Source organism: Bidens hawaiensis, unplaced genomic scaffold (genome assembly GCF_021521415.1).
Source record: "Bidens hawaiensis isolate Kalapana, Puna unplaced genomic scaffold, B.hawaiensis_p1.1 tig00000780_1, whole genome shotgun sequence".
NCBI classification, from domain to species: domain Eukaryota; kingdom Viridiplantae; phylum Streptophyta; class Magnoliopsida; order Asterales; family Asteraceae; genus Bidens; species Bidens hawaiensis.
Window position 1 is genome coordinate 2,692,218 of NW_027491045.1, and position 69,729 is coordinate 2,761,946.

Here is a 69,729-nt window from a genome sequence, read left to right on the forward strand (position 1 = left end):
GAAGAGAACTACAAGCGACAAATGCAAAAGCACTACGACACGCGGGTGAAACTTTGCAACTTCAATGTCGGAGACTACATACTGCGTAACAACGAGGCTTCGAACCAGGAGCGCCCAGGAAAGCTGGCCCCGGTCTGGGAAGGGCCATACATTATTAAAGAAGTTCTAGGAAAGGGCGCATACCGGCTCGAAAGGCTCGATGGCACCCCCATCCCAAGAACATGGAATGGAGCTCAATTACGCAGATGCTACATGTAGATCAATTCCAAACTTGTAACGAACAGGCCTAGAGCCACTTCTAATGGAAATGATTCTCCTTATCACATTGATGCTGATAGCCTTACCTTTATACTTATGATCTGACCACACTGATATGCCGGTATTCACCGCATAAATAAGTGAGGGAGGAAGTAAGTCGTTGCGTGTGGAATGCGACACAACCCGCATAAACACATAAACAGTAAAAATTTCTAAGGAAAAGATGAGGAAAACCTTCACGCAGGTCAGATATAGATGAAGTTTGGTCATCCTACTAAATGAAAGTGACGGTCCTACCCGCACAATCATGATAGAGGAAACAGAACATTAACCTATTATCTGACACACGTCGAAAGGTTAACTTATTCAAAACACTTAGAAAATTGCTAAGATAAACTAAAATATGAATGAGCAAATCATATAATGTTTATAAGGCAAGGCATTAACAAAACATTTATATTCACGATAAAAGCTGTTCAAACATTACAAAATGGCTAGATATCTACCCGCCTACAAAAAGTGCAAATCTATCCTAACGGCTTGGAGGAATCTCAAGATTCAGGCTTCGGGACCACTCCCTCCAAACCCACTTGAACCCGCACCATCAGTTGGCTGCGGCTGTTCAAGGAAAGCTTTGAGAACAGCTAGCCCGTCAGCAGTAGCAACAACTTCATTCACCTTTTCCACGACCGGATGAGAGAAAGCAGCACACTGGTTCACAACTTGGTCATAGGCAGCCTCAGTATCAACATCGTGTAGAGGAAATCTGGTAGGCGAGATACCTTTTTCTGCAAATCCTAGGCCAAGTAAGAAACCAACTTTTTCTCCATCCTCATGAGAAGCGTTGAGGGCTGTGCTCATGGCATCATCATAGGATGTGTTCGCGAAAATCCGATGCACAACCTACAAAAAAAAAAAACTTTTCTAAGTATAAAAAGCAAAAAGCAAAGAATAATTGAGCTATGCGTACATGCGGCAACGCTTCTCGTAGAAGCCAATCTTTATTGGATAGAGCCTCTTGAAGGGTAGCTTGAGCTTGATCGCGTGCGCGTTCGTCCTCATTCTTATTTAGGTTGGCAAGCAACACTTCCTTGGCAGTAGCCTCCTCTACGCCTTTAAGCTTGCGCTCAGTGCGATCAAGCACACCCCTCTGATCCAAGAGCTCCTGTAGCTTCTTGGCGTCCTCCAAAGCCAAAGACTCATGAGCCTGCTGAAGCTTCTCCAGTTTAGCTTTCAGTTCTTCATTCTCAGTGCGTAGAGGCTCAGCAACAGCTTCAGCTTTTGTGGCCCTCTCAGTGCGCAGTTTCCTTAGCCAACCTAAGCTGTTCATTAACAACTTGAGAAGCCTTGGAACGGGCCTCATGCCTAGCTTGCATTTCGGCCTCAAGATCCTTGAAGGCCTTTTCTCTCTCAGTAGCGGTGGCGGCAAGCTTCTTGTTTTCTTCCCTCAGCGATCGCACATGAGACCCCTCCAAGCTACGCGCAGTCCTTAACTTATCGTTTTCACGACAAAGTAATTCGACACGCGGCTGCATCCGGGCGAGTAGAATTCGGAGCTCGGTGGACAACCTGCCTTCCTGGTAACTAACCATTGCCTCCCCCAATGCACCACTTGGAGCGGCATGGCGCATCCAATCGACGCAGTCTGCAGCCGTCTTGAGAGTTGTTCCTCGGCGGATATTCCACCTTGGGGCATAAACCTCATTGGAATCCGAAACTGCAACAACAAAAAACAGTCAAGAAAAAATGACTAAGGATGGATAATAGGCCAAAGTAACCCCACGCACCTGTAGGGTCGATAACAGGCCGATAGCCGCTAAACCCATCACCCGAACCTAAAGGATATCCATCCAAGTGGTCAAGGAGATGGGAAAGAGGCAAAGATCGGACCCCCTCATCAACAGAGGTAAGTCTAGAGGTCCCAACTCTAAACATACCTGAAGAACTGGCCAAGGACGAAGTAGTCGTTGACGCCGAATGTGACACCGTAGAAGTCACAGAGGTAGAGACCATTGGAGATGAACTCATTTGAGATGAACTTATAACCGTTGCAGTCGCTGCAGATGAGCTCATCGCAGATGAGCTCATGGAAAAAGTCACCGCCGGTCCGGTGAATGACGTGGTAAATATGGCACTGACGGCTGGCGAAGAAGTTGAACTGCTCAACGCAGCAACGAAAGTGGACGCCATCGTCGGCACAGCAGCCATGACAGACGACGTCATAACCGGAACAGTTGCTTCAACAGTAAAAGCAACATAACCAGTACCAGAAATAGACGCAGCCGCCTGGGTCATCGCCTCGGATAGGTTGACCAAACCTATCGTCGTGGGTCCTGAACCAACTCCTCCCGCACCACTCTCCTCAAAAACAGATAAGTCTACTTCTGCATAAAGAAAAACCTTAAGATATCAAAAACGAAGGCGGAAGGAGATGCGGAAAAGGTACAAAAAAAGTACACTTACTGGTTTTCTTGATCTTGAAAGTCCTGTTAGGCGGAGATGGACCCGATGAAAATGGCCTCTTCACGCCAGTTACCCTCGCAATGCTTAGCGGCTCGGAAATGACAGTCGTTGTCTCAACCTCTGAGACAATGGTCTCGTCACCACCACCAAGGTTCCTCGCCGCCTCCTCACTCTCAGTCTCGGAATCAGACTGATCCCCCAAGTCAACGAAGGTAGCAACCTTCGTTTTGCCCTTCACGCTAGCCGCCTTCTTTTTCCTTACAACAAAAGGCCCATCTGCGGATCCCTCATCAGAAGATGACAAGATCAGAAGAATTCCAGCAGAAGTGTGAGCATGAAGAGGACGAGGATTAAAGAACTCATTACCTGGCCGAGTGGCGCTTAAAATCTCATGGCCTGGCGGGTAGACCTCTACGAACCTATCCGCAGTTTTCTCCAAAACGGGCAACTCGTTCTCATCTCCACCCGCATGTCTTTTAAAAAAGACGAGTTATGAAAGCTATTATTATGTCTATTTGGTGGATCCTTTGGAAATACAGAGACAAAAACATGTTTGGCTCCGGTTTGAAGAAGCATGATTCGGTTTTTAACAATCTTGTTAATGTTGGTGTCCCTCTTAGCGTCTACGTGAAGTTGTTTCAGAAAATAAAAATACGAAAATAAACTTTCATGTATGAGATGGACTTTGTATAACATGACAACTAAACTTAATAACTTATGATCAACATTATGAAATTCTATACATTTTATTAAAAAAACAATTTTCGTCTATAGATATTTTTTTAACATGTAAAACGTGTTATTATTTTTACCTATGTTCATGTTGAGTACAGAAAAAATAAACAAGATGACTTGTCCAGATTCCACATAGTTGTCAATATTCATCAACATGGACAAAATTTATTATTTATTTTGCCTTTATAAATCCAGCCTCTGCCACTTCTCATTTAAACACATATACTACCCGCCCATCTTAATACATTCTTCACTTGTGTTACATCAAACATACTATTTGATCACCCCCCCCCCCCCCCCCCACACACACACACACAAATAATAACTAAATTTATTAACTTAATTTTCATCAAAATGAAGGAAATTGATGCAAATCCGCTGCTTCTCAAGTCTTTTAATCATTTCTCTCTTCAGTGCCGTTCGGTCCAAGAATCAGTCGATTTCTACACCAAAATTCTTGGTTATGTTCAAGTTAAGAGACCCGAAAATCTTGACTTTGTTGGTGCTTGGTAATTCTTTCATTTAATTTATTCTAATCAAATTGTGTATTCTTATTTTATATTTTCCTATAAAAAATACTATTCATTTCTTCTACTATAGATATTTTCTTTCACGTCGAAATAGAAGGCAAACAGGCAGCAAGTTGCGCCGCTAGCCCTTTTGGATAGCAAAACTAAATGCTCTGTTTATTTTTAATTACTTGATGGTTTCAGGCTTTTTAGCTATGGAATTGGGATACATTTAATTCAATCCGAAGACCCGGATAAAGTTCCAAAGAAAACAGAAATTAATCCTAAAGATAATCATATTTCCTTCCAGGTAATCATACACTAAAAGTCTCAGTTAGAATATATTTTATTAAAAAGTAGTGTTTATATCGATACAGAAGTCACCTTTTTGGATAGCAAAACTAAGTCATTTGAAAATAACATTCATAGAACGTCGTGTCGTAACATTTACATATTGAACGTAGAATTTGATGGTTTTACATGACTGATTAACATAGTGTAAATTCGTATACACAGAGCGAAAGCATTGATTATGTGGAGAAGAAGTTGAAAGAAATGGCAATAAAATACTTAAGACAACGGCTGGAGGAAGGTGGAATCTATGTTGATCAGCTGTTTTTCCATGATCCAGATGGGTTCACGATTGAAATATGCGACTGTGATATTCTTCCAGTGATACCGATTGCGGGAGCAATAGTTTGATCATGCTCAGCGGTTGCAAGTAAGAAAGTTTGTTCAGGTGTGAAGAACTAGTTGTATTATAACGTTTGATATTTGTGTGTTTGAAGTTGGAAGTGTGAAGATTTAAGAACATTGTTATATCTTTATTATTTTATCTTGTATATTACTATAATGTTATTTGGCATTCTATATGATGTAATAAATGCACCTCTTATCGTCTTAGTCATTTAATTCATTTTATATGTTGGGGAAAGTGAATATGAGGTTGTTAAGCATTTAACCTTACATGTGAAACCATCAAAACTACGTAGTTTTGACAACAATTCCAAAAAACTGATTTTGTTCTTTTCTAATTTCGGTTTCCTCTCCACCAATTTTGCAAATTAATATTGAATCCCTAATTCATAATTCATCATCACACTATTCTAACGAGTGAATACTTATTTGTGTGAACCACCAGTGATCTCCACTTGTTCAAACTTTGTGTGTTTCGATCTACAAATATGAATCATTTTTGTTGCAAAAAAATAAAAATAAAAATCAATTGTTCAAGAATTCGTGTTTGTGTTGGCGAAAGGTCCAAAACCTATGCTTTGTTTCGAAAGTTTTTAACAAGAGAAATTGTGAATGAAGGAAGATGATTGCTTACGGATTGAAAATTGATGCTATAATAAATTATGAATTTAAGGTAAATTTGCTAGGGATGAAATAGATACAAAGAAAAAAAAAACTAAATCAAATTTTTTTAGGGATTGTAAATCAAAACTTTGCACAACAATCTCAAATACCAACACCACCCTCTTCATTCCCGAGCCAATCTTCGGGATTTGTCAACATTTTTTTTGAGTCAACACTTGATCCGTATAATGGCTCCCAAAACCTACAACAATCTCAAAACCCTAACTACACCAACTACTGTCAACACCAAGAGTCCTAAGATTTAGACATCACTGAACAAAGCGACCTATCCAATGAACAATCCTACAAGTCACCAAATCTGGATCCACAAAAATAAAACAAAAACATGGGGAGGAACTAGCAAGAAGTTAATATCATGGAACGAGCAAGGGGAGGTGAATTTAGCCAAGGTGTGAGTCTTGATATAAGAGGACCTAGAAGATGCAAATCAACAAAATCACTACTCGTTTTGGAAAGTAATCATTGATCACTTCACTTATCAATCCGGCCACACCAACCGTACATCCATCAACTTAATTCAAATAATTACACAAAAAAGATAAGAATTTCAACTGTGTCTACAACAAAAGGTTAAGGGGTCGCAGGAGCATTGAAGACGAGAAAGATTTAATCACGGCGTCACATCCAAGTATAGGCAAAAATCACCAAAAAAATGGGTTTTCCTCATTTAAAAGCGTGATAAGTTCTTTGGACCCATAGGCCATAGCAGTGGCGTAGCCAGAAATTTATTCCTACGGGTTCGAAAATTTTTTAGGGACAAAAGACCGACTGTTTACCACTTATATTTGGGTTTTCTACGGGTTCGATGTTGAAATTTTACGGGTTCGATGTCAAAATGCACTAATATATAACATTAAAAAAAAAATTTGTACGGGTTCGGCCGAACCCATTCCCCTAAGGCTGGCTACGCCCCTGGGCCATAGCCTCGTGTGTAATTTTAAATCTTAATGTAATTTTTTGTTATTAGTTTTTGTATTTTTCATATGTATTTAATTTAAAATATTTTATATTTATACGCATAATGATATTTCGAACAATTAAGATTTTGAAAAATATATATTTGTGCTAAATAAAGAAAATTAAAATTGGTGATGACGTAAAAACAGAAAGATGTTTGAAGTGGACGTAACATTGAAAAATAAAATGAGTGTTTACAAAGAATAAGTGGAAGTTTAATATATAGCTTATGTGACGCGTTTAAATGGATAAGAAAGTGGAACTCTCGTCTTCACCCGCGTGCTTTTTTAATAATCGAAGTTAGACCAATTAAATAGCTTAAAAAACAAATGAATAACTATTATGTATTAGACGTATTACTATAGTTTGAGACACTTATACATGCTCCCCTTTGGTAATCATGATTATCCTCACTATCTATACGTTCCATACTAAGACCATTTGCGTTTGGAGACAGAACGGGCACCTCCACACAAGCACTACTTATGTTAACGACTTAACGATACACTCTCTTCTCGTCATGTTTGCAAGCATAAAGACATCTGGTGATGGCTAAGTGGTTATAGTTGTCTTTTTTGAATTCGTAGATGCCTAAAGATTTTGTGTTTTTTGGATGGATTCGTGTAGCTTAAAAAAAAGAAAAAAAAGACGGGTTCTGGAAACTATTATGCTGCTACTTGGCGGGTCCTTTGAAGATAAATAAACAAAAACAAGTTGGATTCTGGTTCGAAGAAGCATGATTTGGTTTTAATGATCTTGTTTATGTGGTTGCCTCTCTTAAGCGTCTACAAAAAATAAAAATGCAAAAAAAAAAAGAAAAAAAAACTTGTATCATGTTCGAGATGGACTTTATGAAACTCAACATTTTATGAAAAAAAACAATTTTCGTCTATAGAATTTAAAAAAATATATATCATTTAAAACGTGTTACTATTTTTACCTATGTTCATGTCAAGTACATAAAAAATAAACAAGATGAGTCGTTCATCATTCTTCAATATGGACAAAATCACACAAACTTATTATTCCTTTTGCCTTTAAAATCCATCCCTTCTCATTTAAACACATAATAATATACTACCCGCCCATCTTACTACATTCTTCACTTGTGTTAACATTCTATTTGATCAAAACCCCCCCAAATATCAAAAATAAAATTATTAAACAAATCTTGATCAAGATGAAGGAAATTGCTACAAATCCACTACTTCTCAAGTCTTTGAATCATATCTCTATTCAGTGTCGTTCGGTCCAAGAATCAGTCGATTTTTACACCAAAATTCTTGGTTTTGTTCAAGTTAAAAGACTTGGAAATCTTGAGTTTAATGGTGCTTGGTAATTCTTTCATTTAATTTTATCAAATTGTGTATTCTTATTTTACTATAAACAAATACTACATCGAAACATGCAACAAGTTGTGTTGCTAGCTCTTTCGAATAGCAAAACTGAATGTTCTATTTCTTTTTTAAATTATTTGATGATTTCAGGCTTTTTAGCTATGGAATTGGGATGCATTTAATTCAATTCGAAGACCCAGATAAAGTTCCAAAGAAAACCGAAATTAATCCTAGAGATAATCATATTTCCTTCCAGGTAATTACACTAAAAGTCTCAGTTGAAATATATTTTATTAAAAGAAGTGTTTGCATCAATACAGAAGGCACCTTTTTTACTAGCAAAACTAAGTCTAGAACGTGATGTCATGATATTAATATTTTGAATGTAGAATTTGATGGTTTCGCATGAGTGATTAACATAGTGTGAAACTGTGTACACAGAGCGAAAACATTGGATATGTGGAGAAGAAGTTGAAAGAAATGGCAATAAAATACACGAGACAACGGGTGGAGGAAGACGGAATCTATGTTGATCAGTTGTTTTTTCATGATCCAGACGGATTCATGATTGAAATATGTAACTGTGATGTTCTTCCAGTGATACCGATTGCCGGAGCGATGGTTAGATCATGCTCAACAGCAGCAAGTAAGAAAGTTTGTTCAAGTGTGAAGAACTGATATTTGTGTGTTTGAAGTTGGAAGTATTAAGAACATTGTTATATCTTTATTATTTTATCTTGTATATTACTATAATAGTTATTTGGCATTCTATATGAAGTAATAATACTATTATGCACCTCTTGTCATCTTATTAGTTTAATTCATTTAGCCTAATTATATGTTAGTAATTTAAATGGTGTTTTCTTTTTAGATTGAGAGCTTAAGCTTCGTTGTTAAATTGAAGAAGCGTGTATCGACTTACTTGTATACGATCAACGTTCCTCGGGTACGAGTGTGCTATATCACCGATGGTTTTCCGAGATACGAGTTCTTCCACCTACAAAACGAACAGCACCGTGAGCTTACCCCTCAGAAAGGGACAGAGGGGTCCTCTTTGGGGTAACCCTCCGGTGTGAGAATCAGGTATTGTAGGAGAAGATAATCAGGATGTAAAAATGAGTAAAGGACTTAGAATATATTTTCTTGCCTGCCTCCAACTGTGGAGGTGGTGTGGTATTTATAGTATTAGGGTTTCCAATGATTGGGCTCAGACTCAATTAGAGCCTTTTTGGCCTCCTCCTATTGCTTTGCGCCACGTGTACTTAGGACACCTGGTGCTTTTTCGTTGATTACTCTCTGACCAAGGTATTTCACCTGACCCATGTGCCATCACGTGGTGGCACATGAGCTTTGCTGAGTTGTCCACCCTTCATTGGCAGCTGTCAACATCAGCACATTCTTTATTCCTTAAAAGATACATTCTGGAATGTTGCCTGATGAGTACAATCATGGTTGTCCTTATCCTGAGACTATTGTCTCATTTGTTGCGTGTCGCTTACTCGCGGCCTTTATGCGCCTATCCCGGGGATGCGCAAGGTCTTCTCTTTATTCTCACAGATGTTTCATACGCTTGCGCGTATGTGATATGCGCCACGCGCAGATGTTTCATGCGCTTGCGCATAGGTTTTGGCTTTGTGTCTTCATGACATCCTGATTTCAAGCCCCTTGTCTATATCTTGTGGGTTGACCCGCCCCGCTCGATGTTAAGGCGGGTGCATACCCCTTCAAGCCCCCCAGTCTAATGTGTGTCTTGTCTCGCGCGAGCGAGGTAAGATAGATATTAGACTTAATAGTTTGCTTTTTCAATAGGGCTTATTTTTTCTTTTTCTTTTCTTGTACGCGCGTTGCGCGAAATTCCATCCCTTTGGTTAAAACGAATCGTCAATGCACATGGTTGGTTGGTGTTGACATGCATCAGAGATAGAGACGTTATGTGTCAGACCTTTCGTGTGCTCGAGGTGCTACAGTGGCCTTTCACGTCTCCTCATGCAGTGTCAGGAACACGTGTCGCGCTTATGTTGGCCTACGCCTGCGAGTGGGGGCGCCTGAGCGTATATCTGATTATTACTTGTTTCTCTTTCTCTCCCCTGGGCCTATAAAACCAAACCTTTTGAACGGTTTTTTCTTCATCTCCACTGTCATTTTCAGAGCTTTTGCCTATCATTTACATTCCGATTAAGAGCTTTCGTCTTCGTCCCTGAATTATGTGCTTAAAGTAACCATACTGTTCGATTCGCAATTGTATGTCTGATAACCCAGACACCACAATTTCCCCTAGTAAAGGCCGTGTAAAATCAGTGGTTATGTCTACTTTGAAGAAAACCGGCAAGGGTATTCGGGTTGCCGAGGCTTCGTCGGAGGAGGGGGGAAAGAATAAAACGGCGAAAAGATGGGACGAGATCCCCTGCAAGTTGAAACAGCCTGAGCTTGATAGTCTCATTGCTTCTCAGGGCTTTCTCCCTGAGTATGGTTGTCTGCTCCCGGCAGCCGGGCAGACGGCGGCGGATCCTCCCGCCGGCTATATCTCTTTATATTCTCACTTTTTCACCCGCTGTAATCTTCGTCTTCCGATGACGAGGTTAATAGGTGCGCTCCTCCAATTTTACGGGATTCATATATCTCAAGTCCATCCCAGTGGAATAGTGCGCATGACTCATTTTGAGTTCATGTGCAAAGCTCAGCGCGAGGAGCCCACCCCTCGGCGTTTTCAATTTTTTTATAAGCCGAAAATCCAAGATTCTTGGTTCTCATGCACACCGCGTAGTCAGAAGGTTAAGTGCTGCACTGTTACCTTCAAAAGCCTTCATGACTGGGCTGAAAAATTCTTTTATATCAAGGCTGGTGTTATTCCCATTCGTATGACCATGCGCGCGATTACTTCCGCGCCCGCGGATGATGACGTTCTTAAGAATCCATCTGGCGCGTGGGTTAAAAAATTAACTTCTGAACCATCCCCCGCCAAGAATATTTGCGAGGAAGCGTTGGTGGGGGTTGGTATGAACAAGAGGTGGACTGACAGCGAGACTGAGCCTGTCATCCATGTTGATGGCTCAGGTGGGTTGTTTGTTAATTGCATTAATTTTGCGCGAGTATAATTCGTTTTGCTGATATCACTTGTCTTGTTTTATGCAGAAAGCAAGGAATACATCCACGCCGCCTATGACGAGCATACAGAAGGTGGCTCTGTCGCCCTGAACGCTAGGGAAGTTGCTTTCCCTGATCGCTTCGATGATATGTTCATCCCTGTCGACTTAGAATTTTGCTTTGACAGCGATGCGCCTGGTAAGCCCTTGTATTTGTGTTTAGGCCCTTAGAATACCAAATTTGGTTTTAGCATTTCTGTTGCGCGTATTGTATATGCGCTCGCTAATTATGAGTTGGAGCCTGTGGAAGAGGAAAGGGAGGAGGAAGAGGCAGAAGCGCGAAAACTCAAGCGCAAGGCTAAAGGCAAGACTGGCGCAGGAGCCAGTAAAAAACAGAAAAAAGATGATGCCTCTGTTGCCCAGAATCTTCCTCCTACTCAAGTGAAGGGACTTGAGAAAACCAAGGGTTTTACTTCCAAGTTTTCCTCGTCTTCTTTGCCTCAAGGTGTGGGCAATCCTCCAGTCCACACGAGGTATGGTGCTGCCACCTCATCTCTGCGCGCGGCGGACAAGGGAAGCGGTGCTGCGCCTGCTGTTTCGTCTTCTCCAACAGGTATACTTTGTTTATATTTTGTGGTTTTATGAGCGTGATTCCGATAGAGTTATTAATGAAGCTTTGTTCACTCAAATGTTTGTAGAGCCGGCAACGTTGGTTGCTCAACCTCAGGCGCAGCAAGGTGCCAAGGCTATGCCGAAAATTGTTTTGAAGTCCTCTGTTTTGCCCTCAAAAAGGGGGAAAATGGACTTCATGGCGATGCTTAATTCGCGGACTGCGGTGCGCCAAGGTATTTATTGCGCTTTGATTGTCTGATTTTTTCCTTTAGTTCAAGTCATGAATCATTTCTCCTTGTTGGTTTTTTCATAGGAATTATAGCTGACACACAAGCTGCTGGTGGCACTGCTAGCGCTGGCGCCGTTAGTTCTGCTCTTGTTCCAACAAGTACTGAATCTCCCCTCATTGGGATCACTAAGGAGAAGGAGACTATATTTCGCGCTACTCTAACAGCGTCAAGACCTCCCTCACCTCCTCCACCGCGCAGCCCTCCTCGCGAGACTATTTTTGATTCTTCCAAGTCGCAGGAGAAGAGACCTGTTATAGAGGATGACGAGGAGGTTAATTTTGAAAATTCTGATGGTGGCTGCGTAAGCCCTATAGCGCCACGAGATTTCGTGGCGCAGCCTTTTTCTCATGGGGCAGGCAGGAGCTCATCAGCTGGCGCTAATCTTTCTGCCGGTTCGCCTCAGGTATAAGTTTATTTTGCTCCGCTGTGCAGACTTCCAAATTAGTGTTTAGATAACTAAAACGTTTCTTTGCGTTGCTTTGTGTTTGTAGGGAGCCGATCACATATATCGCCCGAGCTGGAGTATCACTGAAGAGAGCTCATTCCAATCCTTGGGCGTATGTGAAGAATTTTGGGCTCACTCTGTTCCTCCAGCTGAAAGGAGGTTTCAAGAGGACCGCGCTCGCGTGGATTTGCTTAATAACCACCTTTTTGCTGGGTCTGCGTTTTTTGCTGCCTCTCAAGAGCTTCGCAATGATTATATAAAGGTACGTGATGCCCTTGTGGAGGCCAAGCAAGAGGCTAAAATTTCTGCTTGGAATCTTTCTGATGCCCGAGAGAAAGCTGAGAAACTACAAGCAGAACTTAGCGAGAACCGCGCAAGTTCCAACGCTGCTTTTGTGAAGCGCGGGCTTGAGCTGCAAGCTGCGCGAGAGAAACTGCAAGTGGCAGAGGCAGATGCGGCAAAGCACGCGCATCAAGCGCGTGACCTGGAGTTGGCAGTGGAGGCGCGTGACCGAACTATTGCGCAGGTTAATACTGAAAAATCTTTGTTGGAAAGTGAGGTTGCGCGCCTGAAAGAAGAGCTTGTTGCTGCGCAAGCAGAGAAGAAAGAGGCCTTGGCGGCGGCGGCGTCCGAAAAGGAAGAGCTGAAGCAAGCCAAAGAAACTGTTGAGTTGTTAAACTCTCAGATTCCTGCTTTTGAGACGTTTGTCTCTTCTCTTGCGCAGGATCGTCATTGGCTGATTTCACAGGGTGTGACTCGTTGCGCTTATGCCATGAAATATTCAGACGAGTTCCAGACCCTTGTGATGGACTGTAATGCGGCGTCGCGCTTGGTGGGTCGGGCTGAGGGGTTTAAGGATGGTTATGAATATGGCATGCTAAAGAAGAATCCATCCGACTACCCTTATCAGCTTGACACTGTCTGCGCTGACATGGCTGAGGTGGGGGAGAAGTACTTGAATACTCCAATTCCCATCCTTGAGCAGGTATTTTAACCTTAATGAGTTTACTTGACTTATTTTCATAATCTTTTGTACTTATACTGTTCCTTGTGACTTGCAGATAGCCGCGCTTGCTGACCAGCCCGATCTTGGCGCTTTAAAGAAATTACTTGATGAATGTGAAGGGATTGGTGGCAATGATGATGGCGCGGGCAACGCTACCTCTGCCAGCGGCTCTGGCGTGGCCAAAGGACCTACTCCTGACGCTATCATGACAGAAGACGACTATATTCAAGACGAACAGCTTGATTATGGTAAGTTTGGAGATGACGAGGAGCGGGCTGCGCCAAATGCTGAGGGAGGAAATAATGATGAGGAAGATGAAGAGGCTGATATTAACATAGAGACTTGAAAAGCCCTTCTTGTTTTTTTTTTTTTTTTTTTTTTTTTTTTGTGTTTGTAGTTTTTACCTCATCATTTATAAATTTGTAAACTTCTATGTTTCGGAATGAAATTTTGTTTTTCCCTTATTCGCATCTTGCGCATTCCCAATTCATCTCTTTATATTGCATGTGTGTGCTTGTTGAATATAAGGTATGCTTACACATTGAAACTTGAATAAGGAAATTATTTTTACTTAATCCTTAACGGTTGTCATATTTCAAGTTTTTTTTTTTTTGCGATATTCTGAATATGCTGACACGTGCCTTGGCATTTCATTATTCCTCTTTTGCGCGACGTTATCGTGCATTTATTATAGGGAATTATAAATGAGTTTTTTAGCCTTTACGTGTCAGTATGTGTTACTCTGCTTATATCCATTATAATCCCATGCGCGGCCCCGACCTGAGACCTTAACAACTATGCTTTGGCATGTGCTTTGCCTTAGTTGTGCTTAGGTATTTTTATGGTCCAGCTGCGCAATACGTAGGATGGATGCTATGAGTAATTTGAGCTAAGGCTCATATTATTGGGCTAAGGCCCTGACGTTTTAGAGTTAAAACTCGTTAACGCGTCTGAGCTTGAAGCTCGCGCATGTATGTTTTACTTCGTTTTATTTTTAGTTTGATGTCAATACAATGTTGTCATATTGCTCAAAATTAATAAAGGGAAATGTGAAACATGTATGCAAAAGGTAATAGAACGCATATAGAGCGTATCATTATTCATAATGGCTTAAAAAGCCTTGATTACAAACTTGACAACTTTTACATGAAACATTTTCTAAGTCGTGCTGCGTTCCATGTGCGCGGGATCTTCTTTCCATTTAAATCTTTTAAAGCGTATGCGCCTTTTCCCAATTCTTCCGAGACTTGTTAAGGTCCCTCCCAGTTGGGAGACATCTTTCCCGGGGGTATTGCGCGACTAGCTTCATTGTTCCGAAGGACAAAATCATTCTTCTTGAAGTGGCATTCTTTCACGCGCTGATTGTTGTATTTTTCTAGCTTTTTCTTGTATTTGGCTTCACTGATGATAGCCGCCTCTCTGCGTCCCTCAAGCAAATTGAGATCCAACCTCCTTTCTTGCTCGTTATCCGTCTTACTCATCATGAGCACTCTATAGGATGGGCATCCAATCTCTGCTGGAATCATAGCCTCCGTTCCATAGGTTAGGCTGAACGGGGACTCGCCATTGCTGGTTTTGCTTAATGTCCTGTGCGCCCACAGGACATTAGGTAACTCCTCGACCCATGCATGGGACTCTCCCTCCAACCTTTTCTTCAGCCCATTCAGCAAGCTTTGGTTCGCGCGTTCCACTTGACCATTCCCTTGAGGGTGGTATACTGAAGTGAAGACCTGATTGATGTGCAATTCTTTGAACCAACTGGATATCTTCCTGTCAGTGAATTGTTTGCCATTGCCGCTCACGATTTCCATGGGCAGGCCAAAACGGCATACGATGTGGCTCCAAATAAATTGCTTCATTGCCTCGGCTGTAATATTTGCCAGTGGCTTGGCTTCAACCCATTTTGTGAAATAGTCTACTGCCACTACCAAAAACTTTACTCGCCCTGGCGCTTGTGGTAAGGGACCCACAATATCGATTGCCCACTTGTGGAAAGGCCATGCAGAGGTCACCGGAATCAAGTTGTTCTTTGGCCGCATGGTATTTGGCGCATAGCTCTGACACTCTTTGCATTTTTGGATCTCTTTTAACGCGTCCAAGTACATGCCTGGCCAATAGTAACCTGCGTTCATTGCCTTGGCGATCACCATGCGCGGGCCAGCATGTATTCCACAGATTCCTTGTGTATCTCTCTGATCACATAGCTTGCTTCCTCAGCGTCTAGGCATTTCATGAGTGGTCCAAGATAAGAGCGTCGATATAACGTACCATCGAGCATTTCGTAGTTCTGCGACTTGTGTCTTATTTTCCTCGCCTGTGCGCGATCGTCTGGTAACTTTCCCTCCTTCAAGAATTCCATTATTGGAGTTATCCATGATGAAGGTGTTGTATGAATTACAAGAACAGACTTCGCTCCCACCAACGGGTTGCTCATTACTTCCACCCTGGCATCTTTGCCAAAATGATCGAAGCTGGTTGATGCCATCTTGCTTAGCGCGTCGGCAGACTTATTTTCACTGCGCGGAATGTGTATGATTCTGAAAAAGTCAAATTGTTCGGTGAGTTTCTTCGCCTGCTCTAGATACAGAGGCATGGTGTTCTCCTTGGCATCATAAAGGCCATTGACTTGTGCTGTTACCAGGTATGAATCTACATGAGCCTATAGCTTTTTAACTCCGAACTTGTGCGCGATACGCAAACCAGTCAGCAGGGCTTCATACTCAGCTTCATTGTTGGTGCTCTTGAAATCCAACCTGATTGCGTAAGTATACTCATGATTTTCTGGATCCACCAGTTTGAGGCCTGCGCCGGACCCTTCGTTGTTTGAAGCTCCATCAGTGAATAATCTCCAAACGTTTTCTTCATTATTGGCTTGCGGAGGGTCTACTTCGCGCTGAGCCTCTTCGACTTTTCCTTCAGGGATTTCTGCGATGAAATCAGCTAAGACTTGTCCCTTGATTGCTGGACGAGGCTTATAGGTGATCGTGTGCTCCCCTAATTCCAGCGCCCATTTTGTCAGCCTTCCTGAGAGCGCGGGACGTCGCAAGACTTGCTGGATGTTGTAATCAGTCAGGACTTCAATAGGATGACCATTGAAATATCTGTGAAGCTTGCGCGACGCATGCGTTAGTGATAAAACTAACTTTTCTATGATGGTGTAGCGCGTCTCAGGATCTGTCAGCACCCGACTTACATAATAAATTGGTGTTTGGATTCCCTTGCGATCCACCAATAATACTGCGCCAATGGCGCGCTCTCCTGCTGACAGGTACAACGTTAAAGTTTCACCAGGTAGTGGAGCTGTGAGCGCAGGCAGATTTATCAGACATTCTTTTATCTCACTGAAAGTTTGCTCGGCCTCAGGCGTCCACTTGAATTGGCTTTTCTTTAAGCAATTTCTCAGTGTGTTAATGAATGGGGTAGATTTGCTTGCATGGTTTGCTAGGAACCTATTAATTGATACCAATGTACCATTCAACTTTTGAACTTCCTTCATGGTGGATGGTGAAGGCATGCCGAGGATAGCCTCCACCTTCTCTGGGTTCACCTTGAAACCATCCTTGGTGACCATTACGCCGAGAAATTTCCCTTCTTCAACACCGAATATGCATTTGCTCGGGTTGAGCTTCATGTTTACTTCCTTTAGGCGCCGAAGGGTTTCTTCGATGTCTTTGAGCATTTGTTTTTCCTCCCTGCTTTTAATCACCAAATCATCCACGTAGACTTCTAAGTTTTTTCCAATCTGCTCGTTGAAAATTGCATCCATGAGTCTTTGGTAAGTGGCTCCTGCATTCTTCAAACCAAAGGGCATTTTTGTGTAACAGAAAACACCCTTGTCAGTTCTGAAAGCAGTCTTGTCTTCATCCTGTGGTGCCATTTGAATTTGGTGATAGCCCTTATAGGCATCCAGGAAACATTTGAGCTTAAATGGCACCACAGAGTCCACCTTCATGTCAATGTTTGGGAGGGGGTAACAATCTTTTGGACACGCCTTGTTGAGGTCCTTGAAATCAATGCACATTCTCCATGACCCATTGCTCTTCTTTACCATCACAGGATTGGCTACCCATGTTTGATATCGTATTGGGCGAATGATATTCGCGCACAGTAGATCTTCTACTTGCTTATTCATGGCCTTTGTCTTCTCGTCTCCCATGACTCTTTACTTTTGAGCAATTGGCTCCACGGACTTGAATGTGTTGAGAGAGTGTTGCGCCAGGTCTCGCGGAACCCCAGTCATATCAGAATGTTGCCACACGAAGACTGACATATACGTTGTGAGCAATCTTTTCATTCTCACTCTTGTGTCATCTGATATCGTAGCTCCGATTGTGATTGTTTGTTCTGGGAATTTTGGGTTGAGAATCCATTCCTCTGGCGCGTTGTTTGCCACTGGAAGCTTCATTCTCCCCTCTCGAGGTATACTTATTACTGCGCATAAGTGATCTCGGTACACAAATGTTACTCCTGTTGGTGTTGGGAACCCCAACGCGCCATGCGCTGGTGACGGTATGGCGTTGAATTGGGCAATCGTTCCTCTGCCCAATATCATACTATGGCATGAAGTGGTGGGCAAGACCAGGAAGTTGACAATTTCAGCTCACTTGTGCTTCTCATCCCCCATAGTTAGTTCGAATTGTATCTGACCTAGGGGGTGAATAATTTCGTTTGAGACACCCGAGATTGGTGCACTCACAACTTCAAGCCTTGCTTGGTCTGCTGGATCCAACTTCCTGAAACATTACTCATACATGATGTCTGACTCACTACCGGTGTCCACCAGGACTCTTGACACCTCATAATGAGCGATGTGTGCAGTGATGACTAGAGGGCTGCTGATAGACGGGCCTCCTCTGATTCTTGGAAAGATTAATTTTTGCTCGCGCCAATCCCCTTGGATTTGCGCGCTTCTCTTCCTCGATCTTTGCCCTTGCCTTCTTCCTTCAGCTACACAGATTCTTTTGAATTTTTTACTGGCTGAGGCTCCGTCTGGTTGTTCGTTCTCTGGTCTTGGATTTTTTACCAGGTGAGACAACTTGCCTGATTTCACATCTTTTTCGATCGCATCCTTCAAATGATGGCATGCATCAGTGTTGTGCCCTGTGGATTTGTGAAACTCACAATATTTGCCACTGTTCGGTGGTCCCTTATGGAGTAATGACCTGGGGTTTTTAAACTGGACATTCTCTGTGCTTAACACTTGCGAAGGCGTTTTGGTGATGGGAGTCCATATTCTTGGTAGAGGTCTGTTAGGTTCTCTGCCGCCTTCCTTCTTGTCACCTTCCCCGCGATTAAGAATGTCTTTTTGGGGTTGGGGTGAACTTTGTTGCGCTTGCTTTTCTGTAGGAGAATAATTGGTTTGTTGCAACCTGGACCATACGGAGTTTTGTTTGCGCCTCTTTTCATTGTTGCGTGGTGCTTCTGTTTGATGCCCTTTATCTCTTGCTCTGTCTTGGGCAATTTGTTTTTCATTTCGCGCGAAGACTCGTGATGCTTCCATAAGCTTAGCCCAAGTGGTTGGCATGCCTTCTCTGCTCACGAGAGCTCTGCGGAGTTGATCACTGCGCGCACCTTGTATAAAGGCCACGCGCAAGAGTTGTTCAGTGATGCCTCCAATTGCAAGAGATTCCTGATTGAAACGAGTTATGTAGTCTTCAATGGTTTCATCATTCCTGTGTACGCAGTGCATGATGTCATCGGGGTCGCGCGTGTGTCTGCGCTGCTGTACAAAGTGAGCCTAGAACTTTTCCAATAGCTCTTCGAACCCATCGATTTGTCCTGTCGGCAAGCTTTCGAACCAGACACGCGCTGCGCCCGTGAGGCAGCGAGCAAACATGTGACACCATGTTGGCATCGTCCAGCTTTCTTAGTTTCCAGTGTTATAAAAACCTTGTAAGAAATCATCTGGATCTGTTGTACCATCGTACTTGCCTAAACCACTTGGCATCTTGGTTTTGTGTTGAATGGGAGCCTTCGCAATGCGCTCAGCGAATTTTGAATGTTTTACCAAGATGGCTGGCCTATATGGTGTGGTTACGTCCACTTGCTCTTTCGCTTGTGGGTTGTATGGTGTGTATAAATCCATATCAGCTTTGGCTCCAGGTGCTATGTACATGTGTGCGCGAAGCTGTGAACCTCCTGCATGAGTATCTCGCGTCTTCCTCATGCTGTGCACCTCTTCCTCATCACTAATATCAGCTTGTTCGGTGTGAACAGAATGACCGTCTTCCAGCGCTCGTCTTTTTTGTTGTTCCCTGAATGGTTTGTTTATCAAATGCGAGCCTTTGTGTTAAATCGGCTAACTTTTTGTGTTTTACCAACTCATTGTATTTGTCCATTAAACGCCGTTGTTCGTTTATGAGCCATTCTTTAGGGTCATTGGTTTCAACTTCCGGGCCCATTGGTCCTTTTTGTTTTGCACCAGTCAGATTTTGGAACGTGAGATCGTCTGGGGGAGTTTCAGTTTGACTATGAGGTGTTGTGTTGAAGGGATGGTTACTGGTGGTGCGCGCAGTGTCACGTGACGCCCTCAGAACCTGATGTCCCTCATTAACATCCTCAAGCTCATTATCCTCCAGAACTTGATCATTGTTTCGAACACCGGAAACCATGGTGAAGAGAAAATTGATGAAATAGTAGTTTTGTTGCCATTGTAACAGGTGATGGCGCCAATGAAGAAGCGTGTATCGACTTACTTGTATACGATCAACATTCCTCGGGTACGAGTGTGCTATATCACCGATGGTTTTCCGAGATACGAGTTCTTCCACCTACAAAACGAACAGCACCGTGAGCTTACCCCTCAGAAAGGGACAGAGGGGTCCTCTTTGGGGTAACCCTCCGGTGTGAGAATCAGTATATTGTAGGAGAAGATAATCAGGATGTAAAAATGAGTAAAGGACTTAGAATATATTTTCTTGCCTGCCTCCAACTGTGGAGGTGGTGTGGTATTTATAGTATTAGGGTTTCCAATGATTGGGCTCAGACCCAATTAGGGCCTTTTTGGCCTCCTCCTATTGCTTCGTGCCACGTGTACTTAGGACACCTGGTGCTTTTTCGTTGATTACTCTCTGACCAAGGTATTTCACCTGACCCATGTGCCATCACGTGGTGGCACATGGGCTTTGCTGAGTTGTCCACCCTTCATTGGCAGCTGTCAACATCAGCACATTCTTTATTCCTTAAAAGATACCTTCTGGAAGGTTGCCTGATGAGTACAATCATGGTTGTCCTTATCCTGATTTGGATTAGACTATTGTCTCATTTGTTGTGTGTCGCTTACGCGCGGCCTTTATGCGCCTATCCCGGGGATGCGCAAGGTCTTCTCTTTATTCTCACAGATGTTTCATGCGCTTGCGCGTATGTGATATGCGCCACGCGCAGATGTTTCATGCGCTTGCGCATAGGTTTTGGCTTTGTGTCTTCACGACATCCTGATTTCAAGCCCCTTGTCTATATCTTATGGGTTGACCCGCCCCGCTCGATGTTAAGGCGGGTGCATACCCCTTCATAAATATAGATTAAATAAGTGTGTGAGTTGTTTTAAAAAAATTATTGTTTCAAATTTGTGTTATGAACATGAACGGCATGAAGTTCATCATGCATTATCCAATTTGAATGTTAGGTAGATCATATTAAATATCATGCGATCTTCAATCATAACTTTTGCGAGCTTGAAATGCTAGAAAACATATTTTTACCTACGAATAACTCATAGACAAATATTTGTAAGCATGTTTGATCGTCATAATATGAACTTACTCAAATTTAAAAGAAAAATAATTTTTACATATTTGTTGGTGACTGTGGTGTACAAAACATTAAAAGATTAAAAGAAAATAAATATTCGTAGGCCTCGTAGATAATCCTTATATAATTACTGATGGTTTTCGCAAATAAACTTTCCTTTATGACTTTCCAATATTTACGAGTAAGTGAAATTTGCTACAGACATGGATTAACTATCACAAAATCCATATTTTCTTATAGATTTTCTTGAAATATTTTAAGTAGCTTTCGGAACATATATGATTCCAACAGATAGTTAATTGAATCCATCATAAGTGTTTATTAAATATACTTCTATCCGATGGCAATGCTTATTGATATCACCTATTATTTGTTTAAGTCGGGTCTTAGAACTAAAAATGTCAAGTATGATGTAAAATCTTCGTTTATATGTTTGTGACGACTTTCATATGTGTGTGCGCACATGGTGTGAAATAAGAATTCATAAAAAATTTTGTGTTACCAAAACTGGTAACTTAATGTTAGAATAGGTGGTTTTGAAATATTTATTTTAGCGTTAGCGTACTGTCTCACTATTTATATTGTGGTTTTTAGTACACTGGTGTATTGTAATACAAAACTATGATTTTTTTCCTTCATGTAAAAGATATAAGATGCAATGTGTACAAAAACATTTGCATCATAAATTATGTTATACATGTGGTGTCAAACAATAGTTTTATACATGATGCATCATTAAAAATAAGTCACTAATACTTAACGTGACTTAGTGCCCATTTCTATTGGGAACGTGTGATAAAGATATAATAAATTTATATATATTTATGTGTGTATTTGTTTGCTATGTACATGTGCTTTAGGAACCTTGTTGTTTGATGCCTTGATGTTTAATCAATTGATTTTCCTTTTGCTTGTGAATTATATGATATATTTGATCCTGATATGTGCAATGGTTATGGAGAAGCTTGTGATTGAAGTAATCGTTGGGATGAACATGATGAATATTGATTCTATGGGTTGTCATTGGATTTTTATGACAATTTTATAGTTTATTTTTTTCATAATTTGAAGGTTATAATTTTGTATTATTTCCACTCTCCAAATCCAAAACACATGTTTTGTGGGTTCATTGACTTGTAGTCTTAATTAAAGATATGACTAGTGTTTTAAAAAAAAAAGAAAAAATATACGATTTCAATCAACCAAGATTGGAGAGTGGGCCGGCCCACTATATTAAATTAAGAAAAAAGTGTGAGGCAATCTTAAGAATAATAGATCAAAGAGTTAACTACAATTTGCATCCATGTGATCAATGTCATATTACACGAGTTCACCCCGATCTCCATTACAGTAGTTAATTACAACTTGAGCCCTACTGTTAGTCAAATGTTTACCATTTGTTTGAAAAAATAGCGAGAATAGATGCATTTGTCATAGTTTTAGCATTACGGTAAAGCCGTGTCAAATAATATCTTCATGCACTTTCATCCCTATGGTGTTTAAAAATATAAAAGGCTGAACCCTCTTTTATTTTTCCCTCTTGGTTTTTCTCGGGCAATTTTCCACTGAATCCGAGGAATTCTCACCGGTTTGTCTCGGGTAATTGTCCACACTTTGTATTTTTCTTGATGTTTTTTTTATGAAAAATTAATTCGGAGAACAAGGACTATGACTACTCCTTCCTCGTTATACCAGTTGTTCTTGAGAAACTTTAAAGTCTAAGCTAAGTGCTACATCACTTCAACATAGTCAGCGGGGCTTTAACAATCAATTCTCTTTAAAGGCCAGTTTCCACGTTAAAACCCCCATATCGCCCCGTTAAAGCCCCTGTGATGCTTTAAGCCCTCATTTCCTTGTTAAAGCTTATTGGCCCCACATTTTTCTCCTTTATCATCCGTTAACATATTACCAACTCCTCTCTTAACGCCCTGACACTTTGGGTCGGGCTTTAAAGCCATTCCACGTCACTTAACCGCCCCAAATACCACCCACAATAGCCCGCGTTCACATTAAAGAAAGTAAGAAAGTCACGGTATAACCCAAACCCGTAGTTCAAGCAAGATCCGGATCCGGATCCAACTCTATATAAAGAGCAACATGAAGCATTGGAACACTTTGTTGAAATCATCCCGCCAATATTTCGTGAAAATCAAAAGCAAAATCCAAAACAATAATATCTCATCCGCAGCATCCACCGTTCAATTCCCGTAGTCAGATCTCGTTGTTCATCAATAACCCCAATTTCTAATCACCATTAATATATACATCACAGGTATTATTATTATTATTATTATTAATTTTTTTATCTGCAATGGGTATTATTAATTTTTTTATCTGCAATGGGTATCGTTTCATACTGATATATATGTTTTTGAGGCTATGATTTGTTCAGAATGTTATGATTTATACCGAAATTGATACTTGTATGTTAAATTATCTTTGATTTACTGTATGTGTTGGTGAAATTGGTAATTTTATGTTTATGTAGATAAGGTGTTCGATGAAATGCTTATGTGGGTATTTTTTGATTTATTTGTTTATGAGACTATGATTTCTTGATACTCAATTCTTAATGTTCAGAATGTTAAAATTGATAGTTGTGTGTTCAATTATCTCTTATTTACTGTATACGTTGACGAATTCGGCTGTTTATTGTTCATGTAGTTAAGGTGTTCGATGAAATGCTTATGTGGGTATTTTTGAATTACTGACTTATAATTTCTTGATGCTCAATTCTTAATGTTCAGAATGGTATACTTTTTCCCAAAATTGATACTTGTACGTTATATTATCTTTGATTTACTGTGTATATTGACGAATTCAGCCAGGTTATGTTCATGTAGATAAGGTGTTCGATGAAATGCTTATGTGGGTATTTTTGAATTACTGCTTATAATTTCTGGATGCTCAATTCTTGATGTTCAGAATGGTATACTTTTTCCCAAAATTGATACTTGTACGTTAGATTATCTTTAATTTAATGTGTATAATGACGAATTCGGCTGGTTCATGTTCATGTAGATAAGGTATTCGATGAAATGCTTATGTGGGTTTTTTTTAACTTGTTACAGTTGTGTAAGAGTTTAGGGACTACTGGAACTGCAAGATGTATGGAAGGAAGGCTGGTCTACTTTTAAAAGAATTTAAGAGCTGTGAACCGGGTCAACTCACAGGCTTTAATGTAAATCATCTTTTAGTTTTTCTAAAATTAAGTAAAAATCAAAGATATTGTTTTCTTATGAACTGTAAGTTTGTTGGTAGCTAACTAGTGGTGCACAAATCGGTTAACCAGTTTTTTTAATACTGGTTATTAACCGAACAGGTTATTGGTCAATGTGGTCAAAATCAGTTTGATCAGTAACCGGCGGAGGAGGCACCAACGGCCATACCAAGGGTACTTTGAGCATTAGAGGTTGCCATGTGTACGGTTTTGAAAGTGGAGAGTTTTTCAAGTGGTTTTGTGTTTTTTGAGAGCTTGAGAAGTGTTGTAATCAAGGCATCAAACCAACTCACACACTACCTATCTATACTAGCTTGGGGGTGGCGGTGTAAAATATTCAAAAATCTATTTACAACGGCTGTATGGCTGTTGATTAATGGCTATTACTTTTTTTACTTTTTTGGTAACTTTTTAACGGCTACAACCGGTTTTTGACCTCTTAAATTAACCGTTCCTAACCGGTTTGTTGCTCAAAACTAGAAAGTGGACTAGAACCGACAGGTTACTAGTATTGGGTTGAACCGTTTTTTTTTTCCAATCAGGTACAACCCGAAACCCAAAACCGTTTTTTTGGTGCACCACTTAAGCTAACCATCAAGGGGGTCAAATGTTAGAATTATCATACTGTTTTAGAGTCTAAGGTTCAAGATCAACATGCCATTGAAGTGTCTAAATCTAATAAAGTTCTTAACTTTAGTTTTTATTGTTTCATTCTGATATAGAATGATGTATTTGGTCAAGTCATTGAAGAATGTGACGGGCATGGTCTTCATATGCAAGCCTTGTTAAATCGGTAATACTTTATTTTGTTGTATGATTTGTATCCTTTGTTTTATTTATGTTCTAACAATTTAACGTGATGTGTAACAGGAACATGGCCGGATCCAACAACCAGACAATCAAAAGTGCTGATTATTGTGGGGCCCTCGTTCATCACGCTTCATTGGTCCGGAATAAACGTTGTCTCATGGCTTATGTGTAAATCGCTTTGTAACCGTTTACTTCTATAGTATAATTCCATCACCAGTGGAACTTATGATGTATTGTTATCATTATTCTTGTAGGTATAATCGAGCAGAAGTTATTCAAAGTATGGGATGGGCCATTAAAGATCTCCCTAATGCACTTAAAGAGAAACTTAGCAACGATGAGAAAGAATATTTTGAAAAGCATTCTGCAACTTTAGAGTCTTACGTGAAAGAGGTGAACCTTGATTTGGCTGTGGTAAGTTCTTAATATTGTTTTAAAAACATATGCTGTTACATGCCATGAATATTGTGAGCTAATTTAATCTTCAACTTTCATAATTTATTTGTTTATCTAGGACATGGTCCCACCTAAAGATCCCTACATTAAGGTGAGGGTTCTTGAAGAAATTGGTGACGGTATTATGCTCGGTGAGCAAGTAACTAATCTTGCAATGCATGCAATTCTATTTGTTAAGCGAGCTGATGCAGAGATGTACATTTCTCAGGTATTTCTCCATATATAATATATATATAGGATGAGTATTATTACAGAACTGTTAGGGGGTGTTTGGTACAGAGAAAAAGAATGGGAAGAAATGGAAATAGAAATGGGAGAGAAATGGAATTGGAGAGAAATAGAAATGGGTGGAGAATTGACAATCATTTCCTTTGTTTGGTACAATAGAGAAATGGGTGGAGAAACGGGAGCAGAGACGTGATTAGGGTTCCGCCTCGGCATCATCATGGTGGAGAAATGGTGGCTCAGAGACGCGTCGCAACACCGCGAACGGAGTAGAGCGTCATCATCATCGCCGCGCAACATCAACACCGCGATTTAGGGTTCCGCCTCGCAACACCGCCTCGCGATTTAGGGTTTCGTTTTGGCTCAGAGACGCGAACGGACGTGGCTGCGGCGTCGGCCGCCGTGCCGGACGTCGGCATCATCATCACCATCGCCGGTCGGAGCATCATCATCATCATACGCGAACGGAGTAGAGCAGAGACGCGATTTAGAAGCAGAGAGAATTCCATTTCTCTTCCAAATGGAGAGAATTGGATTTCTCTACTTTTTGCCTACACCCAATTCTCAGAGAAAACCAATTCTCCGCCCAATTCTCCGCCTAATTCTCCCAAACAAGAGAAACCTAATTCTCCACCCTCAAATCTCTCTACCAAACACCCCCTTAAAGTATTTAAGAACTTGAACGAACCCTTGAAAACTAACGTTTTTTATAAATTTTTTTGTATATTAATGTTATTTGAGTGTAGTTTTATCATTTTTTATATCTATATTTACGATTACAATTTTGAAAATTAGTTTTTATACATATCAATGTTTTTTTACACGTGTGTAAATTTGTTAGTACATAAAATTTACAAATATGTAAACTTGTTATTAATATATGTAATATATATTTTTTTATATAAAATATGATAAAACTACTCTTAAATAATGTTAATATATAAAAAAATTTAAAAAATGTTTGGTTGTTAAGAGTTCTTAACTTTTTTAGAGTTCTTAAATGATACCAACCATATATATATATATATAAATCTTTATATATTACCATTTTGTTTATGTTTATAGTTTTCAACTGTGTTTACGAATAACAGGGTAAAATGGAAGAGCTCACAAGTTGACCTTGTTTTCTGGTCAACTCAGAATTTGGCTCATGAAATATACGTATCTGGAAAATCCATTTATTATACGCTTGACGGGTATATCAACCAAATAGCAGTAACGAGACGTCTTACATGGGCCCCACATAACTGTACAAGTCTTTCAAGTATGTTGTGTTCGAAATTGGTTAAATGACAAGTTAATGTTTAATGTTCTGAAATGAATTATTAAGATAGGGATTGCTACAATTTTTGTATTTTAGGTTTTTGTTGTATTTAGTTATTTGATATACTCAATAAGCAAGAATTTTTAAATTGCTGCTCCTTTTTCTGATACAATATTTGCTTTATTTACTATACAGTATTCATGTTGGAATAGAAGTTTTAGAGGGTATTTAAAATGTGTGTTTTTAAACTGATATTAAGGGCATGTTTGGGATTGAGTTTGGAAACAACTTATTGACTAGTCAATAAGTCAAAAAAATGTTCAACAATCACAAAAGTTCTTTTTACTTTGGCTTTTTAATTAGGTTAAAAAGCTGTTTTTAAAAGCCATAAATCCGGGCTTTTTAAAACGTCTTTTTGAAAAAGACAATTAGGTTGTTTTCAAACTCAATCCTAAACATGCCGGAGATATTCTGCAGCTGGTATGAATGTCTGAGTAGACTTGATTTTCCGTTTGGCTATTGAAAATGATACTTGGTTCTTGTGATTTGAATGTGGTTGTCGATTCTATTTGAATAATCGTTCGCTTTCATACCCTGATTCGGGCTTTCACTGCCTCGGGTCCGTGGCATCTTTGTGCCAACTTCCAAATTTTGATTTTTTTTTATTTTCTTGTGATTGTTTCCTGGAATTAGCAATTGGGTTCTTGAAAATTTATACATGGATAATTTAATAGTTTTTGGCTTTCTGTACCTGACAAGATCCTTTCAATAACAACCAACTGATCTTTTCTTCCTATAAGAAAGCACGCCTCAGATGACAGAAAGGCACATTGACATTGCTGAAGGTATGAGCCGACATTCGTACATGAGAGGTTGTATATGTAGTTTTTTGTAACTCCTTGTGGATGATCTACTGACTGTATGTTGGTTAATCCAAAGCTGGCCTTCTAAATTGACTGGTTTGTCGGTTTAACGATTTGAACCTATTTTTGTTTTTTGAAAACTATTAGTCTTATGAAAGTAATAAAATGGTTAATGATTATATTAAGTGACCTCAAAAGATTCAAATTGAACCAGGGTAAACAAAATATATTAACGCAGCTTTTGAGCACATGCCAAAATAAGTTAAGCGAAAATAGCACAAGAAAATGGTACATGAAACAAGTCTTGATTAAGGTCCTTATTACACGAGTGCACGATCATACAAGCCAAAAATATAAAATGGATTTCCTTATATGCATGTATGTGTATCTCAGCCATCCGATCTCGATTAATATGGTGATAAGCCATCTGCAAAAAAGCTACTGTAACTTCTTGATCCCGGGAAAGGAGGGCAGAATTGCAATTAGCGCGTCACCATATCCTACAGGATCTGTTTACAATAATCAAACATGAAAAATATTATTAAATTGTATACGAAGATAAAACATAACCCGTATTGACCAATTCATTAGGATAATTTGTGCATACCACCATCCTCACGGAGTATCTTAATAACTTCTCCGGCTATATCAGACTAAAAACAGAAAAAAAAAAGAAATTAAACAATTAGTAAGATTTTATTTAAATTATTTTGTCACTTAATTTTATTTAGAGAATAATTAGTTAATCATTAAGAACCTCAATTGGAAGCTCTCCACCAAGCTGCTCAATGTAACAAATAACTTGCCCTTCCTTAACTGTTTGCTTCTGTTAGAACAATGCAAGTATAGGAAGAATATTAATGAACATAACCGGAATCGACTAGGCATGTAAACGAACCGAGCGTTCAGTGAAGATTTCGTGAACCGTTAGCCGGGAAGTTTGTTTGTTTAGTTAAAGAACGAAACATGAACAAAATATTTTGTTCATATAACGAAACAAACGAACATGAACACATATCTTGTTCATTCATTTTGTTCGCGAATGTTTGTTTAGTTAAATTTATTTATGTTTATTCAATCAAATTCTTTTATGTTCATTAGTTTACGTATGTTAGTTTGACCGTTTACGTTTGTTAATATATTCATTTTAGATTTTCACTCATTTGAACTTAGTTTAGTTTTAATAACTTTTTAGGTCCAGCACGTTCTTGACACTACTTATAACTGGTTTTAGCTCAGTTAATGCCGTTCGTTTACGTTCATGCACGTTCGTTTATCCTGTTAATGAACGAACATAAAACGAACACAAACATGTTCATTTTCTTAACGAATGAACATGAACAAGAAAAAACACCATTTGTTTCATTGTTAGTGTTCGATCGCTTGTTCGGTTAAAGTTAAATGAACGAATACGAACATGCTCCGTTCGTGTCTATTTGGTTACTTACAAGCCTAGAATCAACCAATTCATAAGTAAACTGGTTATAAAACTCAAAATGACCAACTCTATAGGAAAACCAGCTAATCCAAGTTATCACTTTTTTCATATATTTATTTTTATTTTCTTGGAAGACCAAATAATACAGCTTCTAGCAAATGTTTTATAGTGAAAACAATTTTATTCTTAAGATTTGTAATAATATTTAAAAACCAGAAGTGGTTACCTCTTTGCATGGCGGAGGTACTCGTTTCCCCTTAACGGTTCGTGATCTTCTAAAGTACCCAACCTGCATTGCACATAGAAAATTTAACGAAATATAAAAAAAAACACTTTTAATAATATAAAATTATATTAAAATTTAAATATATTGGTTCTGACCATGGGAGAGGTAATTATAGTCAACCCTTCATCTGCAGCAGTATCAATAATCGTCTGTACCGAAACAGGTTGAGCTTTAGTAATGGCTAGAGACGGTGATGATGCGGACCCGTTTTGTTCAGTTGACTCGACATTTGCAGTGTTGACCGGGGCCGAAACAGGTGGTGGAGAACTTGTATTTTCTACTGCTAAGTTTCTCAGTACATGTAACCGAAATCCACCAAGCTAATACAACAAATAAGTCAAAGAAGATAAAAAAAGTTTGGTTTAGAGAGATAACTGAACATATTTAAGGGACATTATAGTCATTTTACAGGTACTCACTTTCAGTTCAAACTCTGCAATTGAAGTTGTGTCACAAATATCTGTTAGAAGAGACTCCACCTGTTTTTATGATATAAATGTAACAAGTGAAATGTTATACACGATGTGATAACCTTATTGCGCTTTTTAAAACCAAGATTATAAATTTATAGTTTACCTGTGAAGCAGTTGGAGCGAAATGGCTGGTTGATTCCAATGATCTGTCCAACTCAGAACTGTCTTCTAAATCTGCACTTGCTGTTATATATAATAACTTTAAAAAACATGAAATTTGAGTTTTAAGTCGATTAAACCGTAGGGCCATGTTCAATACAAAACCAATCTTATGAACATCAATATTAAACCCTAAATGCATTGGATACATATAACTGACAACATATGAACCATTGATCCCCATTAACATATTAAAATTCACTGTAATTAAACAAATTTAAACTTCAATCTCATGACAAAGAGTACAACTAAAACTATGGATGAGATAATTTTTCCCGAATACCGGTTACCATTACCAAGCCGCTACATACGGTACGGTATTCAATGCCCACTTTTCATAAATTTGGCATTTTCGGTATTTCATATCGATTGAAAAATGAAGAGTTTTCTTGGGTATTAGGTACCCGTGTCCGTCCCTTTCTTTCTCGAATGAATTTGGCATTGTTGTTTGTTGAATTACGAATAAATTTAATACGATTTTTGGTTTCTTGATTACCCTTGATTACGAATAAATTTGATAATGTACCGAAATACTAGTACCTAACCAATACATTCGGAACAATATTCGCCTATTCGGTACCCAGTTTTAGGTGTGCAAGAAACCGAAAAACCGAACCGAAACAAAAACTGAACTAACGGTTTGGTTTTGGTTTTGCATTTAATAAAAACCTAAAAAACCGAACCGATTTCCTAAATTTTTATTTTTTATTTTTAGTTTTAAGTAATTTATAAGAATTTAATAAATATGTAAGTATGTAACTCATATATTTTTGGTCAAATGTATAATAATCTATTCGTTAACAATTAACAAAATTATTTATACCTAAATTCATCATTTTTTGCCAACTTTCTTTTTTCGGTCTAAAATTTTCAAGCTCAAATGGCAAAAACCGAAAAAACCAAAACCGAACGGTTTAAAAATTTCAAAAACCGAAGTTTTGGTTTTATCCCAAAACCAAACAATGTATAATAATCTATTTGTTAACAATTAACAAAATTATTTATACCTAAATTCATCATTTTTTGCCAACTTTCTTTTTTCGGCCTAAAATTTTCAAGCTCAAATGGCAAAAACCAAACGGTTTAAAAAATTCAAAAACCGAAGTTTTGGTTTTATCCCAAAACCGCACCAAACAGCACCACGCACACCCCTTCCAGTTTAGTTCAAATTCGGTATCATATCAGTATTTCCATCCCTAACCAAAATTCCTTACATTGGGCAGTTTTTTCAGGCAAACAAAGGCACCGATACGAAGCTTTCCCGGAACGTTGCGATAACACCAAACCGTCAACTCTTGGAGAATTCGAAAGCCTAATTCCATAACAATTCTGCTGGTGGTGGTGTAAATTAGCTAATTCAATTCTAGCATGACCTAACCTCAAATTATACAGTTTCAAACTCGAAGCCCCAAAGCTACCTGGTTACCAAATTACCAAATAATGTAAGAGCTCAATTTCATAATATAAACATAATTAGAACAAAAGGTGACTTACAGGCAGCAGCCATGGGAACTGGTGAAAGCTAATTGGTGAATAATAATAATAAATTGAATGAGGATGAAAATGGAAGATGAAGATGATATTATTATTTATATTTATTATGAAAGGTGGACTGACTGTGTAGTGTAGTGTAGTGTATATAGTGATTAATATTATCTTTCCGTTTTGTTCGAGGCCCAATTTTCTGGAATTTGGGCTCTTATTCAACGGTAGCCTCAGGTTTTAGGGTTAGGCAAGAAAACATTGGGTGGGTTCAATAGTATACGGTAAATTAAATTGCTTTAGTTTTTGTTTATAGTTTGTCTTAACTAACGAATTGGTTGTGCCGATAGTTTCAACTTTTAACGTATTTGTATCCAACGGTTCGTTACTGATAGATCTTAATGATGTTACTACAGGTCGCCAGAAAAACGTTTTTGGCTGGAAAGCTCACTTTTTTTTTTCTGTAAAACTCAACATTTTCGTCTCAAACATCTTTGTAACCTTAGATCGGACATTTATGACCCTTTTTCAAGTAAAAATCTCAATTATTGAGACCCTAGAATTATTATCAGAATCGATTGGTGGTGCTCAAATGGTGGTGGTTGGTTGGTGGTGGTGGTGCACTAGTGGTGTTCAGGTTGAGTTTACCGAAAAAAATTGACTTCTGGCTAAACACGTTTTTCCGGCGACCAACAAGTAACGGCGTTATGATTCTGTTAGTCGTGGACCGTTGGGAACATATACGTTAAAAGTTGGGACCGTCAGCAGCTAATTTCTTAGTTGGGACCGATAGCGACCAAATGATGATTGATAATTGTGATTAATAAAAAGCAATACACGTTTGTATTAACTATCTTGTGATATGATGAAAGAGACGATGATGTTGCTTATCGTGATATCCATTTCTAAAAGGATCCAATTATAACAGAGAGACGTGCAACTGGCAACAACCTCCTTTTGAATGGTAAAATCGATTGTGCTGAAAACAAAGCTATGGTTCTTTAGCGTCGATGAGTTGCTGTGCACGACATGCTGAATTATTTTTAAGAACGCAACAGCTTCAAGAGCAATAAATATAAATTTATCAAAAGGGAGGGAAATGAATATGTGTTGGTTTTCAATGTAGACTTTCTTATGCTTAGCAACTTCCCCTGATACCGTCTTCAACACGGTCTGGCTAGAAACAAACTCGTTGGCCTAAGCCCGACAAGGTGGACACTCCAGTAAGGTCCACACAAATGACAACATGTGGGTAATTTCGTTTCCGCATTAACGACAACATAGGCAACATCCCATATAAAAAATAAATATGAAGTTGTGTTAAGGTGTTCATTTAAAAGTAGAATATCAGTGATTTTACGGATACCCTTAAAAAAATAACTAGCCATTCAAAATAAATTATTCTTTTTGACAACTTATACAAAGACAAATGAGGGTCTCAATCCACACAAATTGAATGGTAAATTGGTCCATCCAATGGAACCAAAAGCAATTTAATACACCCCAACAAATGTGCATCTCGTTTTCAACTAGTCTATCGTGCAACTACCGTTGGGTTTGAAGATGTTTAGTTATATGCTAGCTTTGCATTTAAAGAAAAGAAAAATATTGAGTTTTATTGAGCTATAGTTTGTGACAAAATAATTAAGTTAAAACATAATATGTTAAACTCGAGCTCAAGTTCTTGTGTTTCTAACTAGCAAGTAATAATACTACTTACGACTGATAAGTCATCTTAGCTTGGTATTTCACCGACCTAGAAACTATTTTTTTTACCGGTTCGCCTTTAACCCAAAAAAGCTCATGACGTAACAAATTGACTTATTTTTTTCTTAACCTTTATAAATGTATTTCTTTTATAAAAGTCTTAAATAACAAATTAACAATAATATCAAATTATCAGGGTCTTTAATAATACAAAAATACCTAACTGGTAATATTCAAGAAAAGAAGCTAGCTTATACGAGCCAGTGAACTAGAGCTGACCAACTCGAGGTTTTATACAAGAAAGTTATAGTTACTAGTTAGTTTGCATTTGGCTCAAATATTTATACGAGCCTGTGAGCTCAGACAAAATCAAAATGTAGTAATTTAATAAATAAAAACCCTAAATGGCTAAATGTGTAAGAGAATTAGCTTGACAAAATCTAGAATTTACTATTTGGTTAGATACTGTTTCAACTTATTTTAGGTTATCTAATTGAATTCGAAAATAATAAGAAGATTAATACCATACTTTATAGAATTATTAAAAACATAATTTAAAATTTGTATTCAACATACATTTATACTTAAGTGAACTGAACAAAAAACATGGGTGGGTACCTGGTACTATAGTAGTGTTGTAGAAATCGCTAGTCGGACAGTGAGATGGAGACTGACGATTAATCGGGATTAATCAGATCAGACTTTAATGTATACTCTTCAGTTATACACACACACACATTTTTATATGTAATTTTCAGTTTTATATATATGCATATACATTTTAACTGGAAATTGACCATAATCTCATTGAAAACCGCTAAATTTGGCTGAAATCTCGTCGGAAACCGTCGATTTTGACAGGTTCCTTGCCCAAAAAAATGCCGACTAAGCCCGAGTAATCTTTAGTTTCGTTGTATTTGACCATTGACCGAGTAATTGGCTAACTAGCCCAAAGTTATTCAGTGGGGTGGAGACTAGCATTTAATCGAGGATTAATCATCACATACTCAAAATTTTTGCAACACTGGTACTTGGGTGACTCGGGTCTAGAGGTGCACAACCAGGTTCTGGTTCCTGCCCGTACCCGACCAGCGGGTACAGACCTAATTTTGGGTTTCTCCTTGGACTTATACCTAAATCGGACCCGTCGGAACCGATTCCACCTTTACCCTGTCAAAACATGACCAAACCTACCCGAGAAAACCCAAAACCCGTAAAATACCCGACTATACCCGAAACTAGTTTTAGAAAATACCTGGTTTGGCAGTTTGTGCACTTCTTACCTCTACTTGGTTGTATTGAAAGATATTTGGGCACAAGTATTAGACTTTGGGCTTGTGATAATGCCAAATATATTTAGGCCCAAGTATCCAAAACACAAACGACCCATTCGCTGACTGACACGTAGCTCACGAGCGGCATGCTTTTGTGTACGGATATTTAAACACACAAATACACATGATTCACGCTTCATGTAACCCTGCGTACCGTAGTAACCAGTCCACAAAATTCGGTTGTTCGATTAACAATATCAGGTTCGATTTATTATTATAATTATTATTAGTATTACTGTTTTGAATGTTTCAATTACTCGAATATATCGTAGTTGTTATGAATTAGGTTTTGCATAATTGTATGATGATATATAGATCCGGTTTAATAGGACCTGGTGATTTCATTCATGATGTTATATTATGAATCTGTAATTGTGATTATGAATGATGTGTTTGACTGTACGGTGGAACCCTAAGTGTATGTTTACACCGTTGGATTGTAGTTTGAGCGTAATTAGGCTAACTAGTTAACTTAATAAGCTATAATCTCACTTTCACATTTAGATTAGCAATCAGGTTTGATTTATAGCTTCAATTAAGGCTTTGATTAGTGTTTTGAGTGTTTGATTTCGCGAATATATCGCACTTGTTATGAATTAGGTTTTGTATGTATACGTTTAGGTACGGTTTGATAGGACCTGGAAATTTCAGTTATTATTAGTGTTTTAATCTCGATGTTACGGCTGGAATATTTAATTGTGATTTAGAAAGATGTGTATGAGTGTACGTGATGTGATTGAGAATAGCTTAGGTGGAAATTTGGGCGGTGGACCCTAAGTGTATGTTTATGCTGTTGGATTGTTGTTTGAGCGTAATTAGGTCAAAACTTGAATCTCATGGTGTATATACATACAGATTAGAATTATATCAGTTGCTATATTGTACAGTTGATTGTGATGAACAATTTTCTTCCCCTAGTTTCTGAATTGTGGACATAAATTTGTTGTTTCACATGTTTTCTTTCTAGAAAAGAATTAGAGGTTAATGTGATTCCCATCCATTCCACATCCTGATGTTAATGATCTCAATTTTACATCTGGAATCTGTATATGTGATTATGAAATATGTGTATGACTCTATGTGATATGATTGAGAATAATTGGGTGGAAGTTTGGGCGGTGGAACCCTTAGTGTATGTTTACGACGTTGCATTGTAATTTGAGCATAATTAGGTTAAAATTTCAAGTTAATAAGCTATAATTCCAATTTTAAACTTGAATTTCATGGTAGTGTACCTACAGATGGATTTATATCTATTAGGATGCAGATTCTAGAAGATTATTTAATTGAATTTGAGTATTATTTGTATTAGGACTGTAATCGGTTCCATATATAGATTAGGTCAAATGTATCTATATATATTGTGCAAATTGATTGGCACTGAATCGAGTTCTATTATTCACCTTTTACAATGTATAAGATACATAATACATTTGACCTAATTGATATATGGAACGGATTACAATCATAAAACAATCAGTTGCATAATGTACTGTTGATACAGATGAACAATTTTAGTTATCTAATCTGTTATTTGTGAATATAGATTTGTTTTCCACAGCTTTTCTTTCAAGAAAGTAATTAGAATTTAATGTGATTTTCAATCATTCGTTTATTCAATGTTAATGATCTTTGTGTATAAACGAATTATATTGGTGATAATGGTGGAATAGTGGAATTTGGGCTATACATGTAATTATTCTTGAAGTTAAAAGAAACAATGAATGCCTTGTAATCTATAATTCTCGAGACAACGCCTAATTGTTTTCACCATACAATATTTGAATCTTTATTGTACAATATAATTGACCATTTGTGATTATGTTTTGTAGTGGCTGATTTGTGAAATCGTGAAGATGCCCAAAGAGAGAAGATCATCGTGTTGTAGGTGCGGGGCGTCTCCCTATTCCCGTTACAACAGTAATAATAAAACAAGTACACACAAATCACCCTCTCAACCAATTATAAATGAAACCGAATGTGAAGAAGCTAGATGCCCTATATGCATGGAACACCCACACAATGCAGTCCTCTTACTCTGTTCATCTCATCAAAAAGGATGCCGACCGTACATGTGCGACACGAGTTCCCGCCACTCAAACTGTCTTGACCAGTTTCGCAAGTCAACAAAGCTCGTTTGCCCGTTATGCAGAGGTCAAGTCAGTGGATGGACCGTCGTAAACCCTGCTCGCCAGTTCATGAACTCGAAAACAAGAACTTGCTCACTTGGCACCTGTGATTTTTCGGGAAATTATACTGAGTTGAGAAAACACGCCAGGCGTGTTCACCCGCGTGTTAAGCCGACGGATGTTGACCCTGAACGGGAACTCGAGTGGAGAATATTGGAAGAAGATATTGAGCAACAAGACATGCTCGGTATGCAGTTTGAGCCTGGTGATGATGATGATGTTGATTTTGATGATGATGCAAATGAATTCATGGATCTTGCGAGCCCGATTTGGGATAATGATTATGCAATCTTTATGCGTAGTTTCGAATCGAATATATCGAATCTTGAAAATGTGTTGTCTGTATTTGATTCGGCTTCAGATGATAGTTCGTTTTTGGATGATTGGGACAGCATGTTTGACTTTGCACTACATGAATCAGAGACTATAGAATCTAACATGTCAAGAGAGAATGCCCGAACCGCAAGAAGCAGAACCCCGACACGTATAGAATCTAACATGTCAAGAGAGAATGCCCAAACCGCAAGAAGCAGAACCCCGACACGTATAGAATCTAACATGTCAAGAGAGAATGCCCGAACCACAAGAAGCAGAACCCCGACACGTGTTGGACAGAGGTCAAACGGTCAACCAAGCTCGCGTAACCGTTAGGTACAGGCAACCACATTGTTAGCTCAAATCTGCCTTAGTTTTTTATTTTTATGATATTGTTTGAATACTCTTGGAGAGTAATGTCTGGGTATCTTTAAGACTTGCTTCTAGTATTCTGCTACTTTGATGATATGTTTTTTTTTATATATAACAATTTCTGTCTTGGTTCATTTGCATTCTGATTTACTTGTAGAACTTGAGTGGATTCATTTTAAATGTAAGTATGTATATCTATCAATGTATGTGACTATGTTGAGCTCGAATTAAGCTAAACTTAAGTTATATGTGGGTTGGGCGGGGTGTAAATGAGCTCGTTCTTCCATTTCTTTTCCAAAACAGTCACATATACGACTTGCATAAGCTAAACTTTCGTCTTCGACATGTTATATTGTCGCTTTCTACAATAATAAGAAGTTCTTTGATTCCCATTCTTCCATTTCTTTTCCAACACAGTCACATAAAAATAGTTACTTCCACCAAATCATCGGTTGTTTACCGTGAAAAGGTCTTGAGTCGTTTGATGAAGCCCATCATTAAAGTATATGGCTAACCCAATAACAAAAGTTTCGTAAAGAGGACTTAGCCGCATAACTTAGTATCATCATACTTGTGTGCGCGAGTAACCACTCCGATAAAATATGGACACAAGACAATTTTTGTATGTTTGATTCAGATTTCATGTTATGAGCAATCTTACGCATCAAAATCGGGTCCACTATATGTATTCTTTTTTAATGTTTGTAAGTGAACACTAAAAAAAAAGGATTCAATTTAGGGAAAAAGAAGTTGAAATTAAACTAGGGTAAGCATGAAACCAAAAAACATGATTTGAAAATTGAAAAACCAAATCAATTAAACCAAACTCAAACCAAATTTAAAAGTTGAACTAGTCTTACATGTAATAAAAATCGAACCGAATTCATAAATTTACATTTTTTTTTATTTTCTAATTAAAGTAACTTATAGAAATTTATACTTTTTCTTTTTACAAATTTTTAATTTTACATTTTGATCTAAATTTTGCAAGCTAACACGTTGCAATGTGTGTGATTCAACATTTCTACGCATATTTTCCCCAGTTTAACGGCCTCGTCGCAACGCGTGGGTTCTAGATCGACTTAGTTATTGTCTTGTGACTCTTGTCTCTTACATTTAACTTGCCTATATGTTTTTACGTATACTTTTCATTCGGTTTTATATTTTCATTTTTCATTTTCCTTTTTATTTGAGTTTTTTTTATTTTGATGGTCTTAATACTAGTAAGTATTTAATCATTATCTAACCAAACGAGTTAGCCCCAAATTCAATATCTTGGGACAAATTTATTTTCAACTCAAAATTTTAAAGCTTAAATTAAACATATAGAAACCAAACGACTTTTGGTTTTTAACTTAGTTTTAGCCCAAAACCGACACAAGCCAAACCGCACACGAATAGAACCGCAGTTCTCGAAAACATAAAACCCCAGGTCAGGGCCGCAAAGGGTGAAATCATTTTCGGCGAAAACGATCATCAAATAATATTACACCGGTGAGGTTTCTTCTTCAATTTCACGCTTAAATCTTAATATTAATATTCCACCACACGAATAATCATTACAGAAGACTAATCTGTATTCGTCTTCGTTAACATATTAATTTAAGTATTCAATTAACTAATCCGTGTTTATTGATTTGGTGCAGAGTTTTATCTGTATTGCGATGGCTAGGGTTTTATCAAATATGCTGGTCAACAGATTTAGGTCAATGGAGTACGCTCGCACAACTGCATCGGTACGATTATATGATATAAAATTAGGTGTTTAAGCAACCTCGAGCTCGGCTCGTTTTGACTTACGAGAGCTCGAGCTTGGCTCGGATCGTTTATCATGTGTTAATTAATTCATATACGTTTCTAATTATCTTTTATATATTCTTAGAAAAAATTTAAAATGAGCCTAAGCATGACCCGAGCTCGTGTAGTACCTTAAAAGAGCTGGAGCTTGTCTCATTAAGGCTTGATGAGCCTCAACGAGCAGCTTCCCGTACAAGGCTTGAGCTCGCCTCAGGCTCAATAACTAAACGAACTTTGTTTGAGGCATGGACTCGGCTCGTTTTGAGCCTTTTATCTATCCGATCTCGAGTAGCTAATGAGCGGCTCGACTTGTTTGCACCCCTAGATAAAATATCGATTTGCTCAAGTTGTTAGGTTTTCGTATATTTATTTTTTCTAATTAGGGCTGTAAGTTTGTTTAATTTGATGTTCTTGCCTTTAGTATATGCTCTTATGCAATGAATTGATTAGAACTGACGATAAGTAGTTTCTGTTTGACAAATTTATTTGGTGAAAGAGCAAGTATTGTAGAATATGTTAATTTTTCTGTAAAATTGAGGGTTCATGTCAAGTTTAGTTATTGATTACCGATTACGATGGAGTTTTATGAGTAGCTAGGGTTTGGAACTTAGATGTTGGATGAATTTTTCATTGTATATTTGGATTATTCAGATTGGTGATATATTTAGATGTTAACGCTTGCTAAATGGTAGGCCTGTAAACGAACCGAACATCTTGTTCATTTAATTAAACGAACGAATGAACATGACCACGTGTTTTGTTCATTCATTTATGTTTGTTTAAATTTTAATATATACATGAGTAGTTATGTTTATATTAATATATATGTAAGTAGTTCATTCAGAGTTCATTTTAGCCGGTTCGCAATAAAATAAAATTTCTTTTTAGGCTACTTAGGCAAAAAAAACTTTTTAGGTTAAGTAGTTTCAGTCGGAGTTTGTTTACGCTCGTGAACTGTTGGTTTAGGTTTTAAAAGAACGAACATGAACATGCTTTTTTCTTGATGAACGAACGTGAACACAAAAAAATGTTTGATTTTATGTCCGTGTTCGGTTTAACGAACACAAACATGATCCTGTCTGTATTCGTTCAATTTGTTTACAAGCCTTTAAAATGGATTACTTTTTTTAAAAAATATTAATGCTTGCTAGTACCAATTTTGTATTTTCTTACACAAAGGTCTTTGTTTCAATCAATTAGGCCTCTGGATCATTCTTGCAGCATGGGATGAGATTTTCAACTAGTGTGCCTAATGATCCTGATACACATGATGATTTCAAGCCCACAAATAAGCTTGAGAATTCTGACATTACTCTGAAGGACATTGTTGAGCAGGTTGGTGGTGGTTCATGAGTATATCATATCATGAACCTATTTTTATATTTCAGTTTGATTTTTTTTGTGTAATTGTTACATGTTTTAGTTGTAATGTGTAGGATGTCAAGGACAACCATGTGATGATTTATATGAAAGGGGATCCAGAGCAACCGCGCTGTGGATTTAGCTCATTAGCAGTCAGAGTATTGAGTGAATATCGTAAGTTCTCAAGTCATAAAGTTGCTTTCGGTATATTATTTTTTGTCAAACTAAACAAAAAAGAGCTTTTTAAACTATAATCGTTTACAAGTTAACATTATTGCTCTTAATCTCAAGCTAATTTTAGAGGTTAATGCAGCGCCTTTGGTTGGTTCTATTAGTCTATTACTAGAACATTTTTTTACAAAAAATAAAAAAAGGCAATTTGTGCACGCATACTATAGATCTTAAAAGTTAAAATGAATAACAACCAATATAAATTATTTCATCCACAAGTTCCATAACACGTCTGCATATTTGATTATATGAATAGTAATAATCCTCAAATAAATAGGTAACAATCACAAACTATTCTAGAAGCCCATATTTAATTGCCAAATTTGCTTCACTTTTGCATATTAGCTAATTCTACTTTATTTTCCATCAAGATTATGTATATTTTAATAATTTTGAGTATTGTTGTGTTTTTGTCACAGGAGTCCCCATACATTCAAGAAACATATTGGAAGATCCCAAGCTTAAGAATGCTGTAAAATCTTTCAGGTAATAAGCAATTGACATGCAAATTTGGTTTAACTTGAAGCAGCTTTCTTTTTCTAGTCCATATCTTTTAATTTTTATTGATTATTCTAATTTGTTTGTACGGTTTCTGTGCAGCATGTGGCCGACGTTTCCTCAGATATTTATAAATGGAGAGTTCATTGGAGGATCAGACATCATTCTCAGTATGCATCAGGTGAGTTTCTGCAGCTTTTTTTTCATATTACGGTTTATATCACATGTTAGTTTATAAAATGTGAAAAACGTACCGCTCAAAACATTTTTGGTTTATGCAGAATGGTGAGCTGAAGGAGAAGCTAAAGGCAACAAAATCTTCAGATTAGACAGGTTTCTTGCTGCTTGATGATATTCAGGTTGCTATGTTTTAAGTTGTTATTTTAAAGCACGATTCTTATTACCACCGAGTGTTAAAATAAATGTTACTGTTGACATTTTAGTTTATGTGACATTGAGATTTATTTATGTTTGTTGATTCTTGTTGGTAGTCTTCATGAATCTTATATGTGCCTTAGAAATGTCGATTGTCGGGTTGATGGGTTTAATTGATAAGACTCTTTAGCGCAGCTTGTATATTTGTCATAAGCATTAACCACAATTTGGACAAATCATATAGCTAGACGTACATCGTGTAGTCCATTATATAAGTTAACCTGAACACATGATAGACATAAAGCCTAAAACTTGCTTAACAAAATGAGTTAGGAGGTAGTGTATGTGATTATTTAGACCGTCTAACTTACACCTTTGAGGCTTTGACATCTTTGACAAACCCAGACCCGTTCGGTTAAAAGCCTTTGGTCCTTATTAGTAACAGTCTGGAAATATACACCTTTGCCATAGGTATGCACTATGGAGAACGACGTGTGTTTCATAATTACCAGGTAAACAAGTTAAGATATGTTTCAAAAAGTATGCCAAAGCAGCGTGCGGTATTCAACAACAAAAGTGTTTGGGGTCGCATGTAAAAGTAAATCGTCTAGTCGTCACATAAGTGTATGAATCTTTGACCTCTAGAAGTTCATGCAGAAATGGGTTGGTGTAAGTTCATACATCGAGTTAAACCTGACAACCGTCATTAAATTGCTTACGTTTTGATCGGGTTCTAACAAAAGCTATTACTTTAGTTGGAACATTTTGAAGTTATCTGAATAACCTGAACACGCAAACCTATTTATCTAAATAAGTCAAAAGGGTCGACGAGCTGTAATCAAATTAGAAACGTGTTAAAACATTACTTAGATGGTCCTTGATCTTTCCGTTCATGAAAGCCAGGGCCATATAGGCATCATGACCTTGCAATGAAAATGCCAAAACGGTTTCATACGTGACAAACTGACGATTATGAATCTAAAAAAAGGCAAAACTATAAACATAAAAATTGAAAGCACTTAGGTTCTGTGCCATTAATTATTCTGAATGCATTCAAGCAATAGTGTGTGCAATTCCAATACACAAACCGCATGCCCCAAATCCCAGAATTCACAAACAAAAAATATCGTCTGCATGCTCATTCATACCTAAAACCAAACAGTAAACAAAACAAAACGCAGAACCCTTGAAGAAGCTGCAGAACGTTGAAATCTCTCAGATTCTTATTCCGCCATATTAAACTTTAGAAAATGCAGTCAGTGATGATGATGATGTTCATCTTCATCAAGCCCATCTGGAAGTCCGCCCGGGCCCACTACTTCCAACTGTAAACCACCAAACCCGTGTTTAATATAAAAAGCATGATAAAGAGTGTAGTCAGATTAAAACAATCCAGCTTGTTAGTTGTTTCCGGAAATGAGCACGCATTTTAGTTTTAAGCCAAATGGACAAAAAACTTATATTTGAAGATGAAATAATATTTAAAGAATAATAACAATTTAATCAAAATGACACAATTTAATTAAATAAATGTTTGCCTAAATAGTTGAGCTGCACTCACCACAAAATATTGGGAGCATACTGGGCATTCATGCGGTTCACCTTTCTTTAGCCAAAACCAAACAACATCATGCTCATCCTCTATGACAAAAAAAAAAAGAACATAATATTGTTAATAAGCTATTATATATATAGAGTACATTCTTCATAATTACAAAAAAAAAGAGAGAGAGAGAGAATTGACTCACCGCCTTCAGCTCCAGGGCAGCCAACAATTCTTTGGTCATAGTAAGATTTGACCACAGCAGGTGCTTCCTATAAACAACAGACAATCACAGCTTCAGCAACAGTTCAGACATCAAAGCCGCAACAAATTAAACACAAAGTATATAAAACTCGATACATTTTTTATGATGCTTTCCTTAAGTAAAACTAAATAAGGCGAACATCAAAGTAGAAATAATACACAGTTTGTTATGATGCAGGAAAGTCCGATTAAAGAGTTTAAAGACGACGTGTTATAATCATGTGCACTTACTTGTAAAGTATAAGGAGTACCTTAGTGAATGCAGTATAGTAGATAAATATATAGGTCTTAGTACATATAGGGGCATAGTGCATAGCTTAGTACACATATGGCATACTGCATAAGAACAAGAATATGATTCTTGCTTAAATATCAAAGTAGATACAGGATACTATTATGCATGACACGTTACATTAGACTGATGATATCTCATATGATAAGCAAACAGCTAACTTATATGCTATTTTCATGTACATTCTGCAAACTAACATTACTTACTAAGGACCCAGGCATTAAAAATATGTATGTACAACTAAGCAGTTAATGCGGAAAAATATCGGATATCGGTCGACCGATATTTGAGATATAAATTATCTTGGTAGGATATCGGTAATTTTAATATCATGCAAAATTTATATATACAGCACATTAACACTAACAATTCAGTATACTCTCCTACTATTAACAAATTATCCTTTTGCAACTTGCAAAACACTAACAATTGTAGCAAGTAGGAACTGATTAAGACTCAAAACACTACATTAAACACTAAAACTTGAAAATTAAGACTTAAAACACTGATATCGGGAATATCAGTCAATATCGCCAATATTATCGGTACCGATATTTCACACAAGAACTAATAACTGATGATTCAAATCAACGGCACACATTATATAAGTTATAAGCATCAAAATCAATCCAATAAAACTATCATTTCAATTAATATTATCATTCTACTTACCTTGGTACCAAAAGGACCTTCAGGAAAATTGATATCCAGAATATCCCGTCCCTGATTCCACACAGCAACAAACAACAAATCAACATCAATCTCCACAAATTTATAAACCGCAAACATGGTTGTAAAAATCCTTAGGCACCGATTAATTTCAATTAATCCCGATTAAACTCCACCGCCCAACTGGCCATTACCAATGTTGTAAAAATCCCAATTAATCACTAGTCTCTACCACACCGACTTGTCGCCAATTAATCCCCATTTGTTCAAAATCGGTCAAAATAAAAAAAAAATTATACATAAAATTTAAAATATATATGTATATTTGAAAATTTACATATAAATTCCAATCCGACTAATCACACTATTAATCCAATTAATCGCTAGTCTCTACCACACAGACTTGTCACCAATTAATCCCCACTTGTACAAAATCAGTCAAAATTAAAAATTTTATACATATAATTTGAAATATATATATATATATATGTATATTGTATATTTGAAAATTTACATATAACTTCCAATCCAATTAATCGCTAGCCTCTACCACACAGACTTGTCGCCAAGTAATCCCCATTTGTACAAAATCAGTAAAAACTGAACATTTTATACATAAAATTTGAAATATATATGCATATTGTATAAATTTCCAATCCAATTAATCCCGACTAATCCCTATTAATCCGATTAATCACTAGTCTCTACCACACCGACATGTCGCCAATTAATCCCCATTTTTACAAAATCGGTCAAAATATATAAAATATATATATGCATATATGAAAAGTTACATATAAATTCCAATCCGATTAACCACTAGTCCCTACCCCACCACCCGACTGGCGATTTCTACAACACTGACTACAAATACCACCACAAAACAAACGACTGACCTGAAGCTCAGCTTCAAGCTCCTCACGCTCATGTCCAGTCGCAATCGGCATCACATCTTCCACCTTCTTCGACACATTTCCTAAAAATTAACACCAACCCATTAACCAATTCAACAAGATACAAAAAACCCATTAACCAATTCCACAAAATACAACAAACCCATTAACCAATTCCACAAATTAACACCAACCCATTAACCAATTCCACAAGATACAACAAACCCATTAACCAATTCAACAAGATACAACAAACCCATTAACCAATTCCACAAGATACAACAAACCCATTAACCAATTCCACAAAATACAACAAACCCACATCCAGAATCACATATTAACCACAGATCTGACCGAAAATTAAAAAACAATTACCGGAATAATTACAAATAATAAAAGTCGTCGCCGATGGACGGAGAGTCAGCGGCGAGAATGTGGGTGTGATGAGACGGGTGGGTGTGGCGGCGGATCGGAGGGATAGTAGTTTGGATGATGCTCGTTTCCACATGGTTATAGTTGTTATCGGTGGTTGTTGTTACCGGAACCCTAGGTTTACGACGGCTGATTTGAATCGGTGATTATATAATATTATTTGTGTGTGTGTGTGTGTGTGTGTGAAAATGATGTGGAAAATAATAAAGGTGAAATGAGATGAGGAATTTGGGTTAAGAGAGTGAGGTGATCCGCTGTGAGCGGGTGCATAGAAGGTTTTGATAAAGTTGTAAGTTATGCAGCTATTGTTGTACCTTGCACTCTTTATAGTGTGTGCACAAAACCGAAAAAGACCGAACCGAAATCGAAAAAACCGAACCGAATTATAAACTGACGGTTCGATTTTTAACTTTAGATAAAAATGAAAATATTGGTTTTGGTTCGGTTTCGTGTTTTGTAATTAACCGAAAAAACCGAACCCAACAGAAATAATAAAAAATGAATAACCATTAAAACAAAATCTGTCAATGATTGTTTGTTTAATTTCAACATATGGTTAATAACAAATATATTTAGTTTGAGCATGTGGTCAATAACTAATAATATTGGTAGTTTTAGTTTTGATTTTAAATGTATTTTTTATTAGCTTTTAATATTTGAGATCTAAATATTCAATATCATATTAGTTATCGGTTTAAATAAAAAAAATGTCATACCCAATTTCAATATCTTGGGTCTAAGTTTTTTTTTTTTTTTTTTTTTGCTCAAAAAGTTTTGGCTTTATTAGCAAAACCGAAAAAATCGCATCAAAATTCCGAACTGAACTCAAAATTTGAAAATCGAAAAACCCGAAACCGAACGGTTTTAAAAAATCATAAAACGTAATTTTGGTTTTCTGCTCGGTTATAATGAAAAACCGCATCGAATCGCATCACGCACACCCTACTTTATAGGAAAATTATTAAAACAGTGTAAAGTAAAACTTTTATTATTATTTTTCAATAAAAGTTGGTGGTGTTTTATGGGTAGAGGTGCACAAATCGGGTTTTTTCTAATACCCGGGTTCGGGTATGGACTGGTTTCGGGTATGATCGGGTATTGAAAAATTGGGTATTGAGAGAAATCGGGTAGGGTATTGAGGAGAAAACCTCAACCCTATGTACCCGGGTAGGGTATGATCGGGTTCGGGTATAACCGGGTATTGGAACCGAGTATTTGTTCACGTACGACCGGATATTAATACCCGGTTTTAAATTTGTAACTTTTATTTCATTTTTAAATTTGTTTAAATTTTATATTTGCTTTGTAATTTATAAAAACAATTAAACTATATTACAAAAACCATAAATCAACTTAAATACAAATTATTTACTTAATAATATGCATTTTAAAAAAACTTTAACATAAAAGTTGTGAAGTAAAATATACTATAAATACTCATGTATTATTTTGGGTATTAGAAAATTGGTATCAGGTATCGGGTATAACCGGGTATGGGTATAGGGTATGACCGGTTCCGGGTATTTACGGGTATAAATCGGGTACGGTTCCGGGTACGGGTATTGAGCTCAAAAAGCATACCCTATCCATACCCTACGGGTAGGGTCGGTTCCGGTTTCGGGTATAGAATACCCAGGTATAAAAAAAACCAGTTCCGGGTATTTTTTTCGGGTCCGGTTCCGGGTACGGGTTTTTTGTGCACCTCTATTTATGGGATCCAGCCATCTAGGTTTGATTTTTGCCCACATTGTTTAGTTTATGCGGCAATAATTGGATTATTGAATTGAACGAGTTTTATTTCACAGACGAGTGTTCACGTGCATTGACCTTAGGTGAGGGTTTTCTCATGATCGAAAGACGAATGTATCTCGATGTGGTGAATTTTGTCAGTATCTCATTTAGAGAATTCGTTGACCGCTAAAAAAATTGTGAAAAGGATTCGATTTTAATAAAAAGCATAGGTATAATTACTAACTGCGGTTTTCTGAAACGATAAGTGAAGACATGCGATACTTATACATCACGATGTTATATGTAAAACATCGTCTTGCATCTAAAAGACTTGTATATGCTTGATGGTTAGGTAACTTTGACCGATAAAACATATGTTTTGAATAGGCCTATACAAGTCATGTAAACACCTATATGAGTCATAAAGAAACCCATACGAGTCATATGGCCTAAATGGATCGCATAGGCCTGAGGCTTTGTGCGAGATCATGGCCTATACATCTCGTGTAAGTGTAGGTAACAAATCAGGTCTGACACCTAAGTACATGTACATCTTGTATAGGCCTATAATGATCATATGAGCCCTGATAGGCTAGTGTTTGAATATAACATCTCTAACTTAAAAGACAACTTGGGTGAGTGGGTGGATGTTTTCTTCTTTTCCAAAACAATTAATCAGTTAAGTCTTTTTAGTGTTTCGTTAACAGCCTAAAGGGTGTCTTTATTTTTGTAATTATCATAGGTTTACTTTGGGTATTCAAAGGTAGACTCAATTTGAAGGTAGAATCATGTTTTGTAATAAACATTACTCTATTCAAATCTTATTAAAACAAAATGCAAAACTTAAAATTCAGAAACTAACAATCCAACATTCATTAGATTGTTCATCCATGATAATTTAAAAGATACAAATATTAAAAAATGAAGATATTAGAAACATATATTATTAATAGAAAATTTAACTGGTTAAACAGTCAAATAATCCTACTGACCACCTCGTGCCAATGAATCCCTTAGGCTATGTGTAACGGGGCGAGATTCAGAGGCGATAGATTGGAGGAACACCGCCCCCAGGCGATATTTGGGCGATTGAGGGGGGGGGGGGGGGTTGAGAACTTTTTGCCTGTTCTTGTTGATGTTATATTATTATTACTATAATAGTGTGTGTGTGTGTGTGATATATATACATATATATGTATATGAGGCTACAAAACAATTACACCCTTAAAACAAAAACTCACATTTTGCTGACTGAGCGTCGCGTGACGTCCCATTTTAGAACACCTCCACTACACATAGCCTTAGATCGTTCCAGAAAGTCGACACGTCCTTCAAACAACCAATAGTTCCATCGGTAGTTTCTCTCTCGCACTCCATTCGGATTCATTTTCTTTCGGTATGTGATGTTTGAAGCCTCTCGAACACAAAGATGTTAAGTGTTCACATTTTACTTTTGATTTTATTATGCATCGTACTACACAAACACACATGTACATTGTACACTTGTACTTCTTTTCTTCAATCATATGTACTAGCCAATGGAGGTTGATGATTACCTAAATCCACAAGATACCAAAATTGTGACACCACGTGTCACACTTTCATTGACTAAGATTATAACACGTCAATTTTGTTTATTTTATATTTTTATGACCACATATTTAAAGGTAAAACACGTAACAAAGTGTAAGTCCAAATATATGTTAGATTATCTTTTGAATGGTTATTTTAATGGGCCTACGATCCAAACAAACTAAAGCCCAAACACAAGTTCAAATGTACTAGACCCAAATAACATAACCATAAACGAGCCCAATAACTCAAACAACCCACTAATTAACTAAATGGATCACAACGCTCATGTGACGTTGGTATTGGGTATTTAAAACATTTAATAATGGCCTATCGAGCAGGGTAGAGGATGATAGTGTACGTCAGGTGGGCCAAGGTTACGGATGTTCAAAAAGGCCGCGGCTCACGGCTCGCTTGAAAATAGCTCGAAAAAAGTTCGGCTTGAAAAGCTCGATTCTAAATGAACTCGACTTGACTCGGCTCGATTTTTAAACGAGCTGAGCTCGAGCCAGGGTCAGCTCGGCTCGTGGCTCGGTCTTGGCTCGACTCATTAGCTTGGCTCGTTTAGATTAAACCATCAATTTTAATATCTATATATTAAATAAATAAAAATTATACATATATTATGTCACTCGATACCTGAAACCTTATAAAAGAATAACTAAAATAACACATATAAAGTTATAAATTCTCTAGTTTATAAATTTTATATAATATATATGTTAAAATTATAACTTTTGTCTTTTATATATCAAAATTTGTAAAATACAAAATAAAAAAAATTTAAAGGAGCTCGAGCTCGATTTTTCCGCTCGATAAACAAAACGAGCCGAGCTCGAGCCAGCTCTATTAAGTTCGAGCTCGAGCACACTCTGGCTCAACTCGACTCAGCTCGTTGACAGCTCTAGCCCATGCATACTAAGTTTACAGTGACACTCGGCCTGACCACCCACTAATTGAATACGAGAAATTTGTAAACAATGGTGAATTTGATTCAAAATGTATTAAAAAAAACATAAACGAGCTTGGGGGCTCAAATTTTCAGCTGAAAATGTTTAAATTTACAATACTAATAAATTTTTCAGACAAAAACGTGTTAATTTACACTGTTGCCCAAAAAAACAGTGGGGGATGCGAAGCCACTCCGGGCCCTCGCTATACTTCTCTCATGTTTGCAAAGATCAGAAATTGTTAAATAGAAAGGTAAGAGAGGACTAAATGGACTATTTATAGTCACTTATATTTTCAAGAGACCCACGAGCAAAGTACTATCACTAAAACAACATCTTACATCCAAACATGTAATAGCACCTTACTTTCTAAGTTGTTATAAGCCTAATATTAGAAACTTGGTTACTATTGTGTAAAAGTTTGTCTATAACGATTTTGGGACAATGTCAGTCTGTCAGATCTAGAATTAACCAGTATAAACTATGAAGCTTCGATTATATTAGGCATTTATTGTTTTTACCGTACATGTCTTTAGAGGTTTATCTTATAATCTTAGATCTTAAGCCTAACAATCCAACATTTATTTATCCTTTAGACTGAGAACTTATATTTGATAAATATAAAGCTCATGATGAGCATAAATATAGATTGACAAAATGCTTGATTTAATTATTAAGCATATTTGATAAATCATATCCGCTCAAATAATATTATTAGAAAGGTAAAAAAGTCTAAAATGTTAGAAGTATTTAGGTGCATTGAACTTTAGTTAAACTAGTTTAGATATTGGTGTGTACTAATGTGTAAGATTGTAAAAATAAACAAAGACGTCGTAACACAATTGTGTTAGATGTAGGCATGTAGCTATCGGACATTCACAATTTTAAAAATAAATTAAGCTAGAAAAGAAAACAAATACGAAGTGGAAAGAAATTACAATACGTAATTAGTATAATTGAAATTAAAAATGTAAAGAACGGGTAGAAGATGAGATGTGGCACACACCCTGACATACTACAACACGTCACTGACTTTTTTCTAAAGAAGAATTAATAAGTAATCAGGTATATTTGAACCCAAGATCTCTCAACCCTTATGATATTTTAAAGGCTGTCTTTGTTAACAAACCATCAACCAGTATTAATGTAAATATGTAATTGTAAGTAGTGTGCATGTATAGTATCAAATAATAATGGTGTATAGACCTATAATTCCTGTAAGCCGTATTTTCTTTTTAACGAACTAATTGAACTCACTAATCGCACTTTTAAATCCACAATTATTTTTTAAATCATCATACCATAGTGAGACACTGAAGAAACACTAAATGACCCGGCAGATTACGGATAATCTTAGGGTTAAGTAGATGTTTCCCACGAGGGTTAGGTCCGACAAAGATGGTTATTCTTCTTGACCTGCAAAACAGACACCGTGAGCTCGTCACTGAGAAGGGGGGGGGGGTTCCTCCTTGTGACCACCCTCCGGCGTGAGAATCAGACTAGATTGCTCTGAATATAAGTGTATATTGAGAGAAATAGCTAGAGAGAAGATAAGATAAGATGATGATACCGTTCCAAGGTGTTGGAGTATTTATAGCCGAAGGTAGGTTTCCAAGCAGGTACGGCCAGCTGTATAATATTCCTTTTCCACCAACTACGGGCTATGTACGTGCCACGATGGGAGTTGGTGGGTAGGCAGCGGCTGATAGTGACATTTTGTACTAGAGCGTGCTCCTCCTCGTACTATTGTCGGTGAGCTGTCACCCTGTGATTGGTTCATGGGCTGCTTTGGTCAGATCTTGTCTATTTTGTCCATACCTTGGCAGGCATAGTACAAAAGATCTGCCAGAAGCGTACGGACTAGCTCTTTTGGGCGGGAATATTCCCGCCCTGCTCATTCCTTCTTCAGGTGACATTACTGAAGTATTGAGTTAGTGCCTTATGCGTGTAGCCTTACTGTTAGTGCGGGTGGCCTTCCTTTTGGCTTGTACCCACAACTGCGGGGACAGGCGGGGTACTGTACCAAGGGAGGCTTTCCTGCGGGAACAGCTGGCTTACTGCGTGTAAGGTCTTCATCTCTCTGAACATGGTGGGTCCTGCGGAACCAGCTGGTCCTTGCGCAGATGTACCTCTTCAAGGTGTGTCTTGCGGGTCCAACTGGGCTTTGCGAGGACCTACCTCTTCAAGTCCCCCCAGTCCATTGTTCTTCTCATGAATTGTTAATAAGGTGAACTTTTGGACTTTAAGCGAGGGGTTTTAAAGAGGGGTTTTTTGTTTTTTAAGGTTTTCCGTGGGAATTCTTCCCGCAGTTTTCCCAATGTCACTTGCAGAAATTCCCGACTTTTCTGCCTGATCTTTGGTCATGATGCGGGTAGATGTTTAATCTCTTCGCAAGTCGGGAGCGTTGAGTTTCACTTGTATAGATTCTTCACGAGGTTTTGGTAGTTTTGGACATAGTGATCAGTTATGTTAAACCTCCAATTCCACCTTGAAGCTTCAAACAATCTAGTTCTCAACGTTCCCGCCATGCGGAGATGTTATTTCTCTTTCCGCAAGCATGGCCCATAAGATCCTTCTTGGTTTCAATTCCCTGCCAGTGCCAAGTATGTGAAGGGTTTCGCCTTGACACTGTACCCGCACTTGTCTTACGGTTTCTTGCTTTCCAAGGTAAGGGGGTATATTCCCTCTTATTTTTGAATCTTTTTGAATCTTTTTGAAATTCGAAGAGTTGGTGAAAAGATAAGGACAGTCCAAACGGCTGAAGGGACGTTAGCGTCTTCTGACGGTTTCAGGACGTGCAGGAAGTTATGACGACGTGACAGTATATGGTCATTCCAGACGCTTTTTCAGGCGCGTGGGCGCGAGTTTTCAGGCGCGTGGGTGCGGGTTTTACGAGACGCGTCCTTTTGACAGCTGTTGCCAGCTTGCTTTTTCCACATGTCTCCGTTTCATTGCACCTGCGCTTTCTCTCTCTTCCGCATTAAATTCATCGCATTCATTGCGATGAGTATATAAAGGGGGGAGAGGGTGCATCTCAATTCATACCTTCACTTCACTCTTCTTCTTCTAAACGATTTCCGGCGAATACTCTAACTTTTCCGTCGAGCATTCTCCTGAAATCGTTCTCTTTCATACCTAAAAGATGTCTTCTATTCATGATCTCGAGGTTACTGTCGAGGAGTCCGATGCATACCTCGAGAACCCGACGTCCACGTCTGATAAGGACGATAAGAGTACTGCTGGCGAATGCCAGTGTACTCTTTCTGTCGATTTGTATCACTATATCGTCAAGAAGTTCATGCTCGAGCCTTACGAGCCTGAGTTTCCAGAGCCCCACCAGACGGTGTATGATGCCCCTAAGGGCAAGATAGGGGTTTATGCTTCATTCTTCATATATGGGAATCTCGGATTCCCATTAACGAAGTTTGTGTACCGTGTTCAGGAGAAACACGGTGTACACTTGACAGAGGTGCACCCGATGGCGATCGCTTAGGTTCGCCATTTTGAATGGGTGTGCCACATTCTGGGCATCGAGCCCCGCGTCGACCGCCTGATAACCTTCTACTCCTGGAGGTGCATCCAGGGCTGGTATACCTTGGTCACTCGGATCAAGGGTTTGATGATCTGCGCTACCGAGCGCAGTCTTCGGTCTTGGAAGCGGGAGTTTTTCTATATCTTTGCTCGCGTCGTCCCCATCGCGATGACGTTCAAGAACGGGAGGGCGCTCCCTAACCTTCACGCCTCCAATTACCAGGAGGCGGAATGGTTCGCCAAGATCTCCCAGATCCAGACTCCGGTTTACCGCTTCGCGGAGTCTGGGATGGTGATGCTCGGCATGAGCCGCGTGTGGAAGGATGCCGGGTCTGGGGAGCCGCAAGTACCCATCGTCCTCGAATACGGTTTGAGCTCTATTCCTTACGGTATGCTCCATTTTTTGTGTTGTTTTAGGGTTTTTCTACTAACACTTGTCTTTTCTTATTTCAGAGGGGAACGACTTGCAATCGCTCCTGTATCCGCGGAAGACTGGTGGTCCCGCGCGGTTGGGTACTCGTGATCTTGAGAACGAGTTGCCCATCTTGGAGCAAACTGCGGATAGGTTCGTCGAAGTCTATCCGGCAGGTCATGAGATCCTGAGCGCCACTCGGCCAGGTATTAAATTCTTCAACCCTCGTCCCCTTCATGCTCAAACTTCTGCCGGAATTCCTCTGATTTTGTCATCTTCCGATGAGGAATCCGCAGATGGGCCATTCTTTGCGAGGAAGAAGAAGGCTGCTGGCGGGAAGGGCAAGGCGAAGGCCGCTTCCGTCGTCGACCTGGGGAATCAGTCGGATTCCGATACTGAGAGTGAGGAGGCGGCGGGGGACCTTGGTAGTGCCGAGACCATTGTCTCGGAGGTTGAGACGGTTGTCACCGAGCAACCAAGCGTTGCGACGGTGGCTGGCGTGAAGAGGCCAGTTCCGACGGGTTCGTCTCCGCCCGTCAGATCTTTCAAGATAAAGAAAACCCGTAAGTATACTTTTTGTTTACCTTTTCCACATTTCTTTCCGCCATTGTTTTTAATATTTTGTTGTCTTCACGCAGGAGTGGATGTATCCGCATTCCAGAGCGGTGCGGGAGGAAGCAGTTCCGGACCCATGACGATAGGTTTGGTCAACCTATCCGAGGCGATGACCCAGGCGGCTGCGCCTGCTTCCGGTGCTGGTTCAGTTGCTCATACCGTTGAGTCAACTGTTCCAGTTGTTACATCATCTCTGCCGGCCGTCAGTGCCATTTTTACTGCATCCTTCACTGAGCCGGCGGTGATTTTTTCTGCAAGATCCGCAGCAGCGACCACGGTTGTGAGTTCGTCTCCAATGAGTTCACCTCCGATGGTTTCTACCACGGTAGCTTCCACCATGCCTCCTCCGGCGCCAGCGACTACCTCGTCGATGGCCGGTTCCTCAGGTATGTTCAGGGTTGAGACTTCTAGCCAATCTTTGCCTCCTTCCCATCTCCTTGACCTCTTGGATGGATATCCTTTAGGTTCGGGTGATGGGTGTGGCGGTTACCGGCCTGTTATAGATCCTACAGGTGCGTGGGGTTATTTTGGCCTATTATCCCTTTTGTCATTTTTTCCTAACTGTTTTTTGTTTTTGCAGTTTCGGATTCCAATGAAGTGTACGCTCCACGGTGGAATATCCGCCGGGGAACGACCCTTCGAACGGCTGCGGACTGCGTCGAGTGGGCGCGTCATGCCGCCCCAAGCGGTGCGTTGGGGGAGGCAATGGCCAGCTACCAGGAGGGTAGGCTGTCCAATGAGCTCCGAATCCTCCTTGCCCGGATGCAGCCGCGCGTCGAGCTACTCTGTCGTGAAAACGACAAGTTAAAGACGGCGCGTAGCCTGGAAGTGGCTCAGGCGCGAACATTGCGGGAGGATAACAAGAGACTTGCTGCCGCCGCAGCGGAGAAGGAGAAGGCATACAAGGACCTTGAGGTCGAGGTCCAGGCCAGGAATGAGGCCCGCTCCAAGGCTACCCAAGCTGTCAACGAGCAGCTTAGGTTGGACAAGGAGACTGCGCGTAACGCTACCGAGAGGGCCACCAAAGCTGAAGCCATTGCTGAGCCTCTGCGCGCCGAGAATGAGGAGCTTAAAGCCAAACTAGAGAAGCTTCAGCAGGCTCGTGATGCTTTGGCCCTAGAAGACGCCAAGAAGCTCAAAGAGCTCCTAGATCAGAAGGGTATGCTTGATCGCACTGAGTGTAAGCTTAAGGGCGTTGAAGAGGCTGCGGCTAAGGATGTGTTGCTTGCCAACCTCAACAAAAATGAAGCCGAACGCGCCCGCGATCAAGCTCAAGCTACCCTTCAGGAGGCTCTGACAAATAAGGAGTGGTTTCTGCGAGAAGCGTTGCCTCAGGTACGCATAGCTTCATGATTTCTTTAGCTTTCCTTTATACTTAGAAAAAGTTTTTGATATATATATATATTTTTTTGTAGGTTGTGCATCGGATCTTCACGAACACATCTTATGATGATGCCATGAGCGCAGCCCTCAACGCTTCTCATGAGGATGGGAAGAAAGCTGGTTTCCTGCTTGGTCTAGGATTTGCTGAGAAGGGCATCCCGCCTTCCAACTTTCCTCTACACGATGTGGACACTGAAGCTGCCTACGACCAAGCAGTGAACCAGTATGCTGCCTTCCCGCATCCGGTGGAGGAGAAGGTGAACGAGATTGCTGCTGCTGATGACGGGCTATCCGTTCTCAAGGCTTTCCTTGAATCGCCACGGCCAACTGATGGTGCGGGTTCAAGCGGGTTTGGAGGGAGTGGTCCTGAAGCTTGAACTTTGAGATCCCTTCCAACTGTTAGGATAGATTTATAAATTTGTAGGCGGGTAGATACCTAGCCATTCTTGTAATGTTTGAATTTTTATGAAATATAAATGTTTTGTTAACGCTTTGCCTTGTAAACATTATATGTTTTGCTCATGCATATTTCAGTTTAACTTATCAATTTCTAAGTGTTTTGAATAAGTTAACCTTTTGACGCGTGATTGATAATAGGCTAATGTTCAGTTTCCGCTATCATGATTGTGCGGGTAGGACCGTCACTTTCACTTAGCAGGATGACCAAACTTCACCTATACCTGATCAGCGTGAAGGTTTTCCTCATCTTTTCCTTAGAAATTTTCTACCGTTTTTTGTGTTTATGCGGGTTTTGCCGCTTTTCACACGCAACGACTTACTTCCTCACTTATTTATGCGGTGAATACCGGCATATCAGTGTGGTCAGTTCATAGGTATAAAGGTAAAACTATCAACGTCAATGTGATAAGGGAGAATCATTTCCATTAGAATTGGCTCTAGGCCTTTTCTTTACAAGTTTGGAATTGATCTACATGTAACATTTGCGTAATTGAGCTCCATTCCATGTTCTTGGGATGGGGGTGCCATCGAGCCTTTCGAGCCGGTATGCGCCCTTTCCCAAAACTTCTTTAATAATGTATGGCCCTTCCCAGACCGGGGCCAGCTTTCCTGGGCGCTCTTGGTTCGAAGCCTCGTTGTTACGCAATATGTAGTCCCCGACATTGAAGTTGCAGAGTTTTACCCGCATGTTGTAGTACTTTTGCATTTGTCGCTTGTAGTTCTCTTCACGCGCTGCGGCTAAGTCTCTGCGTTCTTCGGTTAGCATAAGGTCTAACCGTCTTTCCGTATCATTGTCCTCTGGTTGGGTTATGACTCTTGGTGAGGGTAGACCAATTTCGACCGGGACCATGGCTTCAGTACCATAGGTAAGGCTGAACGGGGTTTCGCCCGTGCTTGCCTTTTTTAGCGTTTTGTTCGCCCAAAGGACATGTGGAACTTCGTCCACCCAGCCGGATCTATGCTCCAAGAGTCTTTTCTTTATGCCGTCGACGATGCTTTTGTTTGCTCTTTCCACCTCACCATTACCCTGCGGGTGTGCCACTGAGGTAAAGGTGTGGGTGATTTGAAGTTCTTTCAGCCACTTTTGTAGCTTCTGGTCGGCAAAGTTGGTGCCGTTATCGCTCACCAAATTCTGTGGAAGTCCAAAACGACAAATAATAAATTCCCAAATAAATTTTTTGATATGTTTTGCGGTTGTTTGGGCTAGGGGTTTTGCTTCTATCCACTTGGTGAAGTAGTCGATGGCTACCACTAGGAACTGAACGTTCCCTGCTGCTGTGGGAAATGGGCCTGTAACATCGATGGCCCACTTCTGGAATGGCCATGAAGAAGTGACTGGAACAAGTTCGTTCTTCGGGCGATGCGTGTTGGGTGCGTAGAGCTGGCAGGACCTACATTTTCTGATGTAGGCCAGCGCATCCGTGTACATCCCCAGCCAAAAGTATCCCGTGTTATTTAGCTTAGCTACAACTGCGCGTGGACCTGCGTGTACTCCACAGATGCCTTCGTGTACTTCCCTTAGGAGGTAGTCGGCATCTTGGTCGTCAACGCATCTGAGGAGTGGGCCAAGGAAATTACGCTTGTAAAGTATGTCATTAACAAGTTGATAGTTCAGTGATTTACAGCGTATCTTTCTTGCCTGTGTCTTTGACTCTGGTAGTACACCCGTCGCAAGGTAATTTATAATTGGTGTCATCCATGTTTCCGTGCCGGTTTGGATGACACAAATTACCTTGTGTGGCACTGATGGTGCTCCAAGAAGTTCAACGCGGATGTCCTTTCCCAAGTGGGTGAAGGCTAACGATGCAAGCTTGCTTAACGCATCCGCAGATTTGTTTTCACTTCGCTTGATGTGCATAACTTTGCAATCGTTAAAATCGCGCATAAGGTTTTTTGCTTGTGCGAGGTACAGGGCCATTGTGTCGTTCACGGCCGTGTACGTCTCGTTTATCTGGTTGGCTACTAACATGGAATCCACATGGGCTTCCAAGTTTTTCACCCCCATCTTACGCGCAATTCTTAATCCGGCGAAGAATGCTTCATACTCTGCTTCGTTATTCGTACTTGGGAAATCCAGCCGAATAGCGTAAGTGTACTCTTGGCCTGCTGGGTTAGTTAGTTTCAACCCTGCGCCTGAACCCTCGTTATTGGCTGTTCCATCAGTATGGAGACGCCAGACATCGTTAATGTCTTGTGCTGGAGAGGGTTGAGCCTCTTCCTGGCACTCTTTCTCCCGCGATGTGGGGACTTCCGCAATAAAGTCGGCCAAGACCTGGCCTTTTATGGCTGGTCTTGGCTTGTACTTTATCGCGTATTCCCCCAACTCAATTGCCCATTTGGCTAGGCGTCCCGACAACTCGGGTTTGCCTAGAACGTTTGCCAGTTTGAAGTTGGTAAGAATGGTGATTGGGTGGCCTTGGAAATATCGTCTTAGCCTGCGCGAAGCCTGTACAAGCGCTAAGACTAATTTTTCCAGGGTAGAGTACCGGGTTTCCACATCTGTTAAGACGCGGCTAACGTAGTAGATGGGCATCTGGATGCCTTTTCGTTCTACTAGTAGGACTGCCCCGGTTGCTCTGTCTGTGGCGGAGAGGTAAAGAATTAATTCCTCCCCTACTTCTGGTAATGTGAGTGTTGGGAGTTCGATCAAGCGTGACCGAATCTCTTGAAAAGCTGTTTCTGCTTCTGGTGTCCAGCGGAAGTGCGTTTTCTTTAAGCAATTTCTCAATGTTGACACGAATGGAAACGACCTATCCGCATGGTTTGCCAAAAAGCGGTTAAGTGCGACTAGTCGTCCATTCAGTGTCTGAGCTTGTTTGATGGTAGTAGGTGATTCCATTTTGATAATGACTTCGACCTTTTCAGGGTTCGCTCTGAAGCCATCTTTGGTAACGATGACTCCTAAGAACTTTCCTTCTTCCATCCCAAAAGAACACTTGCTCGGGTTGAGCTTCATGTTTATCCATCTGAGCGTGTTGAAAGTTTCTTCGATGTCTTTCAACATCGCTTCTGGCTCAAGGCTTTTGATGACCAAATCATCCATGTAAACTTCCAAGTTCCTCCCGATTTGGGCGTAGAACTCTTTGTCCATCAGGCGTTGGTATGTGGACCCGGCATTCTTAAGTCCGAATGGCATCATTTGATAACAAAATGTGCCATCGGGCGTCCGAAATGCGGTTTTGTCCTGATCGTCAACGGCCATATGGATTTGATGGTACCCTTTATACGCATCAAGGAAGCATTTAAGGCGAAACGGTGCTAACGAATCTACCTTCAGGTCAATTTCGGGTAACGGGTAACAATCTTTGGGGCATGCTTTGTTTAGGTCTTTGAAATCTATGCACATGCGCCATTGTTTGTTAGATTTTGGTACCATGACGGGATTTGCAACCCATGTTTGATATTTACTAACGCGTACGATACCTGCGTCAAGGAGTTCCTTGACTTGGGTTCTACACGCGTTAGCCTGCTCTGCACCCATCACGCGACGCTTTTGTATGACCGGCATAAAAGCTGGGTCACATTTGAGCTTATGCTCCGCCTTACTTCGGGGTACACCAGTCATGTCAGCTGGTGTCCACGCGAAGATGTCAGCATTTTTTTGCAATAAGCGTTTGAGTAAGGTGCGTGTGGGATTAGTGATTGTTGGGCCAATGGTAACGGCCTGGTCAGTGTATTTGCCATTAAAGGCCCATTCTTCTGGCTCGGTGACGGTTGGTTTGGCCATCTTTGGTTTGGGTTTAGATGAGACAGATGCGATGCATACCTGGGGAATGCCCGTGATCATCGCGACACCCTCAGCTGTTGGCCACCCCATCATGCCGTGGACTGAAGACACCATGGCATTAAATCTTGCCATCCCATCTCTCCCGAAGAGAATGTCGTATGTGTGGTGTGGCTTCCTCATTACGACGAGGTCTACGTCTTCTGTGCGAGAGTACTTCCCGTCCTTGATAGTGACGGGAAAAGATAGGATACCCAAGGGGGTGTTTGTGCTGCCATCGAACCCTTCCATTGAGGCGTAGACCGTTTCTAGGCGTTCTTTGTCTTCGTCGTCCAGCTTGTCGAAGAACTGCCTATACATGACCGTTGACGAAGCGCAGTTATCAGCAAGAGTGCGGGAAGTAATGTAGTGCCCCAGCTGGCTTTTGATTACTATGGGGCCTTCTTTGTTGGGTCCTCCTGGCACACGCGGGAAGCGCACTTCAGCTTCCTTCCACGCACTTGGCTCTGTCGTTCGTCGTTTTCTTCCTTTGACGTTGCCATGAACCATGTGAATGCTGATGTTGACGGGCTTTCGTCCGTTGCCCTTGTACCGATTGTCATATCCTTCAAAGACGTACACTCCTCTGTGGTGTGGCCTTGTGTCCCGTGGAAGTCACAGGATTTGCTCTGATCCGCGTTGTGACGCTGCCGGATTATTGGAGCCTTTGGCCACGGGAGTTTCTCGGTGGCAAATATTTCGGTGACGCTTTTGGTGAGTGGCGTCCATCTGGGATTCCTGTTTGATGAGTGCGTGTTGTCCCTTCCGCCTAAGAGAGGACAAGAGCTGGATGAGGTGTCAAAGTTTATCATTGACTGCCAAATACCTAGCTTCCTCTTCTTATTTTGTCGGGCGGTATGGACGTTATTCTCTCTTGTCCTCTGCGTGTAGAGGTTTGTGCTCTGGGGAAGATTTTTACCCAGTTGCTTCTCCGTCTCGGCAAAGCGTTTAGCTGCCGTCATGATGGCATCCCACGTGGATGGCATGCCATCTTTACCCGTCAAAGTGCGGATAAGCTCTGGGTACTCGGCGCCCTGGATGAAAGCGGCGCGAACAAGATCTTCGCTTATAGTGCCTAGACTTAGCTTCTTTGAGTTGAAGCGAGTGATGAAGTCTAGCAAAGATTCGTCTTCCTCTCGGACGCAGTTGAGGATCGTCCACTGCTCTTCAGTATATTTTCTTTGTTGACTGAAGTGCTGGGCTGAACTTGTGCTGGAAGTCCGCCCAATCATAGATGTGGTGGACCGGTAGACGGTCAAACCATGCTCTGGCTGCCCCGACGAGCGTCATTTGGAACATGTAACACCATGTGGGTTCCGTCCAATTACTGACGGTTGCCCCCGCTATGAATATGTTCAAGTGATCGTCTGGGTCGGATACGCCATCGTAAGTGCCTATGTTGGACATCTGTTTGGCACTCTTTGGAGCAATTGCTTCCGCGATGTCTCTTGCGAACTTGGACGTTCCCGCATTTGCAACAGTCGGTCTGAAAGTTTTGGAGAAGTCGCGTGGGTTTCCCCCTGCGCTCTTTGGCCTGAAAGTTTCTCCAAAATTTCTTTTCGAGCGGAAGTCTACTTCCTTACGCTTCCCTTTCGCCTTATGACGAGGGTTTGCGTCACTGTCAGAATCTTCCCAATCATCATCCGAATACTCGCAATCATTGCTCACGTTGAGCTGTTGAGTGCTTCCGAATTCGTCATTGGCCTGTTGGAGTGAACGCAAACGTTCATCCAACTCAGCTTGGAATTCCTTCTGACGTGCTTCCGCCCAAGCTTTAACTTGATCCAGTGTTTGGCGGGGAAGTCTCGTCTGCTGCTTCTCTGCCTGGGTATCAATGAATCCCAGGGGAGGATTGTTTACTGCACTTGCCCCGGTTTGGGTAACCGGGGTAGTGTTCGTAAAAATCGTATATTCATCGGTGTTCCCCCCAGTAGCTAGGGTTGTGGTTACCGGAGTTTCTTGGTTACTCGGTGGCCTCGGCATCGGAGTAACCTTAACCATCTTTCCAGAAGTTTGAAAAACTGAGAATTAGTTCTAGCTTAATGCACGGATGGCGCCAATGAAGAAACACTAAATGACCCCGGCAGATTACGGATAATCTTAGGGTTAAGTAGATGTTTCCCACGAGGGTTAGGTCCGGCAAAGATGGTTATTCTTCTTGACCTGCAAAACAGACACCGTGAGCTCGTCACTGAGAAGGGGGGGGGGTTCCTCCTTGTGACCACCCTCCGGCGTGAGAATCAGACTAGATTGCTCTGAATATAAGTGTATATTGAGAGAAATAGCTAGAGAGAAGATAAGATAAGATGATGATACCGTTCCAAGGTGTTGGAGTATTTATAGCCGAAGGTAGGTTTCCAAGCAGGTACGGCCAGCTGTATAATATTCCTTTTACACCAACTACGGGCTATGTACGTGCCACGATGGGAGTTGGTGGGTAGGCAGCGGCTGATAGTGACATTTTGTACTGGAGCGTGCTCCTCCTCGTACTATTGTCGGTGAGCTGTCACCCTGTGATTGGTTCATGGGCTGCTTTGGTCAGATCTTGTCTATTTTGTCCATACCTTGGCAGGTATAGTACAAAAGATCTTCCAGAAGCGTACGGACTAGCTCTTTTGGGCGGGAATATTCCCGCCCTTCTCATTCCTTCTTCAGGTGACATTACTGAAGTATTGAGTTAGTGCCTTATGCGTGTAGCCTTACTGTTAGTGCGGGTGGCCTTCCTTCTTGGCTTGTACCCACAACTGCGGGGACAGGCGGGGTACTGTACCAAGGGAGGCTTTCCTGCGGGAACAGCTGGCTTACTGCGTGTAAGGTCTTCATCTCTCTGAGCATGGTGGGTCCTGCGTAACCAGCTGGTCCTTGCGCAGACGTACCTCTTCAAGGTGTGTCTTGTGGGTCCAACTGGGCTTTGCGAGGACCTACCAATTCATTACCAACACTAGCCAAAAGGCCAAAACTCATAACCCTTTCTTTATCACTAATAGATATATTTATATCATCATGTGAGGTGTCTTTATTACACATGCGTCTTTTTAAGGCAATCAATATTGTTACGATATATATGACCCATTTCACTAAATGTTTTTCTTCTCGGTAGCTTCTTGTCACTTTCTGGATACGGTTTTCAATAGTTTAAAAAAGAGGGCATGATTTTATACTTATTTTGCGGAAGTTACACCTATCTTTTTTGTAAATTTGTACCTAACACACATTGAATGGCATGACAGAAATAAAATAAATAAATAGATAGGCGCTATGCTAATCCAGTTTCACACAGGCGATTTTGCTTCTTCGTCAAGTATATTAAATTATTGATAATTACATATTCATATACGGACATATTTTTTTGATAGAAACTAGCATTAAAAAAGAACCCTGTAATAAACCAAACAAATTAGGATTGTTCAAAAAGCACGTGGCTCGCTCGAAAATAGCTCGGCTCGAAAAAACTCGATTTTAAATGAGCTCAGCTCGAATTCTAAACGAGCCGAGCTCGAGCCGGGTCATCTCGGCTCGTGGCTCGGTCTTGGCTCGGCTCGTTGGGTAAAAAACCTTAAAAATTTAATCTTTATATATAATACTAGCATATATACCAAGATATAAATAAATAAATATTATACATATATTATGCCGCTTGATACCTAAAACCTTATAAAAGAATAACTAAAATAAAACATATAAAGTTATAAATTCTCTAGTTTATAAATTTTATATAATATGTATATTAAAATTACAATTTTTGTCTTTTATATATCATAATTTGTAAAATATAAAATAAAAAAATAAACAAATTAAAGGAGCCCGGCTCAAGCTTTAAACGAGCCGAGTTCGAACTCAGTTTTTTAGATCGATAAAGAAAACGAGCCGAGCTCGAGCACACTCTGGCTCGGCTCAACTCGACTCGGCTCATTTACAGCCCTAAAACATATGCATCTGAAAAAAACAAACTAAATGGACACATCAATGTTACCCCAACATGCTACCATGAAATTACACAAAAAAACTACCAAAACAAATCAAAGGATCATCCCGGAGCCGTTGTTTCTTTGATGCTTGCATAGAAACATAACAAAATCAAGACTGAAGGCTACAACATCATTATTACATTGTGAACTATAAGAGAGATTAAAACCCCCTTTAAAGCTGAGTGTAGTGGACGAGAAGTGAAGGGCGAGGTGGGTGATTTTGGCTTGGAACACTGCCCCCCCAATGGCAAATGGGGCTATAAGGGAGGTGGGGTGGGGGCGATGAGTTTTACAAAACCATTACACCCTAAAACAAAACCACTATTTGCTGACCGGAGCCACATGGCGTAAGTCGCCCCTTCACTACACATAGCCTAACAAAGATAACAAGATTAATAAATAAAATGATTTTTATAAAATCATGATGTCTTTCAAATAAGTTTTAGCTTAAAACTTTCTATAAAATCAGAAGTTTATGTAATGTTTTTTGAATTCAAAAGGGGATAGCGGCGCAGCTTGTTGCTCGCTTACTCATTATCCAGATGTAATTTGGTTTGTGTTATATATAAAAGGATTTCATTTCAAAAAAAAAAAAATTTAAATAAATGCTAGGTGGAGCCTATCTTATGAGGAAAGTCTTCTAAATGTTCTATTATTGAAGACAACAAATATAGAAAGAACCAAAATGGAATGCATTATCTTCTAGGGAAAATGTTATGAAAAACCAACCAACTTTCAATGTTTACTCACAAAAGTCCCTCTATATTTTTTTTCATATAAAAGTCCCTTTATATGGTATTTTTAAACATAAATATGAAATTACTTATTATGATACGTTTTATTATCTATAGGGACTAGTTGTGTAGTGATCTCTAAAACACAAAAATCTCTCACCATTTAGTTATGTTAGAACTTCGAATCGATCAATCCTCTCAGTGTTCATTGATTTTGGTACATCAAAACAAGGTCTAGGATTATGCCTCTCAAGTCAATTTTCCTCAAATCTCGTATCGAATTCGAGAGTTGTTGAATCGGTTTGTATCGACACCGATAAGCCGCTACGAGATGTGTCGTACAACGGCGTTGAGGATGTGGCGGATGATTTTTTCCTCACCAATGGTGATTTTGTTGAGGATTGGTTTCTAGAGTCCGGATTGTTGAAATCGATCTCAATTTTGGATTTTTCGGTTCACATCGGTTCGATCGAATCTCGGTTCGATCGAATCTCTAATTTATGCGTCCTCTTTTACTATATTCCAAGATGATTATTAGTTATGTTTTATCTTCACCTTCCACATTCTAACTACAGACATTAACACACATGTTCTTCAATAGTAGTTTATGTAACCCTAATATCTTTAAATTTAACCTCTTTTATTTTAAAAACAAAATTAGTTTTGTATCTGGAGTTAGGGAAACAGAGAACTAAAGATCCAAAATATATTGAATGCCAAATATGATGGAGAAAGAACGGTGGTATGGTTATATATATATATATATATATATATATATATATATTATGGTGAGAGATTTTTGTGTTTTAGAGATCACTACACAACTAGTCCCAGTAGATAATAAACATACCATAATAAGTAATTTCATATTTATGTTGAAAAATACCATATAAAGGGACTTTTATATGCAAAAAAATATGGAGGGACTTTTGTAAGCAAACATTGAAAGTTGGTTGGTTTTTCATAGCTTTTTCCCTATCTTCTAAATAGAAAAGGTGAAATTACTAGTTTGGTGAAAATTTAAAGGATTGAGTGTAAGGGATAAACAATCCACAAGATAAACATGACTTAAAACAGCTGGAAATGAGTCAATAAACATGGACAAGATATTGCATAAAGTCATAAACGATAAAAACACAAAAACCTTGAAATCACACTTAAGAAGACAACTTTATCCAACACGTTAATGCTCTTTAACTAAATGCCTTTTGATTTATAATAATTACATTGATGAGTTTTATGTTTATATTGTAGTATTCTGTTTTTAATATCATCACTCATCGCCAATGACTTTCACTTATGGGAAGTGAAGATTTAGACGGAATGTTGCAATATTTTTATTTCGACCCTAACCATATTTTTTTGTACCGCAATAGGTCTTCGAGCGGCTGGTTTTCCCTGAATAATACGATGGTGAGTTTGGGATACCCAGTGTTGTTTGCAATCGCGAGTGTACAGATCATCTTTTGCCATTGGGCTACTCCGGATAGCCAGACATTATTCGTTGTTATTTAAAAAAAAGGTACACTTTATCAATCTCAACTATCATCTTTTAGTTGTTGTCAGTCCCAACTAACGCATTGGCTGCTAACGGTCTCATCTTTTAACGTATTTGTTTCTAACGGTTCGCGACTAACAGAATCCTGACACTGTTACTTGCAGGTTGCCGAAAAAATGCTTTCGATCGGAAAAGTCACATTTTGTGTCCAATAACTTAACTTGAACAACACCTGAACATTGCCACCGCCACCAACTGACTCACCACCAACCAACCACCACCACTAATGGATTCGATGGTTCTGGTGGCCTTAATAATTGAGACTTTTACTAGAAAAAAGGTTCCTAAAGATTCAACTCAAGGTTAAAGAGATGTTTGAGACGAAAAAGTTGAGTTTAAAATGTGAGTTCGTCGGCCAAAAACTTTTTTCCGGCAACTTGCAAGGCTGCAACTAACAACGTTAAGATTCTTTTAGTCGTGCATCAATGTGAACAAGTACGTTAAAAGATGAGACCATCGGCAACCAATTTGTAACGAAAAAAAAAAGTTGTCATTCATAAAAAGTTAAAAACCAATAGACCAAAAAAAGGAAAAATTTTCAAAATAGGCCATTGAGGAGAGAAAGTCTCAAAATAGGCCAAAAGTTTCAAAACTTTTCAGATTAGGTCATCAAAATCCATCTCCGTCGTGATATTTGGTTTCCCGTCGATGGTTTTCGCCCCCAGTGAAATATTGGCACGTGTAAAGATGTTGACCCCCCCACCCGTGAGATTTCAAAGGAAATCCGTCTTACTCGTGAGATTTCAAACCAAAACAATCTTCTTAGTGAGTTTTTGAAAAAAATTTAATTCACCTCATTCCATCATTGATTCACCACCACCGCCACTTGCCACAAAACGGAGAAAACGACTGAACCATTGATTCACCACCACCGCCACTTACCGGAAACCGGAGAAGACGACAAATGCAAATATGTTGATGTTAGAAGATGTCATCGTTGGTTCACCACGAAATGGAGGCTAGCACGAAGACAACGGTGGCCGGATATGGTGATGTTAGATGGTGAATACGACGTTGGTCGGAGATGGTGAATGCGACGGTGGTTGGAGATAGTGTAAATATTTTAAAAAGGTGGTGGTGGTGGTGAATCAAAGAAATGAGGTGGTGGTGAATCAATGGTGGATAGAGGGGAATTCAAACTTTTTCCAAATCTCACGGAGGAGATGGTGGTGGTTCGGGTTGAAACCGGTTTCTTGACCATGTTACTATTGGTTTTAGTTATGGTTTTGACCGGTTTTTGGTCGGGTTTGGTTAACCGTTTCGAACCGGTTTCAGTGAAGAATTACAAATCGGTTTCGAACCTATGGTTTCAATCGATCCAAACCGGTTTCTACATAATTAGTTTCAAACCGGTTCGGATTCTGTTTAATTTTCGACATGTCGGTTTGGTTAACCGGTTCTTTTGATCACCTCTAATGTGAATTTAGTCACTACCTCATTTAAAGAGTTTCCTTATCCTTAAAAAAGTCGAACATTATTAGTACCCTACTCCCTTTTGATTTTTAATAGGGTCATGCTATGCATACAACGGTCCCCTGGTGTGGGAATAAGGCTATACGGCTCGTATAGGGCCTATACGAGTCGTATAGACCTGCGTACGAACGTGTCAGTGTGGCAACTTTTTGCAGTCTATACGAGCCGTATAGACCCTATACGAGCCGTATAGATTTTCCAGCTCGTATAGCCTACGTAACTCGTCTGACCTATACGACCCGTATAAGGTCTATACGGCTCGTATATACAGCATGTCATGTGTCTATAAGGCATTAAACAACTATAATATTATAAATTATAAAGGATATATTTCAAAAGCTGAGTTAACACGAACCAAAACATCTACACCAACTAATGAAACTAAAGAGTCGTTACCTCGAAACGCTCATGTTGTACGTAGGTTGTTATGTATATTTTTATTTTATAACCAACTCGGGTGTTATTTTTAATATTTTGTAATTTTAAAATTGAAAAAAAAACTATACGAGTCAAATAGACCCTATACGAGTCATATAGCACTATACGAGCCATATAGGGGCTATACGATACAAAAGAATAAAACCTGACACTTCTGCTTGAAAATGACTTGACTATGCACCTATACGAGCCGTATTGAGCCTATACGACTCGTATAGACTACTCTGGTGTGTGAATAACCAACATGATGTATATATAACCCAAGCCTTTTTAATATCATTGACGAGTTACGTTTAATGCTGTACTATCCTCCTTTTAATATCAATCATTTGCCCAATTAAATACTTAAACACCAAAATAAACCAGAATCAATCATTTAATCAACTAATCAACAATTTTATCATTTCCTTCATTTTTAGTCAAACCCATCCTCTACACCCATGACCCACCTACTCCCTTCCCACTTTCTCCTTTAAACTTATAAACTTATAACAAATATGTTAAAAGATAAGACCCTCAGCAACCAACTAATTTATTATAAAGATAGGAACAAACAAAATACTGATATTTGAATTAATAAAACCAATATAAAAAGAAAAAAAGTTTATTTGTCGGTTGGTTTGTTCCTTAATCAGATTAAAGCAATCAACATACAATTGTCCATTCTTTCACTTTAACCAAACCCATCCTCAACACCCACCTACTCCCTACCGACTTTCTAAAAATTAAAATCTTAAACCACCCCACCACCACTGCCACCTTTCTTATGTGGCGACACCCATAACCTGAATAAATAAATGAATGGAACATGTGTATATATCCATTCGTTTAATTAAACAAACACAAAATTTTTATTCGTATTCGTTCGTTTATTAAATAAACAATCTTTTTACTGAATAGTTCACCGAGCGTTCGATTCATTTACAAGCTTTACCATTAAATTACTCTTTTTTTTAACTACCAACTAAGTAACGTCGGGTACTCCATACGCGACCCTCATTGGCTAAAGGTAGCCCGAGCCAGCCACTATTCCGGACATACAGAGCCCCTAGCGGTCCACCTATTGAGGGATTTACCGGATAAAACCTGACCCCCGCGCTCGCCAAATGGCACCACAGCGAGGAGCCGGTAAAACCGGGTGAGATTAGGACTCGAACCCTGGCAAGCCAGGGTCATCCCTCATATCTTCCATATAAATTGGTGATAGTAAGGTTTGAACCCTCTACCTCTCACTTATAAAGTGAGTGCTCTACCATTGAGCCATTGATAACCAGACTTTATTCGTTAGACAATATGCAGTGGGACTCGAGTTTGGGTGAAATGGGGCAAGAAGAAGCGCGACCCCCCCCCCCCCCCCCGACGATAAGTG

At 39.3% G+C, this 69,729-nt stretch overlaps 6 protein-coding genes and 1 pseudogene across 7 annotated transcripts; 5 read left to right on the forward strand and 2 right to left on the reverse strand.

Moving 5' to 3' along the window:
• The first annotated feature begins 3,810 nt into the window (after window positions 1–3,810).
• Window positions 3,811–4,839, forward strand: LOC143536893 (glyoxylase I 4-like). Its single transcript, XM_077030782.1, has 3 exons — window positions 3,811–3,965; window positions 4,170–4,275; window positions 4,482–4,839. The coding sequence occupies exons 1-3, from the start codon at window positions 3,811–3,813 to the stop codon at window positions 4,665–4,667; spliced, it is 447 nt and encodes a 148-aa protein (XP_076886897.1). The 3' UTR covers window positions 4,668–4,839.
• A 2,634-nt stretch (window positions 4,840–7,473) lies between these two features.
• LOC143535697 (glyoxylase I 4 pseudogene) lies at window positions 7,474–8,317 on the forward strand (annotated as a pseudogene). The gene is made up of 3 exons (XR_013135751.1): window positions 7,474–7,637; window positions 7,790–7,895; window positions 8,081–8,317. The product of XR_013135751.1 is annotated as a glyoxylase I 4 pseudogene (transcript).
• Window positions 8,318–23,167: 14,850 nt separating this feature from the next.
• Window positions 23,168–26,944, forward strand: LOC143536901 (uncharacterized). Its single transcript, XM_077030787.1, has 6 exons — window positions 23,168–24,005; window positions 24,767–24,837; window positions 24,915–25,022; window positions 25,109–25,268; window positions 25,369–25,518; window positions 26,627–26,944. The coding sequence occupies exons 1-6, from the start codon at window positions 23,931–23,933 to the stop codon at window positions 26,651–26,653; spliced, it is 591 nt and encodes a 196-aa protein (XP_076886902.1). The 5' UTR covers window positions 23,168–23,930; the 3' UTR covers window positions 26,654–26,944.
• Window positions 26,945–27,948: 1,004 nt separating this feature from the next.
• On the reverse strand, window positions 27,949–31,607 carry LOC143536911 (uncharacterized). Its single transcript, XM_077030797.1, has 9 exons — window positions 31,513–31,607; window positions 31,233–31,436; window positions 29,963–30,042; window positions 29,806–29,865; window positions 29,482–29,706; window positions 29,327–29,389; window positions 28,420–28,488; window positions 28,270–28,315; window positions 27,949–28,171 (listed from the first exon to the last, which is right to left on the reverse strand). The coding sequence occupies exons 1-9, from the start codon at window positions 31,523–31,525 to the stop codon at window positions 28,101–28,103; spliced, it is 831 nt and encodes a 276-aa protein (XP_076886912.1). The 5' UTR covers window positions 31,526–31,607; the 3' UTR covers window positions 27,949–28,100.
• A 4,772-nt stretch (window positions 31,608–36,379) lies between these two features.
• On the forward strand, window positions 36,380–37,629 carry LOC143536920 (uncharacterized). The gene has a single exon (XM_077030804.1). The coding sequence runs from the start codon at window positions 36,398–36,400 to the stop codon at window positions 37,379–37,381; it is 984 nt and encodes a 327-aa protein (XP_076886919.1). The 5' UTR covers window positions 36,380–36,397; the 3' UTR covers window positions 37,382–37,629.
• A 1,418-nt stretch (window positions 37,630–39,047) lies between these two features.
• Window positions 39,048–41,793, forward strand: LOC143536930 (monothiol glutaredoxin-S15, mitochondrial-like). The gene is made up of 6 exons (XM_077030813.1): window positions 39,048–39,153; window positions 40,415–40,549; window positions 40,651–40,750; window positions 41,227–41,293; window positions 41,408–41,486; window positions 41,587–41,793. The coding sequence occupies exons 1-6, from the start codon at window positions 39,082–39,084 to the stop codon at window positions 41,632–41,634; spliced, it is 501 nt and encodes a 166-aa protein (XP_076886928.1). The 5' UTR covers window positions 39,048–39,081; the 3' UTR covers window positions 41,635–41,793.
• Window positions 41,794–42,685: 892 nt separating this feature from the next.
• Window positions 42,686–45,917, reverse strand: LOC143538117 (cytochrome c oxidase subunit 5b-1, mitochondrial-like). Its single transcript, XM_077031741.1, has 6 exons — window positions 45,717–45,917; window positions 45,345–45,424; window positions 44,452–44,502; window positions 43,429–43,495; window positions 43,242–43,321; window positions 42,686–43,005 (listed from the first exon to the last, which is right to left on the reverse strand). The coding sequence occupies exons 1-6, from the start codon at window positions 45,847–45,849 to the stop codon at window positions 42,937–42,939; spliced, it is 480 nt and encodes a 159-aa protein (XP_076887856.1). The 5' UTR covers window positions 45,850–45,917; the 3' UTR covers window positions 42,686–42,936.
• Between the last annotated feature and the right edge of the window lie 23,812 nt (window positions 45,918–69,729).

Bases quoted from the DNA above. Each gene is read 5' to 3' on its own strand.
- LOC143536893 (XM_077030782.1), top strand. From the start codon at position 3,811: ATGAAGGAAATTGATGCAAATCCGCTGCTTCTCAAGTCTTTTAATCAT. The intron at 3,966-4,169 runs GTAATTCTTTCA...TGATGGTTTCAG, and splicing joins CTTGACTTTGTTGGTGCTTG to GCTTTTTAGCTATGGAATTG. The intron at 4,276-4,481 runs GTAATCATACAC...TCGTATACACAG, and splicing joins ATAATCATATTTCCTTCCAG to AGCGAAAGCATTGATTATGT.
- LOC143536901 (XM_077030787.1), top strand. From the start codon at position 23,931: ATGTATGGAAGGAAGGCTGGTCTACTTTTAAAAGAATTTAAGAGCTGT. The intron at 24,838-24,914 runs GTAATACTTTAT...GATGTGTAACAG, and splicing joins ATGCAAGCCTTGTTAAATCG to GAACATGGCCGGATCCAACA. The intron at 25,269-25,368 runs GTAAGTTCTTAA...TTGTTTATCTAG, and splicing joins TGAACCTTGATTTGGCTGTG to GACATGGTCCCACCTAAAGA.
- LOC143536911 (XM_077030797.1), bottom strand. The intron at 28,316-28,419 runs GTTCTTAATGAT...TTCTGTTTTTAG, and splicing joins GTGGAGAGCTTCCAATTGAG to TCTGATATAGCCGGAGAAGT. The intron at 28,172-28,269 runs GTATGCACAAAT...TATTGTAAACAG, and splicing joins GATACTCCGTGAGGATGGTG to ATCCTGTAGGATATGGTGAC.
- LOC143536920 (XM_077030804.1), top strand. From the start codon at position 36,398: ATGCCCAAAGAGAGAAGATCATCGTGTTGTAGGTGCGGGGCGTCTCCC.
- LOC143536930 (XM_077030813.1), top strand. From the start codon at position 39,082: ATGGCTAGGGTTTTATCAAATATGCTGGTCAACAGATTTAGGTCAATG. The intron at 40,751-41,226 runs GTAAGTTCTCAA...TTTTTGTCACAG, and splicing joins CAGAGTATTGAGTGAATATC to GAGTCCCCATACATTCAAGA. The intron at 41,294-41,407 runs GTAATAAGCAAT...GTTTCTGTGCAG, and splicing joins AATGCTGTAAAATCTTTCAG to CATGTGGCCGACGTTTCCTC.
- LOC143538117 (XM_077031741.1), bottom strand. From the start codon at position 45,849: ATGTGGAAACGAGCATCATCCAAACTACTATCCCTCCGATCCGCCGCC. The intron at 44,503-45,344 runs GTCAGTCGTTTG...GTGTGGAATCAG, and splicing joins AGCTTGAAGCTGAGCTTCAG to GGACGGGATATTCTGGATAT. The intron at 43,496-44,451 runs GTAAGTAGAATG...TGTTGTTTATAG, and splicing joins AAGGTCCTTTTGGTACCAAG to GAAGCACCTGCTGTGGTCAA.